Genomic DNA, 72089 nt, shown 5'->3' with positions numbered 1-72089 from the left:
ATCCACTAGTTGTTAAAGCTTAGTTTTCCCTGAGAATTTCTAAATAAAAGTTGTTAGGTTCCAAGTAGTTCTGGAATGAACACCACATATTTCTATGGCTACTTACCTACTACCCACCTAACATGATTTTTTTAAACAACAACTTTATTGAGGTATAGTTGCTATAAAAAGAACTGCACATATTTAATGTGTACAAATTGATGAATTTGGACATATACAAATATCTATGATCCCATCATCTCCCAAAGGCTTTTTTCTTCAATTAAAAAAGAATTAAACATTTAAACATTTTTGGTTTTAGGATTTAAAATGCGAAGATTCATTAATGTTGCTTAAATTGCTATCTTGCTTGAATATTTTGTATAAATCTCTTTTATTAGAAGAGTGAAAAAAACCTAGCAGATACTGAGATAAGAGAGGTTCTTTGAATAGTCACAAAGATTTGAGCCTAGGCAGGGAAACTGGTTTGCTGGGGGGATAAGTGTTGTTATGAATGACAAGCCTTAAGTTCAAAGAGAAAGAAGTAACATCTCTTAGCATCTCCTTATGTTTCTTTGCTTCAGAGTCTTCTCCTTTATAAAGCCCTCGGTATTGCATCATCATAGCATATACCAACTGATAAACTAATCCACATCTGGCCATAAGACTTAATGTTTCATCTCTTCAAGAAATGTTTAAATTTTTAGAAAGGTCACATAAGGAGGAAGATGCCCAAAGTAATGGCATTAAATGTAATGGTAAATTATCAAATATCAGTGATGAAAGTATGTGAACAGCGCTTTTCCCTAGGTTCTCAACATATAGGATCCAACTGAGACAGAGTCAAAGGTACTGATAATCCAGTTCATGCCATCTGCTTTCAGTGAAGTTATGTTAGCATACAGTCTTACTATTATTTGAGTAACTAGACATTTTAGGAAAAAATTGAACATATGATTTTGAATTTTTTGCCAAATATTTTAGGTAATGAGATATGCTTTTTCACTATTTAAATTAATGATAGATATCTCCTTATTTGTATTATCTAGAGAGATGCTATTTATTGCCTTTGATGCCAGAGGGAAAAAGCATTATCTTGCCAACTTAAAAATGCATCCTTAGATTACACTGTCCTACATGAGGGGTGTGAAGCCTGTATGTTGACTTAATTGGAATTTACAAATAATAGAAGATGACAGCTGTCAAGCACTAGTATTAAAAAAAGAATAGCATTATTTAAGTGGGAATTGTAAATTAGCATTTTTCCACTAGTGACAAAACAACAAATAGCTTCTCTCTAGATAATAGCTATGTACAACATAAAAATGTATATTTATGCACAAGAAAGAATCACAAATTTTTCAATTTTTAGATGAATCTATGCACATACATTCACATTGTCTCTTGGGTTTATAATGAAACTGAAAATGTCATGAAAATTTTCACCTTTTTTCCCAAAGCAAGTGACATGAGGCACACATGCAAATCATGATAACATAACTGGAGCTAATTTTATTATCCAAATGTGGTTGCACTAAATAACAGTCTTCTTTATTTTAAGATCACCCCTGTATGGTTTTAGTAAAACAAACCCTGATTGTAATTCCATTAGTCTTGAGTTTAGAATGATGTAATAAAATAAGAACCCTCATAATTATCATCTGACATATTTTATTTGAATTATGAAGCAATTCAAATGATTTGTGTCTTTTATCCAAAATACTTAGATGTTTGAGTTTACCCACAGCCAGACTTATTGTTAGAGCTAGACTTTTTTGGTCTCATCTGTGCTGCTAAGGAATGAAGTTGGACTTCAAAGAGGAAACTATTGCAGTTCTAGACCACTCATAAATCAGAACGCCCTAGAGTTATGATTTTTTTGTTTTATTTTCTTAAAGTGAGTGGAATTATTTTCTTGGGTGTGTGTAAAATGATTGTTTACAGGGTCTTTACACACATAAGAAAAATACTTTTCCTATCTCAAGTACCCTGAAATGTGTTAAAACAACTTTTTCAATGATCTCCATCAAGATACTTTCCTTGGCTATTGATTCAATCTCATAGTAGAGTAGTGTGTACAGTGAAAGTTTACAAATGAGGGTACACAGTTTAAGTATGTGAAATCCAACATGGTAAATATTATCTCCCCTGTTTGCTGCAATGGTTGTCAAGAAAGAGTTTCTCGATGAGATTTCTAGAAGTTACTTGCTTTTTAAGGTGTTTTAGTACAATGTAAAAGTAATTATAATACTATTTAAGAAGAATCTGATAGGTATTATACTTTATGTTAGGCACTTTGTGTATTTAAATGTCATTAATCTTCATAATGCTACAAGGTAGACTTAATTACTATATTTACTTCACAAATGAGGAAATTGATGTTGAATGAGTTTAAATAAACTGATCGATTTATATAGCCAATCCAATACACAGCAAAAGCCAAATCTGAACCCAGGTATCAATAATTCCAAAGTTTATACTCATTTGTAAAATGTAAAGTAACGGCTTTGTAACTCAGTCATGTTTTGCTAGGTGTGTTGTAAATAATTTAACCTTGCTTAAAGAGAGATCTGGTCTTTACTGTCTACTTTTGAGAGATAATTTCTAAACTCTTAAGATGTCATGCCTGATAAAGTGTCTCTGTGTGCCTGAGCATCTAGGGTCACACCGGATACTCAAACAATGTGATCTAGGGTGGGGACTTCAGGTTATGAAGTACCAATTCAAATTCCTGAACACTGAAGTGGGCTGACTAGGGTGATATCTTATATGTATTGCCACACATTGCTGGGAAAAGTAGCATTGTCCCTGACTGCCCTGGGAAAGGACAACTGGAAGCTCTACTCTTGAAACTTCCCGGAGCTCTGCCTTATGTGTCTCTTCTATTTACCGATTTTAAGTATATTTTTTACTATAATAAACCATAATCATGCGTATAATAACTTTCATTTAATTCATTTCGCCCTTCTAGTGAATTATTAAAACTGAGGGTGGTCTTAGAGAGCCCTGGACTTGCAATTTGGGATCAGATGTGAAGTTGGTTTTAGAGACTGCCCCCTAAATTTGCACCAGGAGTGAGAAATGCACCTTCTTCTACTCATCCTTCAGAGCACAGCTTAAACTTCACTTTATCAGAAAATTATTTTCTGACTCCAAGGGCACTTTTTTTTTTTTTCCATTTAATAGTGTATCAGTTCTTAGTATGCACTGACTGAACAGTAGACAACGTCATTCTTATGTTGAAGTCCTGCTTCTCAATGTGATTGCACTTGGAGACAGGATGTTTAAAAAGGTAATCAAAGTTAAGTGAGCTTATAAGTGTGGGGCTCTAATCCAATAGGATCGTGTCCATATAAGAGGAGAAAGAGACACTGGGGACGCACATCTCAGATGTCCATGTGAGGGCAAAGCAAGAAGAAAAGCCTTGCAAGTCAAGGAGAAAGGTTTCAGGAGAAGTTAAGCCTGCCAACATCTTGATCTCAAACTTTCAGATGCCAGAACTGAGACAAATAAACTTCTGTTTTTTAAGCCATCTAATCTGTGGTATTTTGTTATGGCAGCTCTTATGGGCTAATACTGTTTCTTCACATCATATTTTCTCATCATGCCAGCAAATTCACCTAAATGTTATTTAGTACAATTAAAATTCAATAATTAATTGCATGATTCTATCACTTCCTGGCCTTTTGGCTGAGATCAAGTGTAATTCATTGCATGATTCTTAATTTAATGTATTTTCATTCCCTCCTCATTCACACTCACTTGAGTATCTTCCTGATGATATCAGTGATCTTGCTTGCTACTCAATCGCCAACATTTTGTATAGTGAAACAGAGTAGATACTTAATAATGTTTGAATGAGTGAATGAGTAAAAAATGAATCAATAAAAGATTGAATAGCTAATAAAATTACTGTAGGTGAATATTTACAGCATAAGTACCATTTGAGAGACCTCTCCAGTTACCTATCCCCTAATATCATATAACTTTATTTATGCTCTGAGCCTAAAGATTCATCGATCAGTGACTTGACTTCTAGATCTGACAATGAACAAATCTCATCTCAGCCTAAATCATGACTGCAACCACAAATGAACTTGGTTGGAGCAAACCACAAAAACATACTGTTCTCACATAAATTCCCCGTCACTAATTTCATGGGAGCAGGAGCCTGATTCTTAGTGCTGTCTGGCAATCCTATCACATTTCCTGTTTCCATCACTCTTTCACTCTGTTAGTGAATTATTTCATGCCCTCTCCTCAATTCTGACATCAACACAACCTTTTCCCATTTTTTAAAATCTTAAGTGATGACCTTTATACTTCACTAAAAAAATTGGGGCAATAAGTAGGGAACTTTATCAATTTTCACGACAGTTGCTATGCCTGTATTTCACAGGCAGGAATTACCTCAGTTCTTTCCAATACTACTCTGAGTGAATTCTCTATGCTGTTGTGATCCTAGCTAATGACGACATCTCCACTTTTGCTTTAGATGCATCCTTCTTATCTACTCAATGATGTCACTCTAGCAACTCTCCTTTTCTCTTTCATCATCAATTTTCTTTGCCAATAATTTTTTTCATTGCTTAAAAGTGTTTTAAAATTTTCAAGGATAAATATTGAAATAACAATATCTTGACCTCATCTGACCTTTAATTACTGAACCATTTGCTTTGTTCCATTTACTGACAAACTCTTTAAAATAATGTTCTACATTTTCTCACCAATTTCCATCTTCTAATTCTCTCTTGAACCAGGTTTTTTGCTTCTTCTCCACTTTTGAAATTGCTTTAATCATGATCTTCAAAGATTTTCACATGCTAAATTCATTGACCATTTATTTGTCTTTATATTCCTTGGCTTATGGCAATAGTTGACACATGCTCTTAAGTCGGTTTATATCACACTTACCTGGTTGTCTCCTAATATATTGGCCATTTCTCATTAGTCTCTTATACTAATTCTTCAACTCAGTTGTCTTCAAATTTTGAAATACCCCAAGGCTTAATCCTAGAAACTTTACCAACACTCATTCCCGAGAAAATCTCGTTATCTCATTCTATCTGATGATTTCAAATGTCATTTAAAAGTTGATGATTCCATTTTTAAAAAGCTCTAGCCTGACCTTTCTCTCGAATTTTATACAAATATCCAACTTACTGTTAGACCTTTCCAATTAAATATTTGACCTCATGTGGCCAAATCGAGCTCTTGATAGAGAGGCATATCCTTGCCAAACTTGTACCTCTCACAGTTTTCAATCCCATTTCTTGGCAACTCTGTTTTATAACTACTCAAACAAAAATTTTAGCGTCATTCATAGTCTGCAAGGATGTAAGTCACATCCTCATTGTTTGTCGCCAGCAATTCTTTTGGCTCTGCTTTCAAAATGTATCAAGAAAGTGATTACTTCTCACATACCCACTCTTGCCATTATGAAGAGGAAAGTCTTCTAGGAGTGTCAGAATAATAGAAATTAAGAGGAGAAAAGATATTTTAATGAGTATTATTACATATTACACATAAGAACCACTTTAAATAGTTTAGAAATATATGAATTAAGATTGAAATTCCCATTTGTAGGACTGAATAACGTAGACTACAGCTTTATTTGTATTTCCATATTGTATTCATTGTTATTTATGAATGGGCAAACTGAAAGCTAGTTTAATAATTTGTCTAAGATTACATGAGTCAACAATAGGTACTCTAGAATTAAAATTAGAAATGGCTTCTTCCAGGATTTTCAGAATTTTCCAGATCAGCTTTCAAATTAAATTAAAAACCATAACAACTTGAATGAAATCATGCCTGCTTAATAGGAAGTAAGTAGGAATGTCTAGGATGTTTTACTATTTTCCAACATTTATTGATTAACACCTACTATAAGTCTGACCTAGGTTTGAGATGAGACAACTATGTTGTTGCCACAATCTTCTTAGAATTCCATTCCTCAAAGTTTTATTGTAAATTTTTAATTATTTCTTTACTTATCATTATATTCAATTTATTAAACTCAATTCTCATCCCTGGAGTGCTTTACACATTTGTGTCTTCTCTTCTCAAATCTTGGAATCTGATCCGTATATCTGGCTCCCGAGAGACACTGACACAGACATTAGCTATCTTCTTGTCTCTAACTTGTGCATTCTACTAACTTAAACCTGTTTTTTGAAAAACAGCAGTGTCACCTTTTCAGCAAAAGATAGATTCCAAGACCTCTAGTGAATGCCTTAAACCTCAAATAGTACCAAACCCTATATATAGTGTTTTTTGCTATATATTTATACTTATGATAAACTAAAAATAAAATAGAAAAATTATAACAATATACTGTAATAAAAGTTGGTGAATGGAGTCTCTGGCTCTTACTCTCAAAATATCTTATTGTACTCTACTCACCTTTCTTTTTGTGATGATGAGAGAAGACACGATGCCTACATGATGAGATGAAGTCACCTGAATGACACAGTCATTGGGACATAGCCTTCCACTACTATTGGACTGTATATTCTGGAATCGGTGTAACCGTCCCTTACTTGCAGTAAATGGCTTGGCACAATTAGTTTGAGGGGATCCTTTGCTGAAGTCTTCTTTAAGGTCAGTGCTTTGTGGCACAAGACACTGCCATCCATTGAAACACATTTTCTGTTCATGTCTTCTACCCACAAATGTAATGCCTTTTCCGTTTTAACTAAGTACTTATTATGCACTATGGCCATAACTTTTGCAGTTTGAGGTATGACAGTCAAATTAGCATAAATTTATTTTTCTTTCTCACAATTACACGGATAGATTTGTTCTTACCATGGGTTTTAGCAAGCTCAGCATATGTTTTTTTCCTTTATTAAGTCAGGAATTTTTACATTTTCACTTAAAGCACTTTACAGCTTCTCTTTGACATATCTGAATTGCCATCTTGAGTTTTGCAGCCTTATTGAATAAAATAAATGTTATTTCAAAACAAGCACTGCTATACTGTGATAGCTGTTCTGATAACTGAGATGGGTACAAAGTGACTAACAGGTGGGTAGCACAGACAGCATGGATACACTGGACAAAAGGATAATTCATGTCTCAGGAAGGATGAAGCAAGAAGGTGCAAGATTTTATCACGCTACTCAGAACAGCAAAATATTTAAAACTTAAGAGTGGTTTATTTCTAGAATTTTCCAATTAATATTTTCAGACTGTGGTTGACTGCAGGTAATTAAAACTGTGGAAACTGAAATCACACATAAAAGGGGGCCACTGTACAAATCACTCACATCCCCAATGGGTATTTGATCTTTGTCTTAGTGAAACCAACCCAGTAGTCTCATAGACTGTTCTTTTGGATAAACATAAAAATTGACCTTTCTGATCTTAAAACTTGAAGCTTACATTTGTTTTATCTGAGTTCCTTCCTCAGGAAAGGACCTTCTCAAAAAAAGCATCAAAGAACTGAGACTCACCAGATCACCATATCCTGACAATGAGATGCCTGACCCCTCATTCATCATGACTTCTTCGGTACCTCTCCTTGGCTACTTTTTTTTTACACATTGTTACATTTCTTCCGTGCTATATAAACCCCTAGTTTTAGTCCATCAGGGAGATGGATTTGAGACTAAGCTCCCAAGTCCTCCGCTGCAGTCCCTGATTAAAGCCTTCTTCCTTGGCTGTATTTATTGTCTCAGTGATTGGCTTTCTGTGCAGTGAGCAACAGGATATAGACCCTACCAATGGTGTTTCACTATCCCTAGTATAGGATTCCTGTTTTGATCATTAATTTTAGTTAATATGGTAGACATTCCCACTAGGTTCACAAAATTTCTGATTAAAAATAGTAACAAAAACAACAAAAGCAAAACAATAATCCTGAACCACTAGTTAGTTTTTAAAAACAAATGTTTGATTACCTGGTAAAATTTGACACATGGTGAATTTAACCTTTGTTTTTAGATAGAAAACTAATTCTAATCTTCATATTTTTCATGGTGTTTTAATATTAGATAAACTACTGGTACTGTCTAATACTTTTATTAAGGTTTAAATTACAGACCTTAATGCATTTTCCTATTCCATCCAGAGCTAAGTAAGAAAATGCTAATAAGCTCAGGCAATGTTTTGTGAGTCTAAATTCTTTATCCAAAGTTCACATTGTATTTAAACCCACTTCTTAATGAATCAGTGCTTAATGGATCAATGTTTAGATTGTATTTAAACTCAATTCTTAATGAATCAAAACCGGATCTATTATCCCTTTCTGAATGAGATTCTTGTGAGGTGATAGAGGAAGGGCTAGTGAGTTTATCCGTATTTTCCTGAACTTATACTTTTAGCTCTTGCTTAGGCTTTTTGTGTCTTGACTCCAATAACCTGATGGTGATATTTAGACAACTGATAAGTCCATTGATTTTCATGAATCAAGTTTCTAATGAGATCTTGGCTAAATTGGGAAGCATTCAATGGTATATGTTTTTGTGGCCCAAGACAGATTAAAACTGAACCTAAATTAGAGCAAACATAGTTCCAGATATGCTTATGTTAAAACTGTTAATTCAGAAAAATAAGAGAATTTCTATCTCATTCCATTGTATATGAAATTAACACCCACAAAGGAAGATAGCACTATTGGCTTATATATTTAATTATTTATTTCAGAAGTCCTAATTATATTCCCATACCTCTCTGCCCTGATGCCCATGTAACTTCTTTGTTCAGAGGTATGTCTTCCTTTTCAAAACGTACCATCTTCTTCATACAACCTCTCAATGCAGCAAATTTTTCTTGCTGAGGAACATATGTCTATTTGCTTTTCACTCTCAAGACAGTCTCTTTTACAACGACCGTAACGTTTGGTGCAACGATCAGCATCCACCAAGGTACATGTTGCTACGGTAAAAGAAGAGTAACAGAAATTACTAATCTTTTATTTAAGCATATATTGCTTCTGATTTCATAGAGTATGATATGTACATTGTACCAAGTTTAGAAGATACCAAAAAAAAAATACACAAAAACTATCTTATACCCCCATGTATATGCAAAATTAAAACTTGTTTTAAAATTAATATATGATTTAAAACTTCGTGACATATATTATTCTTCTCAAAAAGATTCAAGATACTTTTAGAGCTACATGACAATGTATATAATCTTTCAGCTGTTTTTGGACAATCATATAATATCTAAATTTTTGTTGTTGTTGTTTGTTTGTTTTGAGACGGAGTCTCGCTGTCTCCCAGGCTGGAGTGCAGTAGCGCCATCTCGGCTCACTGCAAGCTCCACCTCCCAGGTTCACGCCATTCTCCTGCCTCACCGAGTAGCTGGGACTACAGGCCCCCGCCAGCACGCCCGGATAATTTTTTGTATTTTTGGTAGAAACTGGGTTTCACTGTGTTAGCCAGGATGGTCTCGATCTCCTGACCTCGTGATCCACTTGCCTTGGCCTCCCAAAGTGCTGCGATTACCGGCGTGAGCCACCGCGCCTGGCCAATATCTAAAGTTTTTAATATTTTAGGATTATGATAAACAATGTGGGTTACATATTTTAATACTTACATGACATATCCTTATGATAGTTGTAAAAAAGTTTAATTTTAGGGTTTTAGTACTGCCACAAAAATATATGCAATTTTTGCCCCATTGCAATTTTGATTTTTATGTCCTTATTTATGTTGAATACTTTTCCTTCTTTTTATAAAATTTTTTACATACTTTGTTGATCATATAATTGGAATTTTTAAAAATACATTCACAAAAATTTAAAAAATATATTGTGGATAGTAACTTTTATCTGTCATATTTGTCACCAGTTGGTCTTCCTTAGTTGTTATTTTCTGTATTGTTAGTTAGGGATTTTAAACAATAACACTTTCATTACAAGACACATAAATATTCAATTTAAAAATGTAAACAATTTTGCATTTTTATATGCAGTAATGTACAAAAATCATCTATTTTAATGTGTTATTTTACTTTCAAAATAAGAAATTCTTGCATAGAATTTTTCATCATAGTATATTATTTATTATAGTATTTTTCTCTTCATATCAACTGTACTTGTCAGATATGTAGCTAACTTCCTTTCTTTTTTTTTTTTTTTTTTTTTTGAGGCGGAGTCTTGCTCTGTTGCCCAGGCTGGACTGCAGTGGCCGGATCTCAGCTCACTGCAAGCTCCGCCTCCCGGGTTTACGCCATTCTCCTGCCTCAGCCTCCCGAGCAGCTGGGACTACAGGCGCCCGCCACCTCGCCCGGCTAGATTTTTGTATTTTTTAGTAGAGACGGGGTTTCACCGTGTTAGCCAGGATGGTCTCGATCTCCTGACCTCGTGATCCGCCCGTCTCGGCCTCCCAAAGTGCTGGGATTACAGGCTTGAGCCACCGCGCCCGGCCAACTTCCTTTCTTTTAAACGATTAAATAATTGTTCCACACTATTTATTAAAATATTTTCTCCATCTCTTTAAATGATTTTCACTATATGCTTAATGTTGTTATATGCTAAATTCTCACAAACTAGATCTCTTTCAGCTATCAATGGCATTTTATGAATATAGCTACGGATTTTTGAAACAGAAACAGCTTAGATTACAAAAATGTATAATAGAAAAAGCATGTGCTTTATTATATTTTATTTCTTTATGTATAAACTTTAAAAATAAAATAAAACAAACTTGCAGAAGAGTACCTAAACATAAATGCTCAGCTAGGAGTGTTATTAAACACTAGGGACCTATGTAAACATTACCCAAGTCAAGAAATAGAATGTTTCTGGCACACTTGTGCACCCTTACAATTACTATTCCTTTCACTCTTTCATTTCAAAAAAAAAAAAATTGTCTTGATTTATATTTTGTTTAAGTCTGCTCATGTTAAAGCTTTATGTGAACGCAACAGCACAGCACATATATTTTTACATCTCATTCACTCACAATTTTGTTTTTGGAGATTTGTTCTTATTTTGCATAACTGTAATTCTTCCATTTTCATTATCATATAGTGGACTGTTACATGCATATACTAAAATTTAGCCTTATCTGCTGATGAATATTCAGGTTGTTTCCAGTTTTTGAATACTTTTGTACTTGACTCTTGGGGCATATGTTCAGGCATTTTTGTTGGGCATATCCCTAAGGGTGAAATGCAATGGCAATGTGTCTGCATAGCTTCAACATTAATAGATAACGCCAACCCTATTTTCAAATCATTGGTGCTAACTTAAACTTCCAGCAGCATTGCATAATACTTTCAGACATCTAAAACCCAAGAAATGATTGATATTTTTAATTTAGTAATTATGATGTGAATGTAATGACACCTCATATATTTTAACCCATTTTATATTTCATAATAAAATGCCCATTTTTCTGATTACCAAAAAAGGGCAACATATTTTCTTATGTTTACTGACCTAATAAATATCTGTTGTTTAGAAAGTGATCCATCTTTGGTTTTCTATTGGGCTGTCTTTTTTATATTGTTTTACGTATGTTATTTATATATTCTAGTTGTGTTCCTTTTGTATGCTAAATGTATTGCACATATTTTTCTCTATATAGAGCTTGCTTTTTTTTACTTGATGTTTTTTGATTTACAAAAGTTTCCGAATTTTAATGTAGTCAATATTATTTTTTCTACTGATTAAGAAATACTACTACTTGTATGTCAAAATTGTTAATAAATTCTTTTACGTTAACTTGTATGGTTTATTGTTTGCCTTTTTCCATGCTTGCATCTCAGGTTATTTGGAATGAGATTTTGCATGTGGTAAGAGGCAATAGTCAAATTTCATTTTTTCTTCGTATGACTATGCAATGAAACCAGTCCTATTTATTGAAGAGCTTATTTATTACATTGTTCTGTAGTGCCATCTTTGTCTGTTTCTGGGTTCTCTATTCTACATTGATGTATTCAAAAATTTATATGTATTAGGTAATTTTTGAAAAAATTACATCATAATGAATCTGAACAGCAACAAAAAGAAACAGAAAATCTAAATGTTTCTAAATTCAATAAGGGAATAGAATCTATAATAATTAAGCTTCTACAGAGAAAATACCCAGGCCAGATAGGTTCACTGTTGAATTTTAAACATTTAAAGAAGAAATAACACCAATTATACACAAACTTTTCCAGATAATAGAAAATAAAATGATGTTTCTAACTTATTTTATGAGATCAAAAATACCTGGTATTAAAACTGATCAGGACGTTACAAGAACGAAATTTAAAGGTGAACCTTACTCATTAACACATGCAAAAATTTCTGGTGCATAATATCCTCACATGATCATTTTGATATCTGTAGCATATATACTAATATATCTGATAAAGTTTAGTTCTGCCTTCACTTTTTCGTTACAGTTTTATCAAAGCTTTATGAATTTTGTTAGTCTTTTCAAAAACCAAAATGTAGCCTTTTTTATTTTCTCTAGTTTCTGTCTTCCACTTATTATATTTAATTATGTCTCATTACAAGCTTATAACTGTCATTTTAATTTGATTTTCTTTTTTTAACTTCATCAGTTAAAATTTTACATTTTAGTTTTAATTCTTTTTATATATATGGATATAATTATATTAATTTCCTTGTAAACCCTACTATGAACTTTAATTTATCTCATTTTTATTACCATTCAGTTCAAAATATATTCTAGTATCCATTTGATCATCTTATAGATTCTGTTATTGATATTCCAAGAAATATACACTGCTGTTCTCAGTTCATTCAGTTTCTCTAGGGTCTAATTGATTTTAAGCCTTCACTTCTGGGACTTATAAATAAATTTAATATATTATAGTTTTCTTAAGAATTTAAATACCTAGAAGAAAACGCAGCCCCAAAAAGTTGAAAGATCTTATCTTCATTATCTCATTTTATCTGCGTATCAATTTGGAAAATGAGGTAGGTAAAGTACACCAGTGTAATGACATTATCAATGAGAAAACCAAGATTTGATATAATCAAGACACTTCTTTAATTGATAAGATTGCATTAAAAATCTGCATTCTACAATTAATAATTTATTATTTCTATTTCTAATGAGAAGTTTTACACAAATATAACAGAGACATCTATCTTACCTGGTAGAATGAAGGTCACATAACACAGAAAATAGAGATAGTAAAAGATCCTCATTCTGTAGAAAGAAGCTGTTGAAAGATTTGGTAACAGAATGCAGAGACTAGAGAACTTTCCAAAAACCCAAAAGACATTTACTATTTATAGTTTTCTAGTGGAAGAGAAACTCTCATTATCCAGAAATTATTTTAATTTTGTGTGCCTGTCTCTGCTCCAATGACTATGGCTGTGGGCAGAATTACCCAAATTGAAAACACTTGAAAATAATGGAGCTTTTGGGAGGCATCCCTCTGTGAATGATAGCTGTAAACACGGCATCTTCATATCATTGCTAATTAATTAATGATCAACACAAAGGGGCATCCATGGAATAAACTTAAGGTAAATATTTTTTTACTACTTCAGAAATAAAACAACAGAACATTGTCCATTAATCTGCTGATTACTTTTCAAAATTTACTGTAGTCACTAATCTGGTGTGTCAATTTATCAATATGCCTGCATATCAAAAATTTTTAATTATATCATGTTATCCCATTAATTTTGCCCAAATTCTTCATTTACAAGACCCAAATATTAAGCCTCACGTTTGTCACTAATTTCTGTTACATTTTTTTCAGACATAACTTACATATTCACGAAACTCTTGTTTTCTTAGTAAAGCTCAGTAATTCTCCACTTTTTTTAACATTTAAATATTTTATTACATGCACATAATGAATAATGAGAAGAGACTTTGTAATGAATAGCAATAACTTCCTGCCCACTAGGCCTTCTAGTGATTACTAACATAAGAACAAGGATGTAGTTTATATCTTATCTTGGCTTACCAACCAGAGTACATCTCTTGGTTTCTGCTAAGAAAACTACAAATTTAGATTGCTTGCACTCTTTTCTAGGCTATCTTTATCAAATATTTTGAAGTTATGTTAATTTTTTTTAAATGTTATAGGTTATCTTCAACAAAACACTTACATTTTTCCTATCAACCATAGTTGCAATATTAAGCCTTACTCATTTAAAACGAAAATATTTGCCCTCTTGCCAGTTACTCCAGCAATTCTCTCCATTTTTCACATCCCATTCATTTGTTGCACATTTCCTTTTATGTTGTGTAAGATAATATGTGTACTCTGTATATAATTAGAATTAAAACACATGTTTTATTTTTAGACTGTAATACAATAAGCATTACCAAATATTTTGCCTTTTTCTATGTGCCAATTATCACAACACATAGGTTAATCAAAGATAAATGCTCTTGGTTTCAAAGTCAAATTGACATCATTATTAACATTATTACTATCAATAATTTCTTTTATGTTTTTCTTATCTTCTTTCTGCTTTCTTTTTTCTTAAGGGTTTTTGTGTTTTTATGTTAATTGTTTCATATTTATTTAAGTCATTGTTGAAAAGAATTTCTTCCTACAGTTTTCTTCCAGCATCTGGACAAAATATAAATAATAGGCATTCCCTATCTCCAAGTTTATCTCAGTAGCATAGGTGATTCCTGAGATTGCTTCATTCTAAGATTTTCTAAACCTGCCCTCCTGAGTTTAATTTACTGTGATCTGGATCTCATGTCTTTTTGTTGTTGTTGTTCTTGTTCTTGTTTTTCTCCCTCCAGAATTGTTTTCAGAAAAGATTTTTTTTTTAATTAGAATTTCATTTCCTTTCTAAAAAATAGTTTTATTCTGCCCTCACATTTAGTTATTTGGATGTTAAATCTAGGTTCAAAATCATGTTCCTTCAGAACTTGGAAGCTGTTACTCCACTAACATCCGACATCCAGTCTTCCTGATGAAAACTCTAATGCTGGGATAGCTCCTTTTAAATGTTTTTATTTCTTTCTCTGCTCCTTTTAAATGTTTTTATTTTTTTCTCTTTTGACGTCATTAGGACATTGGTTTTCTGATTCAATCTCCCAAACTTTATGATTCACACATTTCTTGGTGTAAATTTCCTATGAATAAGTTATCTTTCTGGTATTGATGAGCTTATATCTTTCCCCGGATCTGGGAAATTTTCTTCTCTTTCTCTATTTTTTTTTTTACTGATAAGTTCTTCCCTCCTTATTTGTTTGTTTATTTTCTCTCTTTTGGGGATTGTTTTTAAGTCAAACATTTAGCTATTCCTCTATAATTTTCTCTCTTTTATGTCTATTTGTTATTTTTTGATTTTAAATAAATCTTTTACTTTTATATTTAGCTTTTGCAATTTTTAGGCAAACTTTTTTTTCATTTGCTAAAAAAGGAATATAAGTGCCCTTTTCTGTTCTCTGATCATTCTTATGTCATAGAATAATAGTCCTGTATTATAGATGTAAAGGTTTATTGAATACCTCTGTAAATACATTTTAGAGAGGTTTAGTTTGTTTGTTTTGTTTTACATTATATTCTTTTCCTTGATCTGTTTTCTCAGAGTCTAGCATTCTGTTTGCCATTGTGATCTTAGACATTCATGCTGCTGATTTTACTTATATGTTGGATGAATAACTGAATACATTGTAGGATTTCCTTGGTTGTCATGCATGTCTTTTCCTCTCTGCAATGGAATTCTCATGGTAAAGTCTGTGAATGTGGGCTGAATGGGCTTCCTTACTACAAGTAGAATGCCTTAGGACTCCCTATATCTTGAAGAAGAAACCTTGCTATTTTTCCAGAGGCAGAAGTTTCTATACCAGAATCCTTAGCTCTCTCCACAAGATTTTAATTATTCAATTAGATTGTGATTTTATTTAAACAAAACTAAAAACCTCACGAGGGAAGAATTGTGGAGATTCTGTAATTTTTCTTGAATAAAGAAAGGCTCCTTGGATTTTTTTGCAAGTCTAGTTAATTTGCAGAGCTCTTTATAAAGTGGATTTAGGCAATTTTGTGACAATATTTTTCTTACTTTTATGGAGAAGCAGATTTTCTAAATTTTTTGCTCCATTTTTCCAGAAGTCCTACCCATAATTTATTGCTTATTGCTACTTAACAAAAATTTCTGTAGTTTGAAAGTTAAGCTGTGTTCTGGTTTATATTCCTGTGCAATAAACCACTCTAAAACTTGTTGGCTTAAAGTAGAAGAAAAACACAACATTTTATTATGCTCATGAATTGTGTGTGACAAAAAATAACATAGGATATAATGGGGTATGGGGCTACTTATTTTCTTTATGTCTGAAAACTCACCTGAGAAGACACAACCTAGGAGTGATTTCATATTGGCTAACTCCTTCTTATCGTCCTTTGTGGGTTCCAGTTCTTCACATAGAATTATTTAAATCCTATTCCTTGGGATTTCAGACTTTACCACCTCAGTCTGTCGTCTTTCATTGGGTGATTTTATCTCATTGCTTTAGTTAATGGCTCGACAAATCTATATTGGAAGCACATTTTTGTTTCTTGAGCTTTACCTATGAATATAGCAGAAAAGTATAAACTTAATATGTCATAAATGTTCCTTTCCAAGATTGCTCCTCTGACTATATTTTCTAATGAGTAATCACATTGTTAGGCCAATGTTTCAAATAAGAAAACTGCAAGCTATCAGTTTCTCTTAAACCTAAAATTCACTGAAACTCTTTGATTTCTTCTAAGTCAGACCTCTGTCCTAAATTTTTATACCATCCAAACTGTTGTTACAGGTTTAAGTAAGAAATACATTTGGTGGATACTTTAATTTCTGAATGTCAAGTTTTACTGATGCTTTATAATTCATAAGAAAGTTTATGTTAAAGTCATTTTAATATTATAAAAGAAATTAATATGGAATGTGGAAACTTGGAAACCCATTGAATTCATTGAAGACAAGGACAAAAACAGAAGCATTAAGTACTGAAGTATAAGATGAAAGAAGTTAAATAAAATTCTTGAGGACCAAGAGAGAAGACCCTTGGATTGGCAGCCTATGTTTAAGATTGATTATAATAGTCAGCTCTGGATGTTAGAATTAGAAGTGACTTTTCTGTTATCTTTGAACATTTCTGTATTGTTCTAAATTTTCAAATTATTTTAAAATTTTAAAAACTCTTAAGATGTTTTTAATTTGCTTTTATCCTGATCATGAAATTATAAGTATATATGTAAAACAATATAATATTAGAAAGAGTAAATAGATCAGTCATGAACCCATCTCTCCAACATAACTACTCTTAGGGTTTAGTGTTTTTCCTCCTGCTGTTTTTCCTTTTTGATGTATTTTTACATGGGTAAGGTGTTAACATATTTCATTTTACTCCCTTTTCAGTTTGGTTAGCTCTTTATTAAAATTATTTTTATCAATTTTCTGTTATTATGTGATTAGCATCTATATAACTCTGTGTCCAAGAAACAAACACATTTATATGGAAACTATGAGAAGGTACATAAACCATAATTTATGTTTAGTATCTCAAACATCATATGGAAATAAATGTTTCTGTACCAGGCAAATAAATAGGTCAGAGATGAAGAGAAAAAGGATCAAAAGTCCTCTGTCACGTGGGTGGAGATAAACTTCTGCCAATTTAGTGAAGAAGATGCTACCACTCTTTTTTTCTTTATTTCTCTTGTACTAAGTCAACACTGAACTCTCCAGACATGATATAATTGTGTAATCTAGAATGCCAGAGATCAATCACTTAAATATAGATTGATAGATAGCAAAAATTAATTTGTATTAATAATATTATTATGATGTAGTGTTATACAGTGTTTTATAATTGTAATTTATTTTCGGTAGAGTTTAGTAGTGATTTTGTTAATGATTGGCTTTTGGTAGTCCCGTACCACACAGCAGGGCTTAACATCACAGTAATAATGTACATATTCCCAGGTGTTACATTCCGACTTGCAGGCACCACGAACAAGTTGACATTCTCTTTTTCTCTCTGCAACTTCTCTTGTTTTTTTCTGTGGAACTAAGAAAAAGTAGCTATGAACATAAGTCCAGATTTAATATCCTTAGATACAGAAATGAATAAAGTAAGCTCTTTAAAATGTAGAGTTAAACCATTTTGTTCCTGAAATCATGCCCAAGCAACTCTATTAAATTTTTCCCTCTATCAGCTAGTATAATATACTTATTTATGCAACAATATTGCTTTTGTCACCAACTTTTTAAATTATCATTTTGTAACTAGAACATTTTTAAATATCTAATTTTTGTATGCTTCCTCAAGAGTAAAGAGAAAAAGACATGGAAGAAATAGTCTACATGTTTTGTTTTCTAAATAATCATCCACCTCTAACCCCTTTTCTCTCTACCCCTACCAATCATTGGGTTGGCTGTAAAAAGCTTAATTTTGACAGTAGCTACAATATCACTTGGTAAAATTGATTTTGAAACAGAAGGCAGTAGGAAGTATCTAAAAAATTATAGTGTCATCACACAAAACAACAAAATAAATAAATTTAATTCTACATCTCAGGGAAATTTTTTTTTAATTATTTTCTCAACTACCAGTTCTATTCATTTCTTCCTCCATGAAAAAATAAATTGCCTTATACGGAGGTCATATGAAATCTCCTAAGAATAATGTATTTGTTTCTATTATTTTCAGAGTAAAGTATTTATAAGAACATTTTGCCCTTTGTATCTTTTCTATAATAACAAATATTACCTGATGGACCACAAGACACAGTGAAGACAAAGGTCAGAAAAATACAAAGCATCTTCATTGTTGATGCAGTTACACTTGAGAGAAGTTGGGACAGAGCTCAAAATGTCTCCGAGTTGAGCTAGTCTTTGGTAAAAGAAAGGTGGGCTCTTGTTTTTATAGCCTTCTTGGCATGATTACAATTCTGATTAATGCTGCCTTTCCTGATTGAGTGCATATTCATGTAAGTATTGTGAAATAGCAAACAAGTGTAGTAGAGAGTTTAGTGCTGTTACAACCTGGGTGAGCCAAACGTGAATTCATTTCATTTTTGTAACAAGGGGGTTAAAGTATTCTTGGTCAGTAAATAATTAAAAGCACATAATCAATATCATTTACATTTTCAACTACATGCTTTTTTTGAGTATTTATTATGTACCAGGGGCTGTTAGTACTTTATATGGATTAATTCTCATGACAAATTCTATAACATTGGAACATCTTAATTTCCAATTGAGAAAACTGTGATGCAGATTATCTAATGGCTCACAAATTATATATGTAGTCATTGGTGGAACAGAGATTGATTATCAGGTTATATGATGACAGAGCTCTTTCAGCCTCCACCCTCCTCATTCTCTCAACTGTGTGATGGGTTTCCATCATGTATATTCTCTGTACACATGGCCTGAACCATACACTGTTTCTGGGACTCAATTTTTCAACAAATAGAAAATAAATATTTCTGTATCACTGTTTTAATTCTGTTATATTAGCAATTATCATAGTTGCACCATAAGAGTAATCAGTATCATTATTTACATGCCATGTAATGATGACTCAGTCATGAGATTACCTTATTAATAGTAGACAGCAGTGTGTTAAGAATCTAAAGAACACTAGATTTAGATAGGGAAAACCAATCTTGGGGTCTGGTTCTCAGTTTACCATCTGTATATTCGGAATAAATATTCATCTATCTAAGCCTTAGGATTCTCTTCTTCATGGCCAGATTGGTAGGACCAATCATATTCCGAGTTTTCATAGCAAGGATAAGTAGAAAACATGTAAAAAAAAATTAATAAGTAACTGATAGATGAATTTAAACAATTTGGTCCACTTTCATAAATCTAGAGCTGGGTTTTTAAATTAAAAAAGATGTATCCTTACAACTTAATGATATTATATTATCATTAGATGAGATCATAATTTATATTTATATTTATATTTATACTTAATTTATATTCTAACTCCCTCTGTCATTGAGGGAAACAAACTAGAAATATATTCTGTAATCTGAGTTTAAAAAGCAGCAGTCCGGTCCTCTTGTCTTTTGTGTACTTCATTCCTCACTCAAAAGGTACCTATGTATTTATAGCCAGACCACGAAAAATCTATTTTCTCAATATTTTCTCCCTATAAAATGCTAAAAAGAACACTTTGAACTGTTGGAGATTTAATAAGACTAATTGAATATAAGCAGAGAAAGATAGCAATGGCGAATTTTAAAAAGCAGGCAGTATCATAGTGACAGCGTGCATAAGAAAATGACCTTGGACAATAGGGCCCATTTTTGCTTGAGTGCTACCATATCCAATTTATCTGTATAAAATAAGCCACTTCCATTGAGCTGGCCCATCAGCTAAACTCATAAATTGCATGTTTTCCCCTATCTGTTTAAATGTGAAGGTGCGTCAAATTATGTCTGAATCACACTGAACAAAGGTAAGGGTCTCACTTCTCCCAGGAAGATACGTAAGTAGAACCAAACAAGATGCATAGAAAGCAAGTTAATTGAGTTGTTTATTGATTATAATGGGCATCTTATGGTATAATTGGGAAGAAATCCAGATTCTAGATTTCTATTTACAAAATCATTTTTATTTGTTTCTTTTTGTTTTTTAGGGAGAAAGAGACCAAAACAGAGAAAATTGGGTGAGAATGAGATTGAGGTTGTGATTAAGGGGTTGTAATTTTTTCAGTGGAGAAAGACAGAGGCAAAAATAAAGAAAGTTGGGTGAGAATGAGATCGGTGTTGTGATTAAGGGAAAAAAGAGGAGGTACAGAGAAAATTTTTAAGAATAGAGAATTGACCTGAAGTGTGTGAACTAAATAGTAAGGTGGATGAGCCCTCATATTTCTACTTCATTGAATCAGAATTTAGGAGTTTGAGATTTTTTTAAAGTTTTATATTTCTCCTTATGATGTTAATCATAGGCAGTAATTGTATAGTTTAGAACTACAGATAAGGATTTTTGGAGAGGTAAGTTCTTTGTAAAAGAGAGGGTGGTTAGGCTTTACGGATGTTCGGCTGAAAAATGCCTATGAGGGGAACTTTTCCAGGCCAAGAGGTGGATGTTGGGAATACAAGCAAAGGGTACGATGCTGAGAAGAGAGACTGATCAGAAGAATGTACCAAATGCAATGCTATTCTCTTACAAGAGTTGCCAATCAAAATTTTGATACTTTCTTTAAGTCTTCTGCATAAAGTATTGGTTTGTCAGTCAGTCACTGGGTCTCAGCTTTCACATTTTAGGAATAACAGCCTAAAACAACATGTGGTCTCTTTGCAGAGTAAAACCATAATGCCGTTCCCATTCTTTGCTCTTCACTACCAGTCACTGCGTTATTCCAACTCCTCCCCACCCCCAAACACAAAACACAGTATATTTCAATGAACTGATGGCCACAAAACTTTAAAACTAAAGTAAAATAATCTGTTACATGACTAATTCTATATAACAGTGATATTGATTGGCAATTTGAGAAGTTTTCAAATCTGAAAGAATCATATGACATTTATTATACAGATGAAGCTAATAAGAATTACTAAGAAAACACAAGATGGCATAGGCAGATGCCAGAGGCTGGATCGTCTGCCACAACTTTTACTTCCTTCCACTCCAAAAGCTCTTATGTAAGCTCCAGTGCGGAGGGTTCATATATTCAGAATCCCTGAGTCTGAAAGACTAAGCTTCTGTCATGCCTGATTCTGCTGCTAACAACTATTAAATGCTTGTTGCCTGCAGGTACTAGTTTATATAATTTACATATGCTAATATCTTTATAACCACCTTTTCTCTTTTTGTATTTTTTATTTAACATAAGGCTTGGTTCTTGCTAGATTCCCAATAGGGAATAATGAATATTTAATTAGCATTGACTAAATATTGGTTACTGCTTTAACATTCTACAACTATTATCTTAGACATAATAGCAACCTTATGATTCAGGTACTAGTTTTACTGTCATCATTTTGCAGTGGTGTGATTGAAACTTAGAGGCGGCCAGGCGCGTTGGCTCAAGACTGTAATCCCAACATTTTTGGAGGCCGAGAGAGGTTGTGGTGTGCCCAGATCATGCCACTGTACTCCATCCTGGGCGACTGAGGGAGACTCCGTCTCAAAAAAGAAAGAAAGAAACTTAGAGGCATTCATTTAATTACTTGTTCAAAGTCACTGTACTAGTAATGACCATTGCTGACATTAGACTCCAAAGCAGTCTGATTCTTGAATCCATGTTCTTATCGAACACACTATAATCAGTGAATATGTGCATGAATAAATTTCTGAAAGGCAATAATGAGCTTCCCTAATGTCCTTATAGACCTGTTTATAGCAAAGCTTACAGCTATTTAAATTTTGGTAAATGGTAGATGACTGATGGAAACTGAAAATAAAAGATGAATTCATGCCGGAAATAGCAGAGAGATTAATTAAATCAGTGGTTCTCTGAACTTGACAATTTTTGAAATCACTTGGAATGATTAAAAAAATACACACCCTGAGCAACACCCCTGAATGGTATCATTATATTATTTGGGAGGGGTGGTCTAGAAAACTACATTTTAAAATATATGCCCCCACCTCCATCATTCTGATATTTACCCAAGTCTAACAGCACAGATTTAGTCACACTCTATTTTGGTTGGGCATGAATTCATCTACATCATTTCTTCCACTTAAGTCTCTTCACTCCCCTTCTTCTAATTATGTGATGCCTGGAATGCAGACTGTGGCATTTTCTTCATCCCACCAAGCTCCAGAGAACGTGAATATGCATGTGATTGTGGACAGACCACCTAAGTACGTAAAAAAAGTAAAAGTGTCCTTTTTACTCCTCTCTGGCTGTGTGCATTGGGCAAGGTACATACCCTTTCTAAGCATCAGCTTTCTTGGGGGTACTGGGAATAAAATTAGTCATCTAGAAGAGATGAAGAGTAAATTTTGTAAGGTAAGTAGTTGGTACCTAAACTAATGCTTCTTCCCTTTAAATTCTTACCCTTTACATTTGACTGTACTAATAGCTCCAGGAACCTTAAGCCAGAGTTCTATCAGAAACTTTCTTCCTTTGATATTTTCTTATGCTTTGTGAGTCAGAAAACTACTTATGAAAGAAATTACGCATGTGTGTGTATACAATAGTGTATACTATATTTACAGTTGGAAAAAAGCAAAAACAAAGAGTAGGAATAAAACAACTAAAATAGTTAAAAATATCTGAAATTTGTCTATATTTTCCACAATCCTTACAGAAATATGTCCCTTGCTGATGCCACATGTGAAGCATAATTTTTCTTCACTTCTCCATCATATGAGGACCTTACATTGTTAAAAATGACCACAAGCCATATGAGAGCTGAGAAAATAGCATCTAATATGAGCTCCTATAAGAATTTACTTTTAAGAGCTAAAACTACAGAACAGAGTCTTCAATTGCATGCTTGCATCACTTTGAAAGTGGTCCACAGACTCTCATAAATGAAGGAACAAGATTTATAAAGTATTTCCAGGGATCCTTTAATACAATTCCCTACTTATGAGCATCTACACCCTTGATAAGTCACCTTCATCTGGTACCTTTTGATTAGATGAACTGTTTAGACTATAGAATAAGCCTTTTCTTTGACATTAGAAAGGTTCAGGTTTGAATTTCAGGCATGTTTTTACCACCCAAGTGATCTTTTTAAAGTCCCATTTCTCATCTATAAAATGGTGATTGTAACATCAAACTTACTGAAATGTATTGCATATTAAATAAGATTATGCATGAACCTGATAAAAAAGCAGTCATTAATAATTTTTAAAAAAATACTGAGTTCTTACTCTATGTAGGCACAACTTGACACTCTAGAATACAGCAGTAAGTGAGAAAGACACCGTCATAGCCCTTGTAGGGTTTACCAGAAGTGACATGAGTCACACAATAATCAAGTAAATTAGTTATTTCAGATATTAATTACTCTGCACAAAATTCAACAGTGTGTTAGGAACGAGAGTGATTATCATAAGTGATCAAAGATAATTTCTACCATCCTAGGAAGAAGGTGTCCAGCAAAGAGTGTTTCCATCAGAGAGACCAAGCTAAATGTTTCTGAAAGCATAATGTGTGTGAAGAAGAAAAATCAGGCCAGTGAGATAATGTTTAGTGAGCAAAGGGGCAAGTGGTAGGTGTGAGGTCAGGGAATGAATCCCACAGGGCATTTTACTCCATGATGAAGTGATGGATTTTATAAGTTTGGTGGATGCCATTTGAGTGTTACAAATTCTGGAACCATCAGGAGGGGAGTAGAAGTAGAGTCAGGCAGGGAGGTGATTTTGGAGACTCCTGCAGGGTTCTATGAGGGAAAAGATGGTAGCTCGGATAAGTTGTTTATCTGAGCTGATTATCCATTTCTCCCTTTGCTCTTAACTGTCCCCATGGGTTTGCTAGGTTCTCCTCACTGTGAAGCTGTCCAAACTTTTGTCTCTCACATCTGACCACAATTGAGAAGTGCCTGTTTCAAAGTTCTGACCTATTATCTGATCATTAATCATTGATACATATCTGGTATTTCCTCCCATTTTCCAGTCAGCCTTGAGTTGAACTCTCTGTGCCTTCTAATGGAACAATTCTATAATAGGATATGCTGAGCTATGTGGGAGTTTAGAGCCACGGGTTTTTCTTTTATCTCACAATAAATGTTCACTTGAAGGTACATTTGCATCCCCCAACTATGTTACCGTCTTATACAGAGGAAGAAACAGAAACTCTGGTGGGGAATATTTCTGGTTAGCTGAGAGATGAGTAAACACTAAACAGAAAAATGATGAGAATAAACACTTGAGGAAAAAGACAGAGAGGAGAGAGAAGAAAAGAGAGGAAAAGATAAGGAGGAAAGAAGAGAGAAATATTGGTTAGTGAAAGGATGCAATTTTGATGTCACTAAAATAGTGTTTCCTGAACTGTGGTGTGCACATAAATCACCTGGGTTCTTGTTAAAATGCAGATTCCAGTTCAATAAGCCTTGGGCAGGGCAAGGATAACCTTTTTTTTTTTTTTTTTTTAAACAAGCAACCTTGTAGTAGAAATGCTCCTGGTCTGTGAAGCACACTTTATGTAGTGAGTATGTAGTGAGGCCCTAGAGCACATCATTTAAGCAGGTACTTACACTATCACAGTTGTGCTATTGGTCCTCTCACCAGGACGTATACAGAGAAGATACCCCCAGAATGTGGTGACTAGAACATGTTAGAAGTGCATTGTTGCAGTGATAACTATTCTTTCATTCATCTTCAATGTATGTTTTTGTTATGGTGGAAGTTGAGATGAAAGCAGAAATATGAGCATGCATTTTGGTTATGCAGTTTTTAAAAAACTGAAATTCTGCAGTTAGTTTCACTTTCAATCAGTGAAGTGAGTAGCAGTTCAGAGAAAAAAAAATCAATTAGGGAAGGATGCAGCTCTCTTAGGCTATTCCCTCCCATAAGATACAAATTAAAATGTTTAACAAGAATATGTGTTAGAAAAGAGTTACAGCCAGTATAAATAAAACTGAATGATTTAAATTTAGGTTCAGATTTCAGTTTAGAGTTAAAAATATAAAAAATAAAGAATTACTATTTTACCCATAAACTTAGGGCTACCAGTCACCCCTTATGACCCCTTTCAACCTTGATGTTCTCAGTCACAAGTTTGGTAATGTTCTGCTGAATTAATCATTAACTTTTTGTCAGTACTATTTTACCAGCCCTATGTTTACTTGGATCATACATAATAATCTGGAAATTACTTCAAGAATACCCTTCTATAGTTTTCAAGAAAAATTCCGATAAATATGTTACACTTATTTGAAGAAATGTGTACCAAAAAGATGGAAAACATTAGAAATACCAATTTCCTGGTAGGTTGGTGGACTTTCTTAAAACAGGAAACTGTGAGATTGTATATATAAAACTCTTTAGAGTTTGAATGAGTTATTTCTCTATAATTATAGTTGATTCACTAAATCTTAGAAGCTAATTGAATCTATCACTTATCGAGGAGGAGTATAGCTGAAAAAATTTCACTAGCATGGCTTAAACAAATTAGAGAATCTGTATGCCATCATTCAAGTCTTGGTATTTTTCAAGACTGTTAAGTTTCATAGTGATTTCATGGCAGTTCACCCTGAAACTCTAGTTTTTATGCAGACAACTTTATTAACTGTTTTAAAAGTATCTCCCCAGCTTTCATAGTTATTTATAGAAATACAATAAAACAATGTGGGTGAAATTTATTGAACAATTTGTCTTTCACCCATGGACATTCTACTTTTGGACACCCAGCCCACAGGTCTCCCACATCCCCTGCAGAGTCTGCTGTGGCTTTTGTGTTCTGCTTGATGGCCATTATGTTCTCTTTTGAAGTGGCTAGTAGGTCATCGCCACCTTGTGACTTCACTCACAACTTTGTGGTTTGCTCATGGCTCTGAGGTTCACTGCTATTTTAATGATTGTGCACTTGTTACCTCATAATGGGGATCACTTCTGCTCCGTGCTTCTGTTGCTGTCATTGCTTCTCCAGCTGAAGTCTATGCCCCTCTCTCCTGAACAATTTGATGACTCATTTTTCATGGTCTCCAGATGGCATATCCAACATATACTCTTCTTTTTATACACATCCTTAGTGTGACAGCTATAATCTTTCATGTCACTATCCCAAGCAATGTTTCCTTCCAATCCTCAGTCTTGCATGGAACTACATGACTGTGGCTCTATGGCTCTTGCAGGGGTTGGTTGTACGTTCTCTCCTTCCCTTCTTACTCATATCACTCTAGCTTCATTTTCTTCTTTTGTCTAATATGTAGAGCTGTCTCATTCTAGAGAGAATTCTACATAATTTTAACTATTTTAAAAATTAATTCTATTTAAAACTTCTGTGTATTCGTAGCAGTAAGAGCTCTAACTTAGCTCTCTCTGCCATATTATTAGATTTGAAAATCTCTGAAGTTTTTTTTTTTGAGCTATAATTTTGCCCAGTGAAATAAAGTCTCAAGCATGGTGTTGGAAGGAAACTTAAAATCTATCTATCTATCTATCTATCTATCTATCTATCTATCTATCTATCTATCTATCTCATATATCTAAAACAATACTAAAAGAGAAAAGAAAGAAGATCTCAATTTTCCTACTGCCTACTACATCAGCAGGAAGCCCAAGCAATAAAATCAATATTCTTTCCTGAGTCTGTTTTTTTCTTGATAACTGAGTCATCCTTTCCATAATTTGCAAATAAAATTTGAAAGTTTATATGCTTTGCCCTTCGAACTAGTGTATTTCACCTCTTGAGCATATGATGCATTCTGTTGATTGATCATATTGTAGGTGGCAATTGAATATAGCATCTGATATGTGTAGCCTATCTGCCCACACACACACACACACACACACACACATTGAGAAATAAATCATCAAAAATATTTCTCTGTTCTGTTTAAAATTATCAGTTGCAAGTAAGAGAAAACCACTCAATATAGCTCAGAAAAAAAAAAAGATTTTATTTCAGGGTTAAAAACAAGTCCGATGCAAATTCAGCAAGCAGATTATGCAAATTCAGCAAGCAGACCTGGGGAAGTGGGAGCTGGAATGGTGTACATGTGAATCATCTCAGTTGCTTTCTTTTCCTGTCTGCTCTTTCTTCCGCTGGCTCATCTGTTCCATTATCATCAGTCTCACAACTAATTCCCTTACATCCTTAGTGCACATGTAGCACCATCACATCATCCCATCATCACATCATTGAACATGATTGACATCAACTTTCAACTCATGTTCAATACTGATTGCTGTATCCCCTTTTCCTTTGAAATACAAAGTAGACAGATCACACACCTTTAATCAAATAAAATATACAGAAGTGCATTAAGTAAATAAAAATTATTTCTGGTGACAAATAGGTGAATACAATCAGAATGAACATAAATATTGCCATTCACATATACTAAGTAATTGTGCCAGGCATGTTTTATAAATTTGGAAATTAGCTGTTGCTACTTCCATTTTACTTATAGGAAACCAAAACATAGACAAGTTAAGTAACTTGCTCAAGATTACATGATTCATAAGAATAGGTCCCAACTAGCCCACAGGCCATCAGACTTCATGCAGTGTGACATCAATGTCCATATTCCAAACACTGCTTCTCTCTGTAGCAATACAGCTAAAGCAAGACAATGTTAATCAAAAAGTGAGCACTTACAGGTGAAATTGTAGAGAAAAAAAGCCATATGAGACAAAGACTAATCATGCCTGGCAGATAATTTATTGGTGAAAACGATTTCCTGAGGAAAAATATATGCATGTTTATGTAAATGCTAGACCTACCTGGTAGCAGTAAATTTATTTTGGAAATGAAATCATTAGGACATCATTTTCATTTTATTTAGCATTTAATCCCCTTCTAACTTCAGCTCTTCTTACTCTACTCTCACTGAGAAAACGTTTGTAACTTGGCTTCCCATGCAATTCACCTACAAGGAAAATGTATATATTGTAAGCAACACAAATGATTAATATGTCCAAGAATATAACTTACTATAGATATGAAATTGGCACCCTGAATTAAATAATTTAGGCTCAAATTGTCAATGAGTTTCCTAAATCTGATACATGTTATGATACTGAGAAGATAGACTTTTTGGCAAAGCAGAAATTGAGTTGGAATTACATAAGATAATAATTGCTTTTTAAGAATGCTATGGGATAAATGTGCAGACTTTCATGACAATAGCTCTAGCTTAGCAACCAAAGGAAAAGCTTACTAAAGTATTTAGTGTGGGCCTGCATATTGCCTTTGTGGCAATGAAGCACTTTTATTACTGTGCAGCCTCTCAGAGCAAAGAAAGAGGAAAAGTGAAGATAAAAATACAGAGAGGTTCAAAAGTTCACACTTGCCAAATTATGACCTGAATCTAGGCAGTCTTGTATATTTATAGTGGGGTGTGTGTGTGTGTGTGTGTGTGTGTGTGTGTCTTATGAGGGAAAGGATAGAAATGTCTGCTTTCTATCATCTTAAACCCTTATTAAGACAATGGGAATGTTATTATTTTGTCTGCAATAATTTGTGCAGGGGGATTGTGGTGATGCTGGTATTACAACATTTAGAGCACCTAATTTACTCTCTTCTTTACCTTGTTGCTCTTCTTATGGTGGGCATGTGAAATTAGTTTAATTTGGCCTAAGGCAGCTCCATATGTTGAGTCCCTACATAGTGAACTGCAATATAACTTTGTACGTAAGCCAAACAAAAGCAACCTTGAGTATAACAAATAGCTGATTTTTCAGCCAATCACAACCAGGCAAGTTTCAGCCAAGTCATCACACTATGTCCAAATAAGGCAGATGCCTTATCACACTATGCCCAAATAGGTAATTTCTCCACTTCGATTTTTTTTTTGTCTGGCCTCTAAAACTCAATACTCACATTGTTGGGGTGGAGCTCTCTACAACTCCAGTGGTTCAGGGTGCTGCCCAATTCATGAACTATTATGTCCTTAAATAAATTCTACTATATTTAATTTGACTAAAGTTTTTATTTTTAATGGTGTAGTATCAAAAGAGGGATTCAAAGAAGACCTCTGGTGACCCCAGGAGCACTGAGCGACCAGCAAAAGTGATTGCCAGCATCGATTGTGCCTGTTGTTCTCTTGGAGCAACTAGAGGTTGTCAATGAGTTCCCTGTAAGATTTGAACTCTACGCATTTGTGTTTTGAATTACTGAAGTTTATTTGAGCAATTATTTTAATGGACTGGGTCCAAGATTGGATTGGACCTGATAACTAGCTGAAATGGATCCAGTTGGAGGCCTCAGATAGGTAATTGAAAATAAGTTTCTTTAAATCTAAGTTTAGGATACCAGGAATCTGGGATTTATTTTCTAGGGTAACAGCTAATTCGAGATACAAAAATTTACGGACCCAGAACCTGTGTGGTGTCATAAAAATGGATTAACACCTTCCTAAGGACAACTTGGGATTACAGTGTCCACAGTGTGGAACTTTTAGAAAAAATTATTCATTTGTAAGGCACATTAGAAAAAAAATCTAAAATGTCAAAAAAGCAATGAGATACATTCTCTAATTGATATTCAAAGGTATCAAAAATATTTAAAAAATCAAAGTTTGACTCTTTAAGAATATAGTTTTTTGTTTGTTTCTTGTTTGTTTGTTTGTTTTTGTTTTTGTTTTTGAGATGGAGTCTTACTCTGTCACCCAGGCTGGAGTGCAGTGGCATGATCTACAAGCTCCGCCTCCCGGGTTCAAGCAATTCTCCTGCCTCAGCCCCCACCAGAGTAGCAGGGACTGCAAGCGCCCACCACGATGCCCAGCTAATTTTCTATTTTTAGTGCAGACACGTTTCACCATTTTGGCCAGGCTGGTCCCAAACTCCTCACCTTGTGATCCGCCCACTTTGGCCTCCCGAAGTGCTGGGATTACAGGCGTGAGCCACTGCACCCACCCAAGAATATAAATTTTTAAAATCTTAAAAATATTTTCCACAAATAGTAGTCAAAAGCTTTAACCATCAGGGTAAGTAATCTTGCTTCATTGGCATGGCCAGAAAAAAAAATTCAACTCTAGATATTCTTTAATGCATTAGTGAGCTTTGTGTTATTATGCTTGTCACATGGCTAAAATATTTAAACAAAATCTATAGGATCTGTTTGAGTTTATATGTTTACATATGTCTGTATTATGTGTATGTGATATTTCCCTATATTCTTCATGGTACAAATTAAATTCTAAAAATGTTTATTTAATTGACTTTAAAAAAGAAACACTTACGTAAAATATTTTTTACACACTTAGAAAGATAGAAAGTAACCTATAATGTTTTTCAGGTTCACGTGATCTGGCATACATTTCGGTAAATAAAAACTAGTAAAAGTGTGCCAGCTGGATTAAAACAGGAATGTCTTCAGAGTTGTTGGCGTTAAACATAATACACATGTACAGTTTTCTAGGTTTATTAGTAAAATCATTTTATATTACCTCTACATTTTAAAATTTGTCTGTAAGAAAAAACAACTCCAACTGATGGCAAGCTAGCTGTTTAATATTTCACCATCCCGAGAATTCCAAGTATAATTGCTAAAAACAAGTGAACTAAATAGATGCATGTAAGATAAAATTCCTATTTGAAAGATGTGCTTCTTATACCAGAAGGTTTTAATATTCTTATTATGAAGAATGGAAAGTCAAGGCTGAGGGAAGTCTGCGTAAATAAAAATTTAATTCTCACTTCTTGCTGAAAAACCTAAGAGGATACAGATAAAATTTTTCCTCCTATACAGTTTCTTATTACAGATAAATTCAAGATAGGTGGGACTATTAGTAAACATAGTTTGTGCCACACTGAAAAATTATATTACAAATAAGCACAGGCTCCTAGAAGTTACAGTTCATAGATTTGAAAGTCTACTCTGTAGATGCTAGTGTGGCATATAGTTTACAATTGCTTGCTTCCTAGTGTTTGCTAGAAATTAAGGTCATTAAAGACTAAGAATTCTAATGAATATATGTAAATAATGTTGTTAGAAATGAAAAGGGAAACAACTTTATATGCAAGTATATGAAAAAGACAAGATGTGCTTTTGGCAAGCAAAGCTATAAGGTATGGAAAAGTGTTTGGTTGTGTTAAGGAAAAAAAAAAGTAGTGTTTATCATAAAGTACAACTGGTTGTTCCAGTGAAAAAGAGAAAGTGTGAGACTAAACTGAATAGACATAAGCAAGTCGCAGAAAATTTGTAGCACAGGAATTTTGGAAAATAAATTTTATATGTGAACAAGCTAAGATTAGAAGAGAACTATTAGTAAGCCTTTTCTAAAATTGAGCATTAATATCAAAAGCACACTAATATAAAAATAGAATTTGATTCCATGAAAAAAAAAACAGTTTTATTGAAATATTGGTCTGCTTTTAATATAAAATTGTAGCAGGTTATATTTTTTACCTTTTTAGGTAATTGGCCCAGAAAAAAAATTCAATATTTATCAAGATGATCTGCTATACTTCATGTTATCTTTTTTTCTTTTTCTTTTACTTTAGGTTCCAGGATACATGTGCAGAATGTGTAGGTTTGTTACATAGGTATACATGTGCCATAGTGGTTTGCTGCACCTATCAACCCGTCATCTAGGTTTTAAGCCCCGCATGCATTAGGTATTTGTCCTAATGCTATCCCTCCCCTTGTCCCCTGTGCCCCAACAGACCCTGGTGTGTGATGTTCCCCTCCCTGTGTCCATGTGATCTCATTGTTCAACTCCCACTTATAAGTGAGAACATGCAATGTTTGGTTTTCTGTTCCTGTGTCAGTTTGCTGAGAATGATGGTTTCCAGCTTTATCCATGTCCCTACAAAGGCCATTAACTCATTCTTTCTTATGGCTGCAACTTCATGTTGTCTTTTTCAGGCTTTTGATTACTTAAGAAGACTGAGTCTTGTCTATTAAAAGATCTATTATTTTTCTACAACTGTGTAAATTTTCATATTTGCCTTTGAAGTCTTTAACTCTTACTCTTGTTAACTGAATGATTATTTTTCAGAGTAAACTGTGATTCTATTTTAACCAAGTCCTTTAAATCTTTTGACATTTTTGACTTTCCAAAATCAAATACTTAGTTAACATTTTTGACCTTGAAATAACTTTGGGAGGTTCCAGTGGGCCACTGGAGTACCACAAAAGTTTCTTCTGTCTTTCAGAGAGTTGATAAACTAATTAGGCTTATTTAGCACGTTAAATTGAATGGAAAGCATTGTGAAATAATAATTGATACTGAACCTATATTGAGTTAAATCGTATAGATATGTTATTAATATGTATTTCATAAATTGTATGAAATTCTTAGAAATCTGAAAGTTCTGGTATAATGCTATCAGTGACTATTATAACTATTACCTTAGAACATTGTATGTTACAGAAACAACAGAATTTCCTTGTCAATTGTGTTTTAGCAAACTCTCATCAGATTTTTAACCATGGAAATTTTAAATATTGTCATTCACAGAGAGCTAATTATTTTACTCTGGTACTTTCTCGAAAGTTTTTGCAAGTAACTATAAACCTAAAAGTGTTTCATCTCTGAGAAGATTCTATAAAAGTCTCTAACAAGTATATGTTTCTGATAACCTTACTTTCTGATAATTGGACTAGGTAAGAATTTCCAGAACTTTAATGAAAAAATGAATTCATTTATAAAACTGTCAACTCAACTTCAAGCAAAACAAGAATTCATTAAATACCAAGAGCATGCTTTGCCACGGTTTTATGCCAAGTAAGCTGGTACTGAAATTGTTAAGATATGCAAGTTAAATAAACTCTGTAAGATTAACCTAAGTTAATTTACTTATGATAAGCTATTCAATAAACAGTGTTTTGCACTTGAATTGTAGAACAAACCTGTCATTTCAAAGAAAGTAAATTCAGTGTTAAGCATGGACTCATGGATAATCTGGATGGCTGCCTGGTCCTTCTCAAGTTCTGTAACATCATTAAAATTTTTGCAGACTCTGACTCATTATGGAAGAGATAAAATTATTCAAATTATTAAAACAATTGGTAAAGTTACTGTTTAAAATGACTAAAATGATTTATAACTAATGTTTGGTTTGTCAAACTCGTAATTCTGGTAAGACAATAAAAAATCAAGTGGTATGTTTCTGGCACATGATGGATTATTTGGACACTTACAGATGTATTTCATTCTATTTCCACTTTCAGTGCTGGTTTTCTGGTTATGTAGAAGCTTTCCCATACAGAAAGACTGATGCTATAACAGTAGATAAAGGTCATTAGAAAATATGTTGATAGTTAACATTTCTTGCTGTAGTTGGATAAATATGTTTGATATGATAGAAACTCAACTGTAAGAAAGGAACAAACAAGATACTTGCTTAAAACAAATAGACTCCTCTTCTGACTCATTTTTTTTGACATATTTTAATTGATTTGGTTCATGAGAGCTCCTATGAAGAAGTGCACTTTAACCTCTTGATATTTTCTTCCTGATAGCCATCGTAACAGTCTCCCTGACAAGTCATATTCTCTCACAAGTCATAAGTGCTAATATGCAGCCATCTGTTGTGTGTCAAATGGTCTCACTGCAGTTAAAATAAGAAAAACATAAGGAGAACATAAAGAATCATTCAACTACCCCAATGTCATTAACTGTGAATTTCATACTGAGAACAAACAAGTCCATTCTGATGGTGACAGAGAGTGGTGCCAATGCCCAAACTTTTGGTTATTCTTCCCAAATTTAGAGGCTGATAAAAGGGGAGAATTGTCATTGAAATTTACCCTGAGGCTGCCTCTGTACCTTAAGTCCCTACATAGTGAACTGAAACCTACCTCAGTATATAAACAAACCAAAAGTAAGATTAGGATTATTTAAAAAAATGTCAGATTATAGCCAATCACAACCAGCCAGGCTGCAGTCAATCACAGGCATCTAACTCATCACACCATGCCCAAATAAGGCAGATGCCTAGTTGTAGCCAGTCAGGTGATTTCTCTACTTTGCTTGGGTTTCAGTCTATACAAGCTTGCTGCTCACACTGCTGGGCAGAGCTTTCTGCGCCTCTACTTGTTTAGGGTGCTACCTGATTCATGAATTCTTTTTTGCTCAAATGAACTCTGCTAAATTTAATTTCTCTATTATTTTTCTTTTAACAGGTTCAAATCTCTGAGCTAGATAACATAGAAGTAAGCTCGTAGAGTTTTTCCTTAGAAGGGATTTAAAAAATGGAATTGCAATTCTGGAAAGGTGAAACTGGAGATACAGTGAAATGATCAGAGATTGCTAAAGGTTTGTGGAGGACAGGGACAAAGGCTAAGCACAAGAGACTTCAGGGCTGTGAAAGTATTCTGCATGATACTTTAATGGTAGATACGTGTCATTAAACATTTGTCCAAATCCAAAGAATGCACAGCACCAAAACTGCACTCTAATATAAACTATAAACTTTGGTTGATAATGATGTAACAATATAGGTTCATCAGTTTCAACAAATATACCTTTCTGTCAGGAGATTTTGATGGTAAGGAGCTTATGCCTACATGGGGGAAAGGTGTATATGGGAACACTCTGTATTTTCCAATCAAGTTTGCTCTGAAAATAACACATATATTTAAAAAATGAAATAGCAAATAAATATTCCTTGAAATAATTTATAGTTGCAGATAAAAAGTGTTTTATTTCAGCTTTTTTATTTTAAAAAATGAGAAAACTAAAGCCCAGAGAAGTTAAAAAAAATTCCAATTTACCATTATTAAATTATTAACAATAGAGAGATGAAGCAAGATGGCAGATTAAAAGGCTCCATCTATTGTTCCCCCAGCAAATATACCAATTTAACAACTATCTAACCATTAAAAAATAACACCATTAAAACCAAAAATCAACTGAGCACTTATAGTACCTAGTTTAAACTTTATATTGCTTGAAGAGGCACCAAAGAAATTAAAAAACAGTCTTGAATTGCCATCACCACACCTCCCCACACCTAGCAGTGGTGTCATGGTGTGGAGAGCAACTCTGGGCACTGCAGGAGGGAGAACACAGCAATTGTGAGGCATTGAGCTCAGTGCTATCTTGTTAGAGCACGTAGGAAAACCAGCCCAAACTCAGCTGATGACCACCCATGGAGGGAGCATTTCAACCAGCCCTAGCCAGGGAGGAATTGCTGATCCCAGCAGTCAGAAATTGAGTTCCCAGAAACCTTAACACCAAGGGCTACAGTGCTACGTGCCTCCAAATGAAATGCAAAGGCAGTGTAGGCTACATAGACTGCAAATCTTGGATGAGTCCTAGTGCTGAACTAGAACCTGAAAAAGTGGACTAGGTGGTGAAGGTGGGGTGTGTAACGTACTGAGACACCAGATAGGGCAGCTAATAAAGAGTTGGCATTACCCCTTTCTTAACCTCAGGCTACACAGCACATGGCTCCAAAAGAGACCCTTTCCTTCTGCTTGAGGATAGGAGAGTAAAGAATGGGGAGGACTTTCTCTTGCATCTTGGATACCAGCCTAGACAGAGCAAGACAGGGCACCAATCAGAGTCATAAAGTCCCAATTCTAGGCTCTTGTTCCCAGAAGACATTTCTAAACATACCCTGGGCCAGAAGAGAATTTGCTGCCTTGAAGGAAAAGACCCAGTCATGACAGCATTCATCAACTGCTAACTGAAGAGCCCTTGGGCCCTGAGTAATCAGCAGTGATACCCAGGTTCTACATCAAGGGCCTTGCATGAGCCTCTGAGACTTGCTGGCTTCAGGTGAGACTCAGCTTATTACTATCTGTGGTGGCTATGGGGCAAAACTCCTGCTTGAGAAAAGCAGAGGGAAAAGTAAAGAAGACTTTGTCTTGCACCTTAGGTACCAGCATGCCCACAGTGGGGTAGAACAATAAGCAGGCTCTTAGAGTCCCTGATTCCCAGACTTGACTCTTGAATAGGATTTCTAATCCTGGCCTGGGCTAGAGGGGAACCCATTGCCCTGAAGTCCCAGACCAGGTAGCATTCCCAATGAGCTGACTTAAGAGCCCTTGGGCCTTAAGGGCACATCAGCGATAGTCTGGCAGTACTCCTTATGGCCTGGGTTGGCAGTGGCTATGAAGTGAGGCTCCTTTGCCTTTGAAAGGGGAAGGAAGAGTGAGAAGAACAGTATAGTGCGGTTTGAGTGTTGGCTAAGCTGCAGTACAGTAGAACATCATATCAAATTCTAAGGTTTTCAACTCTAGTCCTTTACTCCTGGATGACGCCTTTGGACACGTTAGGGCCTGGGGAAACTTGCCACCCTGAAGCGAAGGACATAGGCCTGGGTGGCTTCATCACTACTGATTTTAGAGCCACAGGGCCTTGAGCAAACATAAGCAGTAGCCAGGGAGTGGTTATGGCAGGCCTTGGGCTACACCTAGTGCTGTACCTACTTTAGGTCTGACCCAGCACAGTCACAGTGGTGGGTGGTGGGCACAGAGGTCCTTGTGTCACTCCATTCACAGCTTTAGGTAGCTTAGAACAGATGGAGAGACTCTGTTTTTTGTTTGTTTGTTTGTTTTCATTTGTTTGTTTGTTTTTGAGATGGAGTCTCACTCTGTCGCCCAAGCTGGAGTGCAATGGCACGATCTCAGCTCACTGCAACCTCTGGCCCTCAGGATCAAGTGATTCTCCTGCTTCAGCCTCCCAAGTAGCTGGGATTACAGCCACTATGCCCGGCTGATTTTTGTATTTTTAGTAGAGATGGGGCTTCACCATGTTGGTCAGGCTGGTCTAGAACTCCTGACCTCAGGTGATCCATTCACCTCGGCCTCCCAAAGTGCTTGTATTACAGGCATGAACCACCATGCCTGACTGAGACTGGTGTTTTTTTTGGGAGAAAGTAAAACAAGAGAGTAAGAGTCTCTGCTTGATAATCCAGAGAATTCTCAAGAATCTTGTCCAAGACCATCAAGGCGGTATCTCTATGAGTCTACAAAAACCACAGCATTACTGGGCTTGGAGTGACCCCTAAAAAAAAACATCTTAAATCACAACACCCAAATCCTTTCAAATATCTGGACAGCCTTTCCAGGAAGGATGGGTACAAATAAGACCAGACAGTGAAGGCTACAATAAATACCTAAGTCTTCCATACTCAGATAATGAAGAATAAGTGCTACCATCAACACCATCCAGGAAAACATGACCTCACCAATTGAACTAAATAAGGCACCAGGGACCATTTTTAGAGAAACAGAGATATGTGATCTTTCAGATGGAGCATTCAAAATAGCTGTGTTGACGAAACAAATAAATTCAAGATAACACAGAGAAGGAATTCAGAATTATATTAGATAAATTTAACAAAGAGATTGAAATAACTGAAAAGCATCAGGCAGAAATTCTGGAGCTGAAAAAATGCAATTGGCATACTAAAGAATACAACAGAGTCCTTTAATAGAAGAATTAATCAAGCAGAAGAAAAAAAAAATCAGTGAGCTTGAAGACAGGCTATTTGAAAATACAGTGTCAAAGGAGACAAAAAAAAAAGATAAAAATTTAGGCCAGGCGCAGCGGCTCACGCCTGTAATCCCAGCACTTTGGGAGGCGGAGGCGGGCTGATCACCTGAGGTCAGGAATTTAAGACCAACCTGACCAACATGGAGAAACTCTCTCTTTAGTAAAAATACAAAATTGGCCAAGCGTGGTGGCACATGCCTATCATCCCAGCTACTAGGGAGGCTGAGGCAGGAGAATCACTTGAACCTGGGAGGCAGAGGTTGCGGTGAGCAGAGATCGTGCCATTGCACTCCAGCCTGGGCAAAAGAGTGAAACTCCGTCTCAAAAAAAAAAAAAGAAAAAGAAAAAAAAGAAACAGAAAAGAAAGATAAAAAACAATGAAGCACATGCCTACAGTATTTAGAAGATAGAGTAAAAAGTTAAATCTAAGAGTTATTTGCCTTACAAAGGAGGCAGCAAAATAGATAGGGGTAGAAAGATTATTCAAAGGGATAACAGAGAACTTCCCAAACCTAGAGAAAGGTGTCAATATCCAAGCAGCAGAATGTAACAGAACCATAAGCAGATTTAACCAAAAGAAGACTGCCTCAAACTACTTAAAAATCAAACTCCCAAAGATCAAGGATAAAGGATTTTAAAAGCAGCAAGAGAAAACAAACAAAAAACATACAACAGAGTGTCAATACATCTTGTAGCAAACTTTGCAGTTGAAACCTTACAGGTCAAGAGAGAGTGGCATGGTATATTTAAAGTGCTTAAGGAAAAACATGTTTATTCTATAATAGTATATCTGGCAACAATATCTTTCAAACATGAAGGAGAATTAAAGTCTTTCCCAGATAAACAAAACTGTGAGATTTCATAAACACCAGACTTGTCATACAAGAAACGCTAAAGAGAACACTTCATCAGAAAGAAAAAGATATTAATGAGCAATAAGTAATCGCCTGAAGGTATAAAACTTACAGGTAACAGTAAATACACAGAAAAACACAGAATATTATAACACTGTAACTGTTGTGTTTAAACTCTTCAACCTAAGTAGAAAGACTAAATGATGAACCAATCAAAAAGAATACTCCAATTGTACTTTTTAAGACACAGACAGTAAAATAAGACATAAATAGAAACAGTAAACAGTTAAAAAGCAGGGGACAGAGTTTTTATTAGTTTTTGTTTTTTGGCTTGTCTGTTTATGCAAACACTATTGTTATCAGGTTAAAATAATGGGTTATAAGATAATATTTGCAAGGCTCATGCTAATCTCAAGTTGAAAAACATACAATGGAAGCACAAAAAAATTAAAATCAGGAACTTAATCACGTTACCAGAGAAAATCACCTTCTCTGAAGGAAGACAGGAAGGAAAGAAAAGGACAAGAAGACCACAAAACTATCAGAAAACAATATTACAGGAGTAAATCCTTACTTGTCAATAACATTGAATATAAGTGAAATAAACTCTCCAATCCGAAGACATAGACTGGATAGAATGGAAGAAAACACACGAACCATTAATCTCCTGCTTACAAGAAACACTCATCAGCTATAAATACACATTTAGACTAAAAATAAAGGAATGGAAAAATATATTCCATGACAATAGAAAGCAAACAAGAATGGGAGTAGCTATACTTATACGAGACAGAGTAGATTTCAAGAAAAAAACTGTAAGAAGAGACAATCAAGGTCACTATACAATAATAATAGTGTCAATTCTGCAAGGGAGCATAACAATTTTAAATACCTGTGCACCCCAAACTGGAGCACCTAGATATATAAAGAAAATGTTATTAGAGCTAAAGAGAGAGACAGGTCTAGATACAATAATAGCTGGAGACTTCAACACTTCACTTCCAGCATTGGACAGATCACCCCAGATAGAAAATCAACAAAGAAACATCAGACTCAATCTGCACTATAGACCAAGTGGTTATAATAGATATTAACAGAACATTTCATCCAGTGGAGGCAGAATACACTTTCTTTTCATAAGCACATGAATCATTCTCAAGGATAGACCACATATTAGGTCACAAAACAAGTCTTAAAAACCAAAATACTATCAAGCATTTTCTCTGACCACAGTAGAATAAAACAAGAAATTAAGAACAGGAATTTTAGAAACCATAAAAATACATGGAAATTAAATGATATACTCCTGAATTACCAGTGGGTCAATGAAAAAATTAAGGAGAAAATCGAAAAATTTCTTGAGACAAATGACCCCCCATTACCTGGGTTCAAGTGATTCTCCTATCTCAGTCTCCTGTGTAGTTGGGATTATAGGCACACGCCATGTCACCCTGCTAATTTTGTATTTTTAGTGGAGACGGGGTTTCAACATGTTGGCCAGGCTGGTCTCGAACTCCTGACCTCAGGTGATCTGGCCACCTCGGCCTCCCAAAGTGCTGGGATTACAGGCATGAGCCACTGCGCCTGGCCAAGGGTTCAACTTTTAACATTTTTGTTGTCAGAGAGCCAGAATTCTAAGACAATGTTGTCCCCTAATTAAATCCTGAAGCTAGAATAATAAGATAAATTTCCCAAAGGAAGAAGTATACCATGGACATGGCACTAGATAACTTTTTATACGTATAATGGGCAATTAAATTTGTGTCTAACTCTAGTAAAAAGGAATCTTTCTCTTCATTTTTCATGTAAGGGAACAGAAGCAAAAATGATACTCATTCATTTCTTTTGCAGGAAAAGGGAAAGTTTAACTTTTATGTAAAATATGCAGCTTGCCCATTGCATTACGTTACATAATTTCCTATCCATTACTTTATTTTCATATTATTTGTTTGTAGGCAGAGAGAACCAGAATGTAGATTAAGTCAAAGGAGAAGTCGTTAATTATTAGAGGTGCAATGGAAATGTAAAGAATATATTTATATTCTTAAAGATAAAGAATAATTCTAGCTTCAGAGTTCCATCTCTGTACTGTATTTTCATTTTGTATCTTTCTGTTCTCTCAGTTAAATGGATACTTGCATAATAAATACATCTGAGAAATGAAAGTACCATGGGAAATGACTGAGGTCAGTGGCTTCAGGCAAATTTTTACAATGGAAGGAATGCATAAAATTAGGGACTGTTTTTAATTTATTTTTATATCTTGCAAAGGATTCAACACTTAGTTTTGGGTATCTTAAATGACGGGCATGAAGGAAGCTTTAATACAGGAATCATGGACTTCAAAATCTAAGGTTAAATAAAATGCCACAATGCCTGTGATTCCCTTGCTGCAAACTTCACTGAGCTCCTTTACTCAGTGTTGCAGAATTTTTCATCAAAAAAGAAATATTCTAAATTGAAAATCTCTAAATGAGTAAATTGTTTTTTTTTTCCATAGGATGTAGTAAATTTAGCAATTGAGATGAAAAATGATAGAAATGTCATTCAATCTCATTTCATGATTTTATGAACTAAACTTCTTAAACTACTTAGAAGTTGTCCAAGCACTTCTATGAGGGGACGTATGTTTCTTACTGCTTTTTAAAATTACTAACTGTAGGCCTAAGGCCTTCACATTACTTGTGAGCTCTCAGGCTGCATGAGGCAACATGATGTAAGGAAAGCATATTTGAGTTTCAGCAGTCGTTCCCATATATCAGCATACATCAGAAACACTTGAAGGATTTATTAAAACACAGAGTGCTGTGTCCTACCTGTACAGTTTCTTATTCCATGTATCTGGGGTGAAGTCTGAGACTGTACATTTTTAAGTTCTCAGGGGATGCTGATGTTGCTGGTCAATGGATAATAATTTGGGAACCACTAAGTGAATGTGTTCCTGTCCTAACCAAGGCTCAGAAATTTTTTAACATTAGAAAATTTCATTACATTTTCTGAGCCTAAGGTTCCTCATTTGTAAAAGAAGTTTACACAATGCTACCAAGGTTTGTTTCTAACATTCTCTAAATCTATTGTTTTAGGTAATTGAGCTAGTGTATTTATTTTCGTTACAAATAAGATAATGCCTAGGTGATACATTTGGTTAAAGTGCAAAACGTAGATAAATTCAATTTGTGTATTTAAAATTTAGTGTTATTTTATGTGGTGAGGTTCTTTAAAAGACAAAAAGGATTGGGTAATTTTCCTCAATATGCCAAAACTTTGCTTTAGATAACTCAGATTCAAAAAAGAAAAATATCGATGATATATTACTTTACAAAAGTGGAAATGGAAATGGAAAATGAATGAATGTATTTTATGCTTAATTTGTAATTAATTATTTAAGTTATTTTTTGAAAGAGTGAACAAGTATTCCATTACAAAGCAAGCCATTGTACAAAGGGCATGTACTCTAGGTCAACAGATATGTGTTGCAAAATAAGTCATGCCATTTCTTAACTATGAATGAGTAATATTAGGAGTAAAAAACTGTATGGAACAATGAAATTAAAAGATAAAAATACAAAATATTAACTTTATTTATTTTGTTGATAAGCTCCATCAAGTGTAAGCCACTTTTGTAAGCACTGGTACTAGCCATTTAGTCCATCCCTAAAGAACTAAGAATTCTGGGAAATTAATCAAAGCAGTCTTTTTCATATTGTTGACTGAAGAAAAATGAGTGCCTTTAAGGATTTTCTACGATTTGGAAACAAACAAACCCCCCAAAAGGGGAAGGATGAAAATCAGTACAATAGGTGGATCCCTACTCATTCCTCATTAAAACTCTCTCTAAGTTGCTCTTTCTTAACGAGAGGAATGAGCAGGAGCAGCATTGCCATGGTGCAGAAGAACTCTCTGGTGAAGTTTTCCCAGGCATTTTTCTTTGGCTAAGTTTCTCAAAACACTCATATAATAAGCATGTTATTGTCATTGATTCTCCAGAAAGGCAATAACCAAAATGCCTTGAGCACCCCAAAGAACTGTTGCCATGACCTTTGCTTCTGACCAGTTCACTTTTGCATTGACTAGGCCATTTCCACCTCTGGGCAGTCATTTCTTTGCTTGTACTGGTAAAACAGGTAAAAATAACCTCATGTTATAACTTGTCAAAAAATTTACTGGAATCTTGATCCTACTTTCTTAAAATTTCTATTGAAAATTCTGCTCTTGACTGCAGCTGCTCTGATGAAACATCATTTTTGTTGTTGTTGTTTTGTTTTTGTTTGGAGACAGAGTCTCACTCTGTCACCCAGGCTGGAGTGCAGAGGTGCAATGTCGACTCACTGCAACCTCTGTCTCCCAGGTTCAAGTAATTCTTGTGCCTCGGCCTTCCAAGTAGCTGAGATTATATGTGCAAGCCATCACACCCAGCTAATTTTTGTATTTTCAGTAGAGACAGGATATTGCCATGTTGGCCTGACTGGTCTCAAATTTCTAGCCTCAAGTGATCCATCTGCCTCAGCCTCCCAAAGTGCTGGGATGACAGACATGAGCCACCCCGCCTGGCTGGATGCAACAGCTTTGACACAAATTGAGAGGAAAGTTCACTCAACAGTAATTTTTTAGTCAGAATTGTGTATATTAAAACAATTGAGATGTTTACGGTGTTGACTACTATTTGTGCTATTAATCATTGGTCCTCTTCAATAAGGGCACAGACGTAATACATTTTTTTCCTTGTAAATTAATGTGGATAGTCTCCTACTGAAGATTTCATCCTTAACTTTGTCTCATCCCTTCTTATAACCACTGATTTATCCATTTGTAAACTGCTGATTTCTTTGGGATATTGTCCCCATAAACTTTCATAAAGCATTAATGATTTCACCTAAAAGTGTACAAATAATTAAAACATAGTAAAACAGATCAATAGAAACAAATAACAGGAGGCGTAAATAGAAAACCAGTTGCTAGAATAATAGATATTTTAAAAATGTCAAAAATCACTTTAAATGTTCATGGTCTAAACTCCCAACTACATGCTACCTGTGAGAAATAAATACTAGATACCAAAATAAAAATAGAATATAAGCAAAATGATGGAAAAAGTCATACTATACTAACAGTAATCAAAAGAAAGTTAGAAAAACCTGGACATAATGGCATGCTCCTGTAGTCCCAGCTACTTTGGAGGCTGAAGCAAGACAATCATTTGAGACCAGGAGTTTGAGGCCAACCTGGGCAATATAGCGAGACCCTGTCTCTAAAAAAAGAAAATAAATAGAGAAAAACAGCTTTAAAGTTAGAATCTCTATGTTAATGTGAGACAAAGTATATTTTCAAGCAAAGAATATCACCGGGAATAAAAAAAGTCATTTCATAATGACAAAGAAGTCAATTCATTAACAAGAAATAAAAGTCCAAGACACTTATGCATCTTATCACAGAGACTCAAAATACATGAAGCAAATAATAATAGAACTAAAGAGAGAAATAAAAAATTTCAGTTATAATTAGTGATTTCAATATAGCATTATCAATAATTAATGAAACGCATAGCAGTTTTACCTTAAAAACCCTCAAGAAGTTAACCTACGTTGAATTTTGAAATAGTCCCAACCAATAGAGGCAGAATACATTCACAAGAGAACAGAAAATATTTACCTAGATAAACCATATTTTGGACAATAAAATATGTCTTAATAAATTTAAAAAACTGTCAGTATGTTCTCTGATAATAATGGAATTCAATAAATATCAAGAAAAGAAATATTTAAAATGTGCATACCTGGGTGGAAAAATTCAAATACTTGAAAGCTAAATGGTGCATTGATAAATAACTCATGAGTCAATAAAGATGAAAAGGAAATTAGAAAACATTTGAAAACGAATAAAAATGAAATACAGCATATAAAAATGTGTAATGCAGCTAAACAGTACTTAGAGAAAATTATATACCATTAAATGCCTTAAGTAGAAAAAAAAGTCATAAATAAATGTCAGCTTCCATTTCAAGAAATTAGTGAAAGAAAAGCAAATAAAAACCAAATTTAGCAGAAGAAAGGAAATTATACATAACATGGGTGAAATCAATAAAACAAAATCAAAATAGAGAAAAATAAATAAAACAGAGTCATTAAGAAGATTAACAAATCCAATAAACCTCTATCCAGAATAGTCAGGCACAAAAGAGAAAACTATTCCAAATTCTCGATATTAAGAATATAAGAGGCTTCATCATTACAGATTCTACAAATAGTGAAAAAATAATGAGAAATATTATGAATATCTTTATAATAAATTTAAATATTTAAAAGAAACGGACTTATTTTTTGAAAAAAATATAAACTACCGAAGCTCATTCAAAACAAAAAACAACAACAAGAAAAAAAAACAGGTAAACTCCAACAACCCAAAGTCTATTAAATAAATTAAATTTGAAGTTAAAACCTTCTCATAAATAGAACTCCAGGTGGTGTCAATAAGAAGTTCTACCAAACGTTTAATATGAAAATATTAGTATATCATAACCAAGTGGAGTTTGTCAGGAATACAGATTTGTCTACTATTTGAAAATCATTCAATATATTTTACCACATTAACTGAATAAAATATATATATATATAAAGTAATCTTGATAGATGCATGAAAAAAGAGTTTTGAAAAAATCTAAAGCTGTTCCTGACAAAGTCGCTCAGGAAATATAAAATAGAAAACATTTCCTTAACCTGATAATCAGCATTTATAATAAAACAACAGTTAAACATCCTACTCAATGGCTAAAAAATGGAATGCATTCTTCCTAAGATGAGGAACCAGGTAAGGATGTCCTCTTTCATCACTCCTATTCAACATAGTACTGAAGAATTTTACTCAGGGTAATAAACACAAAAAAATGCATAAAATATATCCAGATTGAAACAGAAAAAGTAATATTGTTTTCATTTGCACATTACATGATCAAATACGTAGCAAATCCTATGATGTTTATGAGAAAGTTACTAAAACAAATAATTGAATTTAGCAAGGTTGTAGGAAACAAGATTAGTGTTCAAAAAGTGTATCTCTACTTGTTAGAAATAATCAGAAATACCTTGAAAAGAACAGCATTACAGTAGCACTAAAATATAAAATAGGGACAAATATAATAAATGATGACTTGTACACTGAAAAGTATAGAACATTGCTGAGAGAAATTTTAAAAGACCTAAATAAATGGGAAATTACACCAGCTTCATGGATTGAAAGTCTCATCTTCCTTAAGATAGCAATTCTCTACAAATTGATTTATAGAATCAATACAAATCCCAATAAAAATCCCTACAAAATATTTGGAGAAATTGACCAGATGATTATTACATTTATAGGAAAATATAGAGGACCAAGATAGTTACAGCAACTTTGAAAAAGAAAAAAGTTGAAAGATTTACATTATCTGCTTAGGATTTATTGTAGGCCTTTCATAATCAAGATATTGTGTCATTGACACAAATACAGAAAAATAGATGAATAAGTCTCTATATACATGCTCAATTTACTTTTGGCAAAAGTGCTAGGGCAATTCAAGGGAGAATGAAGGTCTTCAACAAATGGTAGTGAAACTATTGGGTATATACTTTAGATCTCACATGATGCACAAAACTGATTCAAAAATTGCAATAGTTCTAAATGTAAAACCTACAATTATATAAAATGTCTAGAAGAAAACATAGAAAAAGAATTCATAACCTTGGCTTAGGAGACATTTAAATACTAAAAGCCGAACTCATGAAAGAAAAATAAAAGAATATTTGTACTTCTTCAAAATGAAGTACTTTTGTTCTCTATTGATTGTTATGAGAATGAAAAGTAGATTACAGATGAGGAGAAAATATTTAAAATTATATTCTTTATAAAAGGTTTATTTAGAATACATAAAATTTTACACAATAATAAAAATAACAATCCAATATAATAATGTGCAAGAAATTTAAACAGGCACTTGACAAAAGTTATGTGGTAGCAAATAAACACATAAAAATGCTCAATATAATTATTCATTTGGTGCTACCAAATTAAAACAACAATCATATATCACTACATACTTATATACTATTAAATTATCTAAGCAAAATAATGTTTTCTGGGTTCAAATATCACATCAAAAAACTCTGAGATTATTGCTATAGTTGTTCCATTTTAATAATGTTTAAATATTTACATAAAAGAGGATGGATATGGAAGAATTAAAGATTTTCAGGCTGCTGACAAAAAACCAGACCTACATTTTTTTACACCCATGATGATAAAGTAGTGAATGTTTCCTTTATTTTCTCTCCTTACCTAAATTTGTATTTTCCAATTTATCCTCACGTAACTCAGTCCTTTCCCTTTTAACACTTTGTCAATATTTCCAACAGAGAACAGTATAGTCTGTTAATGAATACATAAGGATGCAGATAGCTGTTGGTGGGAATGTAAATTAGCACAGGAATTATGGAAAACAGCATGGAAGTTTCACAAAAAACAAAACTAGATCCACCATATATTTCAGCACTTTCATTACTTGGCATATATCCAAAGGAAATAAAATCAATATAGTCAAGATATAGAATCAACCTAGTGTCTATCACGGATCAATGAATAAAGAAAATGTGGCATATATACAAAAATGGAACAATATTCATCCACAAAACAGAATAAAATTCTTTCATTTGCTGCAACATGAATGCACTAGGGGGACATTATGTTAAATGAAATGAGGCAGACACAGAAAGGCAAGCACCACATGACTTCACTCATATGCGAAATCTAGAAAAGTTAATTTAATAGAAGTCGAGAGTAGAATAGTTGTTTACCAGAGACTGGGAAGGAGAGTAGGAAGAGGAGAATCAGAGAAGGTTAGTCAATGACTACAAAGTTATACAGAAGGAATAAATTTTGGTGTTATGTAACTCAGTAGGGCAAATATAGCAAATAGCAATGTAGTGTTATATATTAAGATAGCTAGAAAATAATATTGTGACTGTTGTCACCACAAATAAATGATAAATGTTTAAAGTGATGGATATAGTAATGACCCCAATTTGAACATTATTCTATGCACACATGCACTGAAAAATCACATTGTATGCCATAAAAAGGTACAATTTTATGTGTTGTAAATAAATAAAAGATAAATAAATAAAACTCCAGTCTATCACTTGGCACAGATAACAGATGAACATACTTCTTTTGCATATACTGGGTTTCGTCTAATGATAACTGAAGAGATGGAGTATATGAAAATAGAACAAAATAGTAAATTGTAGCACAGCTTAAACTTTAAATATTAAATATCTTTATTCATACTACAACTTAGTTCCAGAAGGCAGTGTAATCAATCCCACATGGAACGTTCTCCCAGAGAAAAATTGAATAATGCACAATTTATTCAAATCACTGTCTATTTCAAGATACTCTATTTTAACATTATATATGACCATTCCTCCTAAAAATGCCTTTCTTAATTCTAACCTTATTTCAAATATAGCTCTTTGAAAACCTACTTTTCTTTTTTTCTATGTTATATGCTTAAAAATGAATAGTCTTCAAACTGAGGTCTTTGATACATTATTATTTATGTATGCATCCATCTATCCATTCACTCATTAAATAAAAATATATCAAGTATTTACTCTCCGTTAAACGTTGTGCCAGGCTTTCTAATAAGCCAAACATACATTGTAGTCCCTACCCTGAAAGACCATCTCTTCTCTGAAATCTTCCCTGATCATTCTAAGAAAAGTGATAATAATCTTCATTGTCTCCTCACGGCATTTATATGTATAACTCATCTGTATTTACAACATTCTACCATAAAGTGTATTTCTCCAAATGTACTGTTAGTTCTGGTTGATGTCAGAACCACACTGGGGATCATATTTCCTATATAAACCTTTCAAGCCCACAATCCCAATTTTTGTTCTTTTATTCATCTAAGTGAAAATTTCACTGGACAAAAGCAAACAGTCAAGCAAGACTTTATGACTGTTGCAATAGAGGAGACTGAACTTTACTGAAATAAAAGGCAGGCAGGTTTTTCAGGGCTAGGGTCAGCTAGTGGAAAAGTAGCAGAAGACATTGAGAAGAGATTAATCAATGGGCTACATTGAACACATTGAGTTATTTCTGAATTCTCAAATGCTTTTCTCTGTGATTAGGCCATCTAATTGGTAATTAAAGTTTGTGCCCTTTGAAGTTAGACTCAGCCTCCCACAGAGACTGGGAGATAGTAGTGTTATAGCCTTCAATGTGTACATGTCAAAATAATGGTACCCAGGTCTTTGAGAAAGAAATTTCTTTGCTTGTAAAACTGGCAAGAGGCTGGGAGAAGTTCTACATGTATTTCAAAGGTAGGGAAAAAATTTACAATAGATAGTTTTCTAAAGTAAATGCAATTAAGAAAAGTGAGGTCAGAGAATCTACAGTCAGGAAGAAACCTGTTTAAAATTTAGTGAAAGCTGAAGGAGCATTAGGTTGTCTTGGTCATATCCTTCAGTGGAGCATTATATCAATCTTGGAGGCTGCTAAAAATTAGGACTGTGTTGTCAATACAACACGACAATATCCTGTCCAAAGAATGTGTTAGGCTTTAAGAAAAGTGGTTATTAGAACACGTCCTTTCAAACAGTTAAAATTCCAGAGAAAGGGAGGGAGAACAGAAACGCTGTTACTATTTTTGTGGACATTTCCATACACAAATTATAAACATGTAAGATAAAAATAAACTTTTATTTCTGAATTTCGAACTTGAATTTTTGTATTTCAGAATATTAGAAGCTGAGAAAGAACCACTGAGGAAGTAGACAAAAAGACACATATGGTTGAGTTAATTTTTATGAATTTAGACCAAAGAACACCAACTGATGAAATATAATATGCAGGAAGAGTTCTAATTGCTTTATCTAAAAGTATCTTTTAACATTTTTTTCTTTTGTACGTATCCTTTCCAAAGAAAGGGTCATGTGACTTGGCATCTTTCTTCTACTGTTTGAGTATATTTTGTCAGCAATGTCAAGGAGGTGCTAACAGTTTGGCCCAAGTTCGGTAAAAAATTAAACAACCATAAACATCAAAAATTTCAAAGGTTAAAAGCATTTTTAGGCAATGGTTAGCAAACTCTTCTGTGCATTTTTGTAAATTCAAGAATAGGCTAAACATAGATTGTTGGGACTCATTTCCAGAGTTTTTGACTCTATGAATCTGAGCCCTACCATGTGCATTTCTACCAAGTTCTCAGGTAATGCTAAGACTGCTGCTTCATGAATTACACTTTGCTCTTTGACTGACTCTATCTACATAAGGGTTAGCAAACATTTTCTCTAAAGGGCAATTGTTTCAGGTTTGCTGCCCAAGATGAAAAACTGAAAATAGACACATAGACCAATGGAACAGAATAGAGAATCAGAAATAAACTCAAATATTTACAGACAACTGATCTTTGACAAAGTAAACAAAAACATCAAGTGGGGAAAGCACACCCTTTTCAACAAATGGTGCTGGGATAATTGGCTAGCCTCATGTAGGAGAATGAAACTGGACTCTCATCTCTTACCTTATACAAAAGTCAACTAAAGATGGATGAAAGACTTAAACCTAGGACCTGAAATTATAAAAATTCTAGAAGATGGCCAGGCGCAGTGGCTCATGCCTGTAATCCCAGCACTTTGGGAGGCCAAGGTGGGAAGACCATCTGAGGTCAGGAGTTCGAGACCAACTGGCCAACATGGTGAAACCCCATCTCTACTAAAAATACAAAAATTAGTCAGGCATGGTGGCATGCACCTGTAATCCCAGCTACTCAGGAGGTTTAGGCAGGTGAATTTCTTGAACCCAGGAGGCGGAGGTTGCAGTATGCTGAGATCACAATACTGCACTCCAGCCTGAAAGACAGGGCAAGACTCTGTCTCAAAAAAAAAAAAAAATATGTAGAAGATAACATTGGAAAAATCCTTCTAGACATTTGCTTAGGCAAGGATTTCATTACCAAGAACCCAAAAGCAAATGCAACAAAAACAAAGGTAATTAGCTGGGACCTAATTAAACCAAAGAGCTTTTGCACAGCAAAAGGAACCTTCAGCAGAGTAAAGAGAAAATCTTCACAATCTATACATCTGACAAAGAACTAATATCCAGAATCTACAACTAACTCAAACACATTGGTAAGAATAAAACAATCAAATCAAAAACTGGGCTAAGGACATGAATAGAAAATTCTCAAAAGAAGATAAACAAATGGCCAACAAACATTTGGAAAATGCTCAACATCACTAATTATCAGGGGAATGCAAATCAAAGCCACAATGTGATACCACCTTACTCTTGCAAAAATGGTCATAATCAAAAAATCAAAAAACAGTAGATGTAGGTGTGGATGTAGTGAACAGGGAACACTTCTACACTGCTGGTGGGAATGTAAACTAATATAATCACTGTGGAAAACAGTGTAGAGATTTCCTTAAAGAACTAAAAGTAGAACTACCATTTGATTCAGCAATCCCACTACTGGGTATCTACCCCGAGGAAAAGAGGTCATTATTCGAAAAAGATACTTGCACATGCATGTTTATAGCAGCAAAATTCACAATTGCAAAATTGTGGAACCAACCCAGATGCCCATCAATCAACGAGTGGATAAAGAAACTATGGTGTGTGTGTGTGTGTGTGTGTGTGTGTGTATGTCTATATGTGTGTGTATATATGTGTGTATATGTGTATATATATACACATATACATATATACACCAGTTTCATATATGTGCATATATATTTATATATATACACACATACATATATATAAAAATATATATATACATATACATATGATGGAATACTATGCAGCCATAAACAGGAATTAATTAACAGCATTTGCAGTGACCTGGATGAGACTGGAGACTATTACTCTAAGTGAAGTAACTCAGGAATGGAAAACCAAACTCCTGTGTTCTCACTGATATGTGGGAGCTAAGTTATGAGGAAGTAAAGGCATAAGAATGGTACAATGGACTTTGGTGATTTGGGGGAAGAATGGGAAGGGACCAAGGGATAAAACACAACAAATATGGTGCAGTGTATACTGCTCGGGTGAAGGGTGCACCAAAATCTCACAAATCACCACTAAAGAATTTACTCATATAACCAAATACCACCTGTACCCCAATAACTTACGGAAAAATAAAAAAAGTTTAAAAAAAGTAAAAAAAGAAAAACTGAGGATATTATTTAGAGACTTAAATAAATGAGAGAAAACAAATTTCCATAAATTTTCAATTGACAAAAAACAATATATTTTAATAATGATGGTGCACATTATCTTTTTGAATACAGATCAACTAATGAGAATTCTTATTCAACATTTTGATTGAGGTTCATCAAGCAAAGATTGATGATAAGATGATGTTTGTCTTATCCAATCAGTTATAAATGTTAATCTGTAAATATAATTCTTAATTCACAGGAAATATGAAAGAAGGGCCAAATTCTGTCCATGAGCTATAGTTTTTTTTGATGCCTACTATATAGAGTCAAGATAAATATAAGATGATGTATAGAAAATCTAATCCAATTCTTTCATGTTACAGGTTAAAAAATGAGGTCCCAAGTGATGAAATAACTTGCCTATTTTTTTAACCACGAATCTTTAACTTGATATGAAAGAATAAAAATGAAAAAAATGAGATTTTAAGAGACAAGAGAAATGAAAATAAAATAAAATGAAAGATAATAAAATTAAAAAAGGAAAGATTTAGGCAAAGGTCAGGAAATTGAATCAATTTTAAATCACATTTTTGCTGATAAAGAAAAAGAGAATTCAGGAACAGCTGGAAAAGGAAAATCAATACAACTTTGGGCAACATTTATTTAACAGTTATCTGTTGAGTGTATACCATGTGCCAGGGATTTTTCAAGGAGCTGGTGGTGTATCAGGGAACACATGAGAAAGTATGAGTCATCAATTCCAGCAAAAATTGAAATAAAAATTACTTCAACACTTCTATTTATTTTCAGATAATCAGTACTTGGGCATTAATTCAGGATATCTGGCAACATAATTGATTTGATGACATATTTCTTAGGTAAAGAAATCTCAGCCAGGAGCCGGGAACACTCCTGTAATCCCAGCACTTTGGGAGGCCAAGGCAGGCAGATCACGAGGTCAAGAGATCGAGACCATCCTGGCCGATATGGTGAAACCCCATCTCTACTAAAAACACAAAAATTAGCTAGGCATGGTGGCGGGTGCCTGTAGTCCTAAATACTTGGGAGGCTGAGGCAAGAGAATTGCTTGAACCCAGGAGGTAGAGGTTGCAGTGAACCAAGATTGCACCATTGTACTCCAGCCTGGGTGACAGAGCAAGACTCCATCTCAAAAATAAAAAAATAAAAATAGAAATAAAAATAAAAAAAAGAAGGAAGATAAAAAGAAATCCCACTAAAAGATAGCTCTTATGTAAGCTTGTAAGCTATTAGCTATTACATTCTATATTCGGGTTCCCTTATAGTTGGAAGGGTAGTACAAGTTGTACTCAAAGAAAGGTCAATGGATGTGATATTCTGGTAGTACCCAAAAGAGAATAATAAGGTAGTATTTTTCTTAATGGGAATTAGTTCACTGACAATAGGCTAAAGATAAGGAAAACGTAAACAGTCCTTACTCTAGCTACACACTATTACCACAGATAAGTTTTTGGTGCTGAAAACTATATTCAAATATTTTCTCCAACACTTTACAGTGTCAACAAGATTAGAATCTAAATAACTGTAACTAAATAATAGTGATGTAATTAATGCAATGATTTTTTAATACCTAGAGCATTATCATTATTTTGCCAAGAAATAAACCAGTGATTCCTTCTCTAATTCAGCAATACAAATATCCCTGCATAAAAGTTTCTACTACCTGGTGAAATTCTGATCTTAAAAGAGAACATTATATATATATATATATATATATATATATATATATATATATATATATATGTTTTTTTGTTGTTGCTTTTTTTTTTTTTTTGAGATAGAGTCTCCCTCTGCCACGGAGGCTGGGGTGCAGTGGAGCGATATTGGCTCACTGAAACTCCGCCTCTCGGGTTCATGCCATTCTCCTGCCTCAGTCCCCCGAGTAGCTGGCACTACAGGCGCCTGCCACCACTCCTGGATATATTTTGTTTTTATTTTTAGTAGAGACGGGGTTTCACCGTTTAGCCAGGATGGTCTCGATCTCCTAGCCTCATGATCCACTGCCTCGGCCTCCCAAAGTGCTGGGATTACAGGCGTGAGCCATCGCGCCTGGCCAGAACATAATTTTTTTGAAAAAAGAAAATAAAAAGAAGAATCTTCATGATAGAAAATTTATTAGTAGAAAGGCATTAAAAGACTTTTCTTCACATGTAAGGTGTTGAAGTGAGGGAACTGAAAAGTTTTGCCTCTTTGGGGCTTATTAAGAATAAAAAGAGTTCTATGCTTGGTTAAATAGTGTTATCATCAAAGGGCAAGTAGTAAGAAAGATTATTGTACTTTCACAAAAACAGTAAGATTTTTCTGTAGAGCTGTCTATCCAGACATTTATTGCTTGCCTTGATTAGATGGAACCTTATATCTCTAAATCTATGTAAAAAAAAACTTAAATATTTCAGTTACAGTAACCTAGTCAATTATAAGCACATGGTACATGTCATATCTGTTAAACTAAATAACATCACCCCATCTCTGACCTCTGCAGCACTACTGCTGGAAACAAAAAAGCCATCCTTCCTTAGAGAAGATTTTTGGGGTAAATAATATTGTTCCTATGGTGTCCAAGAAAGTTCTCATTTTTGCTACTACACAATCTCTGCTTTTCCTGTATCTTCATCGTTCCTAGGATTACTGTAACATTTCCCAAGTTTTCCATATGAACATCAGCTGCACAGCCCTCCTACAAATATGTCTACTGTTATCCTCTTAGGCAAAACTAACTCAGCTAGATTTCATGGTGGATCTTAGAAACAGGAGTTATTCTGAGTTATGAGTCAGCTTTACTCATCAGCTAACTGAGCTTTGTTACACAAAACTGTCCGTAGTTATGGGATTCTAACTCTTGCCTCAAACAAATTGAAATTTCCTTCATTAGACACATTCTCTGAGGGTATAAAATTGAGTTAGCCAGACACCAGCCCTACCCTGCTGAAACAAAGGTACCTATTCCTGAGATTCTTTATGAGATTTTCTTTGAAAAAAGAATCACGCGGCTAAAAGGGGCTCTGTATCTCAGATCTTGTTATTTATCCTTTTGCCGTGCTATGAATAGTGCTTAATTACCCTACAGAGAGAGCAGTGTTAAATTGTATCATTTCAAAAGCATAGTATTGTTAAATGTATGCAAAAACACATCAGACAGGTCAAAATTGGTAGCTGTCATATTTGTAAGGGAAGAAACACATTTTCTGTTAAAGAAGAGTAGATGGCTTAGAGGGATTTTGGTGTGGAAACCAGGATATATGAAGATAACCATAATCCTCATAGCAAAGCTGGCAATAAGGTCACATACACATATTTAGAGAGGGAGCAGAGTAACTCAGATAAGTAATATGAATGTCTGAGAGTCAAAGCGGAAATAATGAGATTATAAGCATAATTAGAGTCTGTTTCCTTGTTTTGCTAATGTGTTCATCAGTTTGAAATACAAAAATCCCCAATGAATAAGCAGAGACTAAATTCTTTGTATGTAAATAGATATATTTAGAATTTAAAAGTGTGTATTTTCATTAAATGTTGCAAACATTTTTTTTTTTACCTACTCTTGAGTGAAAAACATGCATCTCTGTTCCAGACTTGATCCTCAATAGTACTTCTTTTCCGAGTTTATACGCAGCACTGACTTCTCCATTTAATGCAGTATCCATAATCATATTCAACATCATCACAAAACGTTTTACATATTCCTCTCACTTTTTCGCATCTCTCAAATCTATACTTTGGTTCAAAATAGTTTCTGGCTGCAATCAAGAAAAATATCTGAAGTTATTAGTCTATTATTGATTTGGGGTTTTCTTGCTAAAGAAAGACAAAAACTGTTACAGTTATGAGATCATGTGCGTGCAAGTTGGAGAGAATGGAATATCAAGTTGTTTTGTAGCAGAATTTATGAATCACTTTAGAAAATGACTGAGCTACTAACATTACACTGGCACAAAATGTTTATGCCCTTATCTTGCAACTCACATCCATACTAAACTTCAGCTGGCTCAATCTACAGTAATAATGAGCAAGTGACACACAATTTGGTACTTAATTGTATGTATTTTTGTCAAACATTTGTTGTGATACTTTGTTATTGCAGCCAATTTATAAGCCCTTCTATAATCGTTATAATTTATTTTGATTCTTTATCTCTTTTCTATTTGAACATAGTGGTCACACAAATAGTAATCATAGAGAAACTAGAGAAGACTTCTAATGTACTGACTTCACTGATAGGGCAATTGATTGAGAAAACTAAAAACTAAAGTATTTTAGATATACATAGAGAAACATAATTTTGTTGCACACTGCCTATCTAGTAAAAAGAGGAGCCTCACATTAGTATTCTCTTATAGTTTCTTGTGAACCATCTAAGACAATGAAAAGAAAGATGTTCTGAGATTCCACAATCACAGTTTTCTATTCATACATTAAACTGCAGTAAATAGAGGCAAATTATTTTGCTACTTTAAAGTTTTATTGTTCTTAATGATTCAACTGTTCTCTGAAAATGCCTTTGGAGTAGAAAAGAGACTTTGGAGTCAGGCATATTTTTATTCTTCAATTTTATTAATGTACTTACCTATCTGTGGTCAGTCATTCTACCTATCTGGATGATATAATATAATAAACATAATTATCAGAAATATATCTTGAATATTAAATTTTGTTATGTGTGCATATATGTGTCAGGAAAAATGAGGCAAAATAATTTTGTTAAAATTTGGAGAATGAATTGAATTGAATTCAGATTTAAATTATGTAATATTATTAATAGAACTTAATTGTCTATATAGAATCTAATTGAAATTTGGAAAAACGTTTCATTTCAACTCAAAATGGGAGGCATTTATTTTAGTACCTAGTATTCACCAAGCATTAGGTTCCGAAATAGAGAAAAACTAGAGAAGATCTCGAAAGCACTTACTTATTGCCCTTAATGAAGCTAGTAGAAAATAATTAAATGTAAGGTGGAAGAGACTGTCAGGTGGATTTTGACATGTAAAAAAGTATTTATATATATACACACACACACATACGTATAGACATATATATGACATGTAAATCTATATATGACATGTAAATTATATATTTTTGATATATAAATATATATATATGTTTTAGTGAATGGTAAACTAATTTATAATGACAGAATCCCTACCACTGGTGAATTTTGGTGAAATCTGAAGTTATTTCAGAGACATATTTGATATCACTTGAAGTCAGAAAGACAATGATGCCTAATTGCTTTTACTTTTTGTAACTGTTGCTAGGATAGAAACTTTTTAAGCCAATCAACATTCCTGAGTCATTATATTTTGTCAACTCTAAAATCACCAAAATCTATGGTGGTTTTTAAGATACATTCAAATTAGAAAAATGCATAGACTTACAGAAATAATAGTAATATTTAAAATGTACTAATTTTGTTCTTTTTTATTTTTTAAAGAACAAGAAAGTTTTGAGTTATGAGGAAATCTATAGAACCATATAAAAACAAAAAGCATGCATTGTAAGATTGGTTCTATTGCTTAGTATTTATTTGCAAATTATGGCTCACTGTAGAATCAAAGGTTTGCCATGTGTAAATTATGAATGAGAATAACATCTCTTTGTATTGTTATGAAAATTGATTATGAGGTATATATAAAAACAATTTTAAGGTGTTGAATGCTATACAATTGTCATCCATAAGTGCATGAGTATCTATGCGAGATGAAACTGGGTGATACACACCATGTAAAAACAAATTGTTTGGAGGAAAGATGGGTAGTATCTCTTTCATTCACTTATACTTCTGCACATTTTGTACATCACTAGAGAAATTGAGCCCATGATAACTATTTTTCATAAAAAAGAGAGAAATTCAAATGCTAGTTTGGGGCCTCAGTCAGGAGAATATATTCCAAAAGGTTTCTGGGAGTCTTATCAAGAGTGAGGTACCACAAATAGAGTGGAGATGTGCTGTGGACATCAACACAATCCTGCATGCACGCAGATGGGAACAAATCTGTTAGAAAACTAGAGGTTGAAAGCTCAGTGGTATCCATGACTCAATGTTAGTTTTTCCAAGCGGTATGTAGAGTTTTTCACTCTCCCAAGTGAAGTGTCTGGCATATATCTCTCCATCTCCTCGCAAATAACGTCTCTGAGGGTGACTGCTTCACCTACCTCATGATGCTCCTGGAAATGTCATCCATAAGTGCAGAGTTGAAAGTAGAGGGAGGCAGTGTTGAAAGTAAAAAGAGTTATGTTTTGGAGGATGTTTGCTCTTGCTGGATAGAAGCTGAAGTCAAGGCAGAAGCAAGGCTATGGGATCAGTAGAAAGTTTGAAAAGGTATGATCTTTCAAAATCAGATAGAATTAAGTTTCATGCTTGGATATTTTATTTGTCATTTTGCTATATAGGACAAATGATTTAGATCACTGGATTTCAGTTTCCTCATTACATTGAGGTTTTACTGAAATTTCAAAAGATATAATGAGATAAAACATGCAGGCTGCTCTTAAGGTGTTAAAAAATTAATAAGCCTTCAAAATCAGGTCATTCTCATTCCCTTTGTCTTTATTTGTCTTTTGGATTTCATGCTAAAACCTTATAAAGCCTTACCCTAAGTGGAGCACTGTTACTCACTGTTTATGCCCTGCTATCACATTGTTACTAGTGTTTAATTCCTGCTATGACTTTTTGCTATAGTTTAACCACAAACTTCTGGTCTGAAAGTTACAGTAGGCCAGGGCCACTGTATACCTCATTCACTGATTTATTTCAGCACATAGCAAAATGCTTGAAACAAAATACTCAATAAATACAATAAATAACTGGAAAAAAAGAGTGAGTGAATACATACGTTATTATAGATAGGGACCTAATTCATATTATATAATAAAAAACTTTCTATGCTTTATTACAAATTATTCATCAGTTATTTCCTATCAGCTTAGCAAATGACTTAAGCCCTATATTTGCAGTTTCCTTAACTGAAAAAATGCATTTAATAATACTTCAGAGGGTTGTGTGGCAATCAAATGAGAAAATAGATAAGGAAATATTGTTTGGCCCATAATTTTATGAAGCAAGTTTTCATTGTCATTGTAAATGAATAATTTATAGATTTATAGCAGATTAAAATAAACTTTTCTTAATTTACATATTTTTCTCTACTTTTACTGCTAAATGAAGAGAATGCTTTCTTTGTGATTCATACACACATTTAGTCAGCAAATATGTTGTGTTGGTCCTGTGCTAGGTGGGGACAAAAATAGATAAAACATTTAAGCTCTTCTTCCTCAAAAGACAACTACTATTTGTTGGGAGATGATGACATAGATGAGAAAAAAAATGCATCACTTTTAAAGGCAATTCTGAGATATAAGCAAAATGTCCTTGCATCATAAAAGAAAGAGTTGTAAACTCTTCCTGGAGTAGTCTATTTTGACTATTACTACTTTAACTGCTACTACCACAGCCACTACTAATAGCTAGGTTTTATTAAGTGTTCCCTAGCTTTCAGATTCTTTTCTAAGCCAGTTATATTTATTTTTTGATTTACTCCTCCAATAACATTTCCCATTTCATATATAAGGATAGTTCAATTCAGCTCTGCATAAGGATTCAGAGGGAGTAGGAGAGCAAGTAGCAAACAAAGCTAGGTTTGTTGGACTCAAAAGCAATATATGTTTCATTGCTTCACTAAGGAGCTGACAGGTGGCTGAATCTTCAAAATATAAAAGCATATTTTCCTGAAATTGTGGAGAAGGTCTTACAAGCAAAAAGATGTATCCTCAACATAGATACTGTGTTTTAAAGAATGTATGATCTATGCAGAATGGTATGACCTTTTAGCACAATAGAAATCATATGGATGTGAACTTTAGAAAGTCAAGCAGGGCAAAGGTGGCAAAAGGCCCTACCAAGCTAAGGAGTTGAATATTATCATGAATGGAGTGGTAAAACTGATGAGATTTTAAGCACCTTTCCAACTTTTTTTTCTCTTAAGGGAGGAAGTAGAGAAATTTTTGTAGTAGGAAATCTATGTTGAAGTTTATTAAAACAGTCTAAATGAGAAACGATGAATAAGATAATTAAGTTAATGAAAATAAAGAGGAGAAAGTTAAACTAGAAGATATTTCTGAATGAGAAGTAGCCCAATAGATAAGTTTTGGATTTGCGGGGAAAGGAAACTGGAACATAGAGAAGCAATAACCAGAAGTCTTTTAGCTTGTAAGACTGCGTGACTGATTATGAAATGACAATGTTTTGGCCTTTAGGATGTATGTTTGATACTGAAACAGAATAAAAGACATGGAACAGATTTTAGCCCTTGTGAGTAACATGAGTTCATTTTGAACGCATTATGATAAAGAATTTGGAGGCTATCCAGTAGGTTCACGAAGTAGTAATAAATACAGTTTTGTGGTTTAAGACAGAGGTTGAGAAAAAGATTTGATAGGAGAAGTCATTGGCGTTAACAAGACAATACAGAGAAAGCACATAAAAATAAGAGGAAAGGGGATTCAGGGACAAGACATTGAAGGCCATTGACATTTTGAAGGCTATCAAAAATAGATAATTCAATTGATAATTGTCAAAATAGCAGTCAATTCTAGCATGTGTTCATAAGTCCAGAAAGATAAATGATTAAAGTAAACCTTTGAGTTTGCTTTATGAAACATTTATAACATGAGCAAGAGGAGTTTCAGTTAATTGATGTGAGTGAATTATTGGTGGGAAGAGTGTAAATGAGTTACTTAAGTGAAGACTATGGGTCTAAGATTCTTTTCAAGAAATTTGATGAAGAAGAGAATAAGGCAGATTAGAAAGTGGCTTGAAGAAAAATTAAGAAAAAACTATGGGAGGATTTTTGTAAGATGAAAGAGACTTGAGAATATCTGTGTTTACTAATTAGAACCATATAACATTGGAAAAATTTTTAAGAATATTTGATTCACAGAATGGCAAAGTCATATGTGTTCAAATATATAAGAATAAATGAAATCTTCAACAAATAACGGAGAAAAGATGCCAGAAACAGGACAGTTGTGAAGAATACCTACAGCCTACTCAACTTACACACTCCTTGAAAACGCCTTTACAAATTCTCAGCTCTCCTTGCAATTTCAAAACATACTTCCTGTCTTCACTCTCAGCTAATGATCTTGCTCCCTTCAATTCAATGATCCAATTGAAGATTCCTGAGACTCTCCACAGACTTTCAATACCAAATTAATCTACCAATCAGCATCTGACTCTGTGTATTCTGCCCTTCCTGTTTATGAATGAATAAAGCATCCCCATGCTCTAATGAAGAGCTAATCCCTTAATCTCTGCATTAGATGTCATCCTGTCTTGCCAACGCAAAAGATTACTGTCTCCACTCTCATTTTCTGTCTCTTCTCTTAACCACTTGCTAAATCTATTTGATATGACAAACTTTACACGTCCAAAATTGGATCAATTGTCCAACCAAAATTTGTTACACCTAGTATCCTTCTCATTTTAGTCAATGGCACAGCTCAATCTTTCCAATTGCTCAGACAAGAAATCTTGGAGTCATTCTTTACCCCTCTGTCTGCCACAGGCAAAATTTACTCCCTCATGAAATCTAGCTAACTCTACCTTTAACAGATCCAGAATTCTACATCCATTCCTCATTGCTTGTATTATTATGGACTTAGTTAATATAATTTACCACCTATATTATTTACTACTTATATTATTTTAATAACTTCAGAAAGACCTTTAAAAAATTCAAATTATGTCTCTCCCCTTTGAATTGCTCTCAGAATAAAAGTCAAGATCTTTTCTAACTCCTTAAAATCCCTGGGTAATCAATTTGTCAAGATATTTTCTCTCCAACTTCCTCTCCCAGGACTCACCTCCTGAATTACTCTTCTCAGCAATTCTTTTCTCCCAGGTGTTCCCCCACACATTCCAGATGTGCTTTTATGAACACTTCTTTCAGCCTTTACAATAGGGCTCCATGACAAATCATATTTAAAATTACTATAGGCCAGGATTGTGGGTCACTACATTCTACTTTGTTTCCTTTTCTCTAACACTTGTCGCCTTGTAATATAATAGATAATCTGCTTATTTCTTGTATTTACTGTTTATATTTGTATCCACTCACTATACTATGAGCTCCATGAAAACAAAGAACATTGTTAGTTTCGTTTTTTTTATGTGTCCCAGTCATATTGTACTCTGACACATAGTAGGTGTTCAATAGATGTTTATTGAATTGGTAAATAAATGAGGGAGAATATGTTGAATGTAGTCTAACCTATGTATTATCCGTATTACAAATTGACATTGATCTTTTGGAAGAATATTCCATGCCTTATTCATTTGTGAACCCTATCAAGTTGGATATTACTTAAAAATCAGTTTGTAGTCAATCAATATCAGTTCCTTAAGCCAGGAGCTATAATTTTTCAATCTCTAAATCCAAAACCCATGACATTAAACCTGGGAAGAAGTAATCCACTTATGAAAAGTTGCCTGAATAAGTACATTGCTAATTGGAATTAGATTTTGTTCTTGCCCAAGGACATTGAGGTAAAGTAAATACTGAAATAGGTTGGGTTTGAATACATTATATCAGGTAGGAGTCTAATTTCTCTCTTCCTAGTTCGTGTGAGAATTTGATGGTGATAACTCTAATTTCAATATACTGCTTTTAATTGATTCATATGGGTATTGAACTACCAAATAACAGCAAAAATTCCAACACTTGGTGGCAACTCTTTTATCAGAGTCACTGCTCAAGACTCACAAAAAACTAAATGTGAAGGAAAATACAGAGTGTCATGAAAATTTATATTGTGGGCCATAGGAGGGAAAAATACAAAACTCTCAGGTTTTAGAATGAATTAGTTTAACATTATCTAGTTCTTTTGTAAGTTCACACAATAAAAATTACAATGTATCAGCAAGAAAATCACCAGAAATCTTTCCATTTTTAAGCATTTTTTTTGCCTTCCTTTTGTTAATAAATTACAAACTTAGACACATGTAAATTCTGGGGGCAGAATAATTAGTAACACCTTTATCTTTTTAAGGAAGCAGGCTGAAGAACTTCATCAAAGGGGTTTCTAGAGTTTTCAGACTTTTTTTTTTGACACGGAAAACACTTAAAAGATTTCCTTAGGAAAAAAAAAATTTTGAGGTTGATGCACGTAGGTTCACATTCTCCTTTAAGTTTCTTTCATTTGTTCCTTGAGCTGAAGGCAGAGGCTGATGGCTTAAATGTACTGAACACAAGTAAAGGCTATCTTAGAAATTTAGATGGTTTTCATGCTCTCTGTCAAGCACTGAAAGAGAGTACACCAGTAGTTTTAGCACAGCCTAATTTATGTGCAGATATGCCTCACGCGTTTTTTAGAAAATCTCTCATCTTCTTGCTGGCTCCTAACAAACTCAACTCTTATTTTCCCCATATTAATAGTATTAGGCCTCTCAGTTCTGCTTTAGAGGTCTTGGTGCAGTGATGGCTCAGTCTCTACTTAGGTAAAATAAATAAAAATCAAACTTCCATAACTTTCATTTTAAGCATTTATTTTTACTAATCTCTTTCTTGACATAGCTAATACATTCATTATCCACTAGTTAGGCCAATTTTTCTTTCTGGAGCCACCAATATATCACCTCTAGTCCATACATAATATATAAAAAATTTAAATAGATAACTATTTCTCATAAAACACAGAAAATGTAATTGGCCACTTGAAAATCTCACTTTTTTTTTTATTGTTTCCATTGTCATTTTTAAATTTTTGTTTTGTTTTGTTTTGTTTTGTTTTTGAGACGGAGTCTCGCTTTGTCGCCCAGGCTGGAGTGCAGTGGCCGGATCTCAGCTCACTGCAAGCTCCGCCTCCCGGGTTTACGCCATTCTCCTGCCTCAGCCTCCCGAGTAGCTGGGACTACAGGCGCCCACCACCTCGCCCGGCTAGTTTTTTGTATTTTTAGTAGAGACGGGGTTTCACCATATTAGCCAGGATGGTGTCGATCTCCTGACCTCGTGATCCGCCCGTGTCGGCCTCCCAAAGTGCTGGTATTACAGGCTTGAGCCACGGTGCCCGGCCATTTTTAAATTTTTGTGACAGTGGGTACTTGACTTCATAAATCAGTAGTTCTCAGCCAAGTGTAAATTTGTCCCCTCCCCCAAAGAGGATGTTTGGCAATACAGGTAGACAGTTTTGATTATCACAATTGGGAGAAAGTGTGCTATTCGCATCTAGAGGGTAGGAGGTAAGAATGCTGAAAAACATATAATGAGCAGAATAGCTCCCACAACAAAGATTACCTGGACCAAAATATCAACAGTGCCGAGGTTGAGAAACCCTGTTATAAATATTGTAAAGATACTTTTGAAGATATTTATACAAGAAAACACAAAACAATCAAAGACTATGTAAATTTTATCTGAATAGAGAAAAAAATTTCCCCGTTCATGGCTTGTTGTAGATAACGCTTAGAATGAGCATACTTAGATCTCACATCTACGTTTGAAGAATAGACTGGATCCACAGAGAGACCATAACAAAAATATCAAGAGAGCGGCAAGTCCCTGGAATTTCTTGATTTACCATCTCCTTTTGAGTGTAAGTCTGACCTATATGTATGATTTAATACCTTTCATTTTTCTTTAATTTGCCAAAAGATTATTTAATTTTATTTTGAGGGGTAGGAAGAGAGGATTCTGTTTTATTATTATGTTGTGGTATTGACGATGTTTCTTAAGAGTTTTGAATTAATATGTTTAAATTGTATTCCAGAATTAGCTCTTCTGAAAGGAAAACAAATGGTACAGATGCATCACTGAGCTGTTTTAGGGAGGAATACTGTGGATCCTCAGAGGCAGTAGTAGAGGAACTGAGGCAGAGTGAAATTGAAAAGTGAAGGTTATTGCTGCTTCCTTTTGTCATGTATCTCCTCAGAAATAGTCATTTCTCAGGACTGAATAGCTGCATTAAACTATTAGTCATAGTTTTTGACTTTTTTGGTCTAAATTTTCAGTTATTTTCTCCTCTTCTTTCTGAAATTCTTCTCCTTTCTTTTTACTACCTCTCTTATTTCTTGATACACATTTGTCTTTACTAAATAATAAATAAGAGTAGAAATTGAACCTGGTTGTGATTTTTCCCTTGTCTTCCATTCTTACACTCGTGATTCTTTCACTTCAGCTCTGTCTCTCTCACAATAAAGATCTGCCCTCTCAATGTCCAGTCTCCCAAGCCCGGTGGATTTATGTATTTACATGGGGGTAATCTGTGGAATAGTATCTAATAAAATAACAGTGCATTTCTACTGGAAGCTTGTATCTTAGACATAAGCTTACCCAATTCTTTGACTTAGGGTTTCCCACAACCTTACTTATGGCAACTAACACAAGGCACATAAAACTTGTGGAACATGAAGCACAGAAAACTTGAGGAACTTGCATAAAATAAGTCCCACTACTTCTGGTACCAACAAATCAGGAGAAAAGTGTAATGTAAAGGCACCAGATATGAGCGTGACATATGATCACTTCTGAATGGTTCAACATTAAGTTTTATTTAGTTCTCGTGTATTATAGAGACACACAGGCCTTGAAGGATGTGCTGGGAAAACTTAATAACACTGGTCTTCTCTTCTTCGAGCTTGTGACTCTTTTCTTCTGTCATCGTTACTGCTGCAAGCAGCAATGAGTTCCAGGTCTTATGCAGTAAGCAATCCTAATTTCATTTTCATGACACTGATTTTTACATCGACCATTACCCATTCTGCACTCTCTCCTCAAGTCCAAGCTACCATACTCAGGATATTTCTTTTTGGCTGTAAGAAGGGAAGAATGACTGAAATTAGCCATCTAGCTATGACACATCTATGATTTAAAAGGAGAAGGTCCATGAAGCAAAAGATTATAGAGTGAACACGTCCACCTACCTATGGAGGAAAGATTAAGTCAATTTACTGTCCCTTGGTGCAAGCTACATTCTAGAAATAAAAAGGGTCTTGGACCTAAGTTAGGTGTTTCCACTTTCTGTCTTACAAGAAACTGGGCAGTGACCCAGGATGGTTCCCAAAATCAATGGAAGAAAAGTGACCATAATTTATCTTTTGGTCAGACTCTGTCTCTACGATCATCTAATTACATTTGAGCAGCCTGTTCTCTGCTCTCACTAACATTATTTAGACTGAATGTTGTGCTTTATGAATTCCTCTTCAAGTGATTTTCACTGTAGCTTGATTTTGCTTCTCTAAAATGTCGAGAGCTAGGCAACGCTGGATAACTTGTCTAAATTCCTGCAACTCCCCTGAATATTTGGGGTTTATTTCCCCGAAGAAATTATGTAACTCAGACGTGTGTCTAATAACAACATTGATAAAGAAAAAAAAAAAAAGTGGAGCCATTGTTGACCATTACATGATTTCTGAAATTACCAGTGTTACCTTTCTCTTCTTTCACCACAAAGTTTCTAAAATAATAACTTACCAAGAATTTATCACAATTACTGTTTGTGCTGTTAAATCTTTTGACTAGCAATCAATAAACTATTGTCAGGGGCCCAAATCCAGCCTGCCACCTGTTTTTGGAAATAATTTTAGTGGCACACAGATGCACCCACTTACACATTGTCTATAACTGTTTTTGCATTAAAATAATGCAGTTGAGATCTTAGGGTTCATAAAACCTTAAGTATTGGTTGTCTCACTTATTTCTAGAAAAAGTTTGTTAACTCCTACTCTGGCTTTATCTTTGCTCATCAATCATGAAAGAATGAGTGAGGGATTTGTAGCTAGAGTCACAAGAAGACATGTCCAGGAGAGCAAAACTGCAACTAAAATTTGCACATTATAAGAAACACAAAATTTGACACAATACAAAAATAACTTTGTAATAGTCAAAGCTGTAAGAAAAGATGTATGTTTTGTTTTGTTAACTTAAAGATGGAATCTCACTAGAAGTTTCTTATTTAGAATCGATTGTATTTAGGGGTTTGGGGGACATTGGTTTGATCGGCTATATGATCTATTCCAATCCAAATATTTTTTATTTTATATTTTAAATTGTACCAAGTCAAAAAATTTATTTTATATTTTAAATTGTACCCTGCCCGATGCATTTTCAGAAGTCATTTGTTTCTCAGTCTTTTTTTTTTTTTTTTTTTTTTGGAGGCACATCAAATTCTTGACCAAAGGATAGATTTAATATTTTCACATATGAAAACAAATAAATTATGCCACTGTTTCCTGCTATTAATTATTGCTTGGTCTTCTCAGAGGCCAGGGCTCTTTGCCTAGGCAGTCTGTCTCCATTTCCAACAGCTGATAAGTGATGGTAAGTAGTAATATCTGTCAGCTAATACATAGACTCAGAGCTACATTATCTATGTCATTGGTATAGTGGCTATAAAACCAAGTCCTGCTATGAATATTGACTTTCTTCTCAATGTAACTGAAGCAATTCAGAGTATGAAGCAACTTAAAGAAACAAAAGCATAGAAGAACATCTAGTTAATCTGCATAATTTAAATATTCACTTCTAAAGATCATTACTTATTCTACATTTTCTGAGGAGTTATGATTATCAAACCCATAAGTGATGGCCAGTGACATACACCTGGATTATACTCACTTTTGACAAGAGTTCTGTCACATTTGGCACTGCTGTCCATGATTCCACCTTGGACTGACCCCACCCCTTCTCTTATTCATTCTTTGTCTTGTTTCACCTTTCTAAAACATTATTGTCTGTTTTCTCCTCATTCTGACCTCTACCTATGTTCTCCAGCTTGTGTCCTTGGGTTGCTAATCTCCTTTGCAAGCATTATAGTATCAATTAAATATACTCCCTGTCAACTGGATGCCAAGCTCAAGGGCAGGGCGTCTTATTCTAAGCAATATTGACCTTTTGGATAGGACAATTCTTTGCTCTAAGGGGCTGTTCTGTGCATTGTAGGCTATTTAGCAGCATCCTGGGCTCTATCTACAACTGGTACTATGCCAGTAGTACAAGTTGTGATGAGCTAAAAGGTCTCTAGACATTGCCTGATGTTCCCTTGAGCACAAACTCACTCCTCTCTGAGAACCACTGATCTAGTGATACTGTGATATTTCAAAAATTATTATTTCTGCCCTCAAATACATTGTTCAAGTCCAATCTTCTGTCTGAAATCTCTGAGCATCACTTTCAGCAAAGTAAAATCTCCCTCCATTTATCTCCCACACCACTTTTTGTTATAATATTATTTTAGATTTACAGAAGAGTTGCAAAGTTGGTAGAAGCCAGCTTCCCCTTATATTATATATTGCATAATCTTGGTAACGTTAATTAAGATTAAGAAATTAATATTCATGTAGTAGTATCTACTAAGTTATGCTCTATTCAAATTTTGCCAGTTTTCATACGTGTTGCTCTTGTCTGTTTTTCACTATTCTCTTTATTATCCATTCTGGAGTCCAATCTAAAATACCACATTGCATTTTTGTGAAATGATGTTTTAATCTCTATGTTATTATCATACTTTTATCAAAAAACAACTTACGTCTTCTCAAACTTGTTAGTATAAATCCCCATAAATATTTGCATATTACCTTGTGAAACTGTGACCCAAAAGAGCAGAATAAAGAAAAAAAGTTGAATCTTCATGGTAGAGAGCTTCTTAAAAAAAAGTGTCAACAGACCTTTTTCAAGTCAGCTGTTTTGAAATAAGGAAACAGAGATCCCTTTTATTTATAGATTCTCCGGGGAAGTACTTTTAACTACTGAGGCTTATCAAGAGCAAGAACATTTATATGCTTGGCTGAATAGTGCCACACTCAAAGAACATGAACTCAAAAAGTATTATTAAATTGTTCTCATAAAAGTAAAACCTGCTGTGTAACCTTAACTAGACTTTCATGAAAACACAGTTTTTAAGAGACTTTTATTTATAGGGGATATGTGTTTGGATTGCTAAATGTTATAGTAATCAGCTTCTCTATTCTGTGTTATATGTAATATTAAACATTCTAATGCCTTAGTATAAAACTGTTGAATGCTTGAATCATAAGATTTTACAGAAAAAGTCTTCACTGAGATCAGTTTTGTTTTACTGATAAAACAAGAGAACCAGGGAGATTAAATGACTTTATTTCAATTAATATAAGACACAACTATTTAAATAATCAGTAAATTCAGGATTCACTAAAAATGTGGGAAATATTCTATATAAGTCTATTTATTTATTTATTTATTTATATTTACTTTTTGAGATGGAGTCTGGCTCTGTCACCGAGGCTGGAGTGCAGTGGCACCATCTCAGTTCACTGCAACCTCTGCCTCCCAGGTTCATGTGATTCTCCTGCCTCAGCCTCCTGAGTAGCTGGGATTACAGGTGCCTGCTACCACGCCTGACTAATTTTTGTATTTTTAGTAGAGACGGAGTTTCACCGTGTTGGTCAGGCTGGCCTCGAACCCCTGACCTCATGATCCACCCGCCTCAGATTCCCAAAGTGCTGGGATTACAGGCATGAGCCACTATGCCCGGCCAAGTCTTTGTATGATTTATAAATTTTCTATAGTCATCTGATTTCAAAATTTCAGGTTCAACATTTTAATTCTGTTTATGGAACCGAAAGTTTCATATCGGATCTAAATTGCATGCTTACAAGAGCTGGAAGTTTTGCCGGGTACTCAGAAGCTGACGCTATAAAGAAAAACAATTGGCCAGGTGTGGTGGCTCATGCCTATAATCCCAGCACTTTGGGAGGCCGAGGTGGGTGGATCACCTGAGGTCAGGAGTTCTGGACCAGCCTGGCCAACATGGTGAAAACCCGTCTCTACTAAAAATACAAAAATTAGCCGGGCATTGTGGCAGGCACCTGTAATCCCAGCTACTCAGGGGTCCAAGGTAGGAGACTCGCTTGAATCCGGGAGGCAGAGGTTGCAGTGAGCTGAGATCATGCCATTGCATTCCAGCCTGGGGTACAAGAGCGAGACTTCCTATCAAAAAAAAAACAACAACAACAAAAAAAAAAACAGGAAGAAATCAATGAATCAATTATTTCCTACCACATAGTTAAGATAATTTTTAGGACAGTGGTTCCTAAACTTTAGCTGCACCAGAATCCTCTAGAAAGCTTGCTAAAATCAGATTGCAAGGTTCCACCCCCAGTATTTCTGATTTAGTAGATCTGGAATGGGGACTAAAATTTGCTTTTCTAACAAGATCATTGAATGCTAATGCTGCTGAAAGGGGCCATATATTAGTCTTGGAAACCTAACTCATTAATTCCATAATATCTAAGAAAAATGTTTCACAGAGTCATAGAATCTTCAGCATACATTAATAAAGAATTTAAAGCTGCTTAGAGTTTCTAATCAAATATACTCATATTACTGATGAGAAAAGTAAAATCAAGATAGATGAACTTATTTACCTAGTAATTGTTATCCTTTGCAACAGATGCTTCATATTATGAAATAAAAATAACAACTTTTGAATTAAATCAAATATGGGGAACTTGACTCATCTGTTTCCTTTCTGGGAAAGTAAAGAAAAATTGAGAGGGCAGCATTAGCTGATAGGAGGAAGACCACTTCAGTATATCACTATGCAACACTTACTCAACAAATACTATTGAGCACTAATTCAGAGTTAAGTTATTGATTTCAAATCTATTTTGAATTGATTTCATCTTGTTGTAGTCAGAAAACATAAAGAAGACTAAGAAAGGATTCCTATGAATAGAAAGTACTCTATTGACATAGGTTAAAAAGAAAAAAAAAAAGGTAACTGTATCTCTAATACAGAGCATTTATCCCTTTCCAATTGGTTTTGCTATTAGAATGGAAAAGATATCCTATGCAAAAGAGAACTGGAGAGACTAAACTGACCTAAGAGAAAATAGACTTTAAGAAAAAAATTGTTACTAGAGACAAAGAATAACATTGTATAATAGTAAAATGGTCAATCCATCAAGAATGTAGAGAAATTACAAACATTTACGTACCTAACATAAAAGCTCTGAAATGCAAGAAGTAATAACATGACAGAATTGAAAGGAAAAATAGATAGAAAATAAAAATAATACTTGAGGTCAATAATACCCCACATTCAATAATGGATACAAAAACTAGACAGACCAGTAAGGAAACAAAAAATGTTTAGCAACCTTGTACACTAACTAAACCAACAGATACCTGTAGGACATTCCATCCATCAAAAGCAAAATACAGATTCTGTTCAAATGAATATGGAACGTTCTCTAGGATAGTCATATATTAGGTGACAAAACAAGTGTCAATATATTTAAAACATTGAAATTATACAAGGTACCTTCACAGACTACAATGTAATAAATTTAAAATCTGTAACTGAAGAAAAATAAAAAATTTACAGATAACTAAAAATTAAGTAATACACTCCAAAATAATCACTGGTTCAAAAGTAAATCCAAAGATGAACTAGAATAAGCTTAGTATGAATAATAACAAAAACATAATGTGCCAAAACATATGAGATACAGTGAATGCATATGAAAATGCAAGAAACCTAAATGGCAGAAATCATCTTGAAAAAGAACAAAGTTGGAGGACTCACACTTCCCTTCCTAATTTCAAAACTTACTATCAAGAAACTGACGAAGGTTGGAGCAAGATGGTGGAAGAGAAGACTTCACTTCGAGTCCCCTTACCACCCCCAACTGCAAGGGCATCAATTTAACAACTATCTAAACAAAAAAAAGCACCTTCATAAATAAATCAGGTGAGCACTCACAGCACCTGGTTTTAATTTCACGCTGAAAGAGGCACTGCAAGAGGGTATGAGAAACAGTCTTAAATCACAGATACCACCCCCCTTTTTCATCCCTTGACAGTAGCTGAGTGGTGCAGAGAAAGAATCGTGTGCTTGAGAGAGAGAGAGAACAGCAATTGTGAGACACTGCATTGAACTCAGTGCTGCTCTGGCACAGTAGAAAGCAAAACCGGGTTGAACCCAGCTGATGCCCACTCATGGAAGGAGTATTGAAACCAGCCCTAGCCAGAAGGTAGGATTTGATTCTTGGCAAGCCTTGCCGCTGCAGTCTAAAGTGTCCTGGACCCTAAATAAACTTGAAAGGCAGTCTAGGCCA

At 34.2% G+C, this 72089-nt stretch overlaps 4 protein-coding genes across 4 annotated transcripts; all 4 read right to left on the bottom strand.

Moving 5' to 3' along the window:
- Nucleotides 1–8640: 8640 nt before the first annotated feature.
- Nucleotides 8641–13164, bottom strand: LOC105490887 (defensin beta 114). Its single transcript, XM_011756856.2, has 2 exons — nucleotides 13051–13164; nucleotides 8641–8859 (listed from the first exon to the last, which is right to left on the bottom strand). Exons 1-2 carry the CDS (start codon nucleotides 13103–13105, stop codon nucleotides 8705–8707), a joined length of 210 nt encoding a protein of 69 aa, XP_011755158.2. The 5' UTR covers nucleotides 13106–13164; the 3' UTR covers nucleotides 8641–8704.
- Nucleotides 13165–17742: 4578 nt separating this feature from the next.
- On the bottom strand, nucleotides 17743–18693 carry LOC112428217 (defensin beta 113). The gene is made up of 2 exons (XM_024795767.1): nucleotides 18636–18693; nucleotides 17743–17933 (listed from the first exon to the last, which is right to left on the bottom strand). Exons 1-2 carry the CDS (start codon nucleotides 18691–18693, stop codon nucleotides 17743–17745), a joined length of 249 nt encoding a protein of 82 aa, XP_024651535.1.
- Nucleotides 18694–55430: 36737 nt separating this feature from the next.
- Nucleotides 55431–65653, bottom strand: LOC112428223 (beta-defensin 110-like). Its single transcript, XM_071096121.1, has 2 exons — nucleotides 65578–65653; nucleotides 55431–55737 (listed from the first exon to the last, which is right to left on the bottom strand). Exons 1-2 carry the CDS (start codon nucleotides 65651–65653, stop codon nucleotides 55604–55606), a joined length of 210 nt encoding a protein of 69 aa, XP_070952222.1. The 3' UTR covers nucleotides 55431–55603.
- LOC105490886 (beta-defensin 110) lies at nucleotides 65521–68694 on the bottom strand. The gene is made up of 2 exons (XM_011756855.3): nucleotides 68568–68694; nucleotides 65521–65804 (listed from the first exon to the last, which is right to left on the bottom strand). Exons 1-2 carry the CDS (start codon nucleotides 68620–68622, stop codon nucleotides 65656–65658), a joined length of 204 nt encoding a protein of 67 aa, XP_011755157.1. The 5' UTR covers nucleotides 68623–68694; the 3' UTR covers nucleotides 65521–65655.
- Nucleotides 68695–72089: the final 3395 nt, after the last annotated feature.

Source organism: Macaca nemestrina, chromosome 5, assembly GCF_043159975.1.
Source record: "Macaca nemestrina isolate mMacNem1 chromosome 5, mMacNem.hap1, whole genome shotgun sequence".
Lineage (NCBI taxonomy): Eukaryota > Metazoa > Chordata > Mammalia > Primates > Cercopithecidae > Macaca > Macaca nemestrina.
The sequence above is the reverse complement of the archived record's forward strand: the minus strand, read 5'-3'. Positions and strand labels throughout refer to the sequence as shown.

Bases quoted from the DNA above. Each gene is read 5' to 3' on its own strand.
- LOC112428223 (XM_071096121.1), bottom strand. From the start codon at position 65,653: ATGACAGAAGAAAAGAGTCACAAGCTCGAAGAAGAGAAGACCAGTGTT. The intron at 55,738-65,577 runs GCCTGTGTGTCT...TCTTGATTGCAG, and splicing joins TTCCCAGCACATCCTTCAAG to CCAGAAACTATTTTGAACCA.
- LOC112428217 (XM_024795767.1), bottom strand. From the start codon at position 18,693: ATGAAGATGCTTTGTATTTTTCTGACCTTTGTCTTCACTGTGTCTTGT. The intron at 17,934-18,635 runs GTAATATTTGTT...ACTTTTTCTTAG, and splicing joins TGTGTCTTGTGGTCCATCAG to TTCCACAGAAAAAAACAAGA.
- LOC105490886 (XM_011756855.3), bottom strand. From the start codon at position 68,622: ATGAAGATTCAACTTTTTTTCTTTATTCTGCTCTTTTGGGTCACAGTT. The intron at 65,805-68,567 runs GTAATATGCAAA...CCCTTCTTACAG, and splicing joins TTGGGTCACAGTTTCACAAG to CCAAAAAGAAATATCCTGAG.
- LOC105490887 (XM_011756856.2), bottom strand. From the start codon at position 13,105: ATGAGGATCTTTTACTATCTCTATTTTCTGTGTTATGTGACCTTCATT. The intron at 8,860-13,050 runs GTAAGATAGATG...CTTTTACCGTAG, and splicing joins TGTGACCTTCATTCTACCAG to CAACATGTACCTTGGTGGAT.